Here is a 72,089-nt window from a genome sequence, read left to right on the forward strand (position 1 = left end):
TTCACGAGTTTCACAAGGAGCAAAGATTCACCAAACCAAAATGCAAACGAACATTCTTGTCTACACTGTATGCATTGACTGCCAGTGCAAATTCAAAAAAATTTCATGCTGCTCAAAAGGCCATCGGCTCCATTTTGCAACAATTTCTTGCCGTAAATATTTCTTGTTTTACAGTAGGCCTTAAGTGTAATGTTTTTCATCTGTCACAATGTGGGAATACACAAATGGTTTAGACAGAAATATGCAAGCACAGCCATACACATACACTGAAACCTCTATAGACAGACAGCTTCACAATTTGAGGTCTGATGAATAAAATAATGTCACATTTCTTATTTTATTTTTTTTCACCAATATTCTGACATGACAGCAATTCCATCAACATGCAAAAATAATTTGTGTGCATATCGACATAATAATGTTATAACACATCAATGGTTGATATAAAACAAGGAAAAGTAGAAATTACGCGGTGCGTAACATATGTCCCCGCCGGAAGTAGCATTTTGTAACAAAATGTGCAATATAGGTAAAAAATCAAGGTCAAAGGTCAAAGAAGTCAAAGGTCAAAATTCTGTGTAGAAGTTTTGAAGCCCTCACCTAGTGCCATCACTTAAAGCAAATGGAATCGAAATTGGGTTAGAAATGGCGAAGGAGTAGCATTTTGTAGCCAATGTACAATATAGGTCAAAAATCAAGGTCAAAGGTCAAAGAAGACAAAGGTCAAAATTCTGTGTAGAAGTTTTGAAGCCCTCACCTAGTGCTATCACATAAAGCAAACGGAATCGAAATCGGGTTAGAAATGGCGAAGGAGTAGCATTCTGTAGCAAAATGCACAATATAGGTCAAAAATCAAGGTCAAAGGTCAAAGAAGTCAAAGGTCAAAATTCTGTGTAGAAGTTTTGAAGCCCTCAACTAGTGCCATCACTTAAAGCAAACGGAATCGAAATCGGGTTAAAAATGGCGAAGGAGTAGCATTTCGTAGCAAAATGTACAATATAGGTCAAAAATCAAGGTCAAAGGTCAAAGAAGTCAAAGGTCAAAATTCTGTGTAGAAGTTTTGAAACCCTCACCTAGTGCCATCACATAAAGCAAACGGAATCGAAATCGGGTTAGAAATGGCGAAGGAGTAGCATTTTGTAGCAAAATGTACAATATAGGTCAAAAAATCAAGGTCAAAGGTCAAAGAAGTCAAAGGTCAAAATTCTGTGTAGAAGTTTTGAAGCCCTCACCTAATGCCATCACATAAAGCAAACGGAATCGAAATCGGGTTAGAAATGGCGAAGGAGTAGCATTTTGTAGCAAAATGTACAATATAGGTCAAAGGTCAAGGTCAAAGGTCACGACTGAAATTCTGTGTAGAAGTTTCAAAGCTCCCATGTAGTGCTATCATATAAAGCAAACAGAATCAAAATTGGCTCATAAATGACAGAGAAGTAGCAAATTGAAGATTTTGATCACACACGGACGGACGGACGGACGGACACACGGACACACACACGTACGGAGCCCGTTTCATAGTCCCCTGCTCGAACTCGTTCGGCGGGGACAACAAAGCACACAATCTTTCGCATACAATCATGTCCAGTGATCTGCTACCAAATTTGTTTTGGTATTGCAGCTTGTTGATGTTTTACAAAACAATGGCAAAGTACAGGCAGGGTAAATACTGACTGGACTTGACTGCATCAACAAATATTTAGCTCATACCCATGATTGCAAATAACAACATAAAAAAATTGTTTCTCCCCACATTGTAATCATTTTGTTGTCTGTTGTAAGCTTGAGATGAAAAATTAAGGTTGACATTCCTTTTTACTGTATATTTTCAAGTGTTTTCTACTCTTTTTCACCATGGAATGATATAATTTCTGTTTAGAGGTCTCTGATGATGAGAAAAACAAGGCAAGTGCCATAATGTGTCTCGCCCATTCATGTACAAGAAATTATACATGAATGAGATATAACAGATTTTAAAAAAAGAGATATAACAGATAACAAGAGACCCGCGGGTCACGCGCTCACCTGAGTATCGCAATTTCACCTTCCATGCATTCTTGCACACTCTTACCTGAGAACATTGGAAACTTAGGTCTGCATATGGATCCCCCCCCCCCTCAACTCCAGGGTGGGGGGGGGGGGGGGGCAAGCAGCCCTGGATCTGCAATGAACAAACTTGGAACTACACGTAAAGTCATCAATGTACAAACTCATGGTATTAACTATGCTTTATCATTTCTGGTTCTAGAGTAGAAGATTTTAAATATTCCTTAATGTGGGAGGGGGGAGGGGGTGGGAGGTGGGCCCAATAGGGGCCCCCAAGAGGGACATGGTGCCCATTTGAAGGAATTGAGATTCTATCCCCCGAGGGATGCTACCTGCTAAGTTTGGTCACAATTCATCATGAGGTTTTTAAGAAGAAGATGAACGTGTACAATTCAGGCCCCATTACAACTGTAGTGTAGGACTTCTCTCCATCCCCTCTCCTGGGTCCCAAGGGAGGGGGGGGGGGGTGGTACCCCTGATTCCGCCAATCCCATGAACAAACTTGAAACTACAGTCATCAATGTACTAACTCATAGTGTTATCTAAGCCCTATCACTTCTGGTTCTAGAAGATTTTTAAAGATTCCTTAATTTTAGGGGGTTTGGGTCCCCCTGGGGGCCCTCCAGGTGGGCCATGGTGCCCATTCGAACAAATTGAGATCCTATCCCCCTAGGGATGCTACCAACCAAGTTTGGTGGAGATCAGACATGGGGATATCAAAGTGAATATAAAAATGTACGATTTAGGCCCCATTAGGACCCCTCCCCATCCCCCTCCCCTGGGTCCCAAGGGGGGCACCCCTGATTCCCCCATGAACAAACTTGAAACTACAGTCATCAATGTACTAACTCATAGTATTAACTAAGCTCTATCACTTCTGGTTCTAGAGAAGAAGATTTTTAAAGATTCCTTAATTTTAGGGTGTTTGGGCCCCCCTGGGGCCCCCCAGGTGGGCCATGGTGCCCATATGAACAAATTGAGATCCTATCCCCCTAGGGATGCTACCTGCCAAGTTTGGTGAAAATCGGTCATGGGGTTCTCAAGAAGAAGATGAAAATGTAAAAAGTTTACGCACGACGGACGACGCACGACGCACGACGGACGACGCACGACGGACGCCGGACGAAGAGCGATCGCAATAGCTCACTTGAGCCTTCGGCTCAGGTGAGCTAAAAAGAGATATAAAAGAGTAAAAATATATGGCAAAAAAGAAACGTGCCATAAAAACTAACATTGAGCCCTTAAAGTTTGTTGACCCCTGCCTGTGACCTTTGACCTTGTGGTGACCATCCACTCCCCAAGGGACATCTACCATCCAAGTTTGGTAACAAACGGACCATGGATCAAAAGTTATGACCCATAATAGAAATGCGCCATAAAAACTTAACATTGGGCTCTAAAAGTTTGTTGACCTCTGCTTGTGACCTTTGACCTTGTGGTGATCATCCACTCCCCAAGGGACATCTACAATCCAAGTTTGGTAACAAACGGACCTATGGATCAAAAGTTATGACCCAGAATAGAAATGCGCCATAAAAACTTAACATTGGGCTCTAAAAGTTTGTTGACCTCTGCTTGTGACCTTTGACCTTGTGGTGATCATCCACTCCCCAAGGGACATCTACAATCCAAGTTTGGTAACAAACGGACCTATGGATCAAAAGTTATGACCCAGAATAGAAACGCGCCATAAAAACTTAACAATGGGCTCTACAAGTTCGTTGACCCATGCTTGTGACCTTTGACCTTGTGGTGATCATCCACTCCCCAAGGGACATCTACCATCTAAGTTTGGTCACAAATGGAGTTATGGATCAAAAGTTTTGACCCATAATAGAAACGCGCCATAACAACTTAACATTGGGTTCTAAAAGTTCGTTGACCCCTGCCTGTGACCTTTCACCTTGTGGTGACTATCCACTCCCCAAGGGACATCTACCAACCAAGTTTGGTCACAAATGGAGTTATGGATCAAAAGTTATGACCCATAATAGAAACGTGCCATAAAAACTTAACATTGGGCCATAAAGTTCATTGACCCCTGCCTGTGAGCTAAGACCTTGAGGTGACCTTTAATAATAAAATGTGAGACTTTGTATGACCCCTCTTCCCTCAAAGTTTGATTGCAATTGAAGCCCAGAGTAAAAAGTTTTTGAAGTTTTTGTAGCGTGAAGGACAGACGACGGACGGAAGGACGACGGACGGACAGATGCCACAGGCGATTCCTTAGTCTCCCCTCACCTCCGGTGGGCTCGACAAAAATCAGACATCACTCACGCCATTCTTATTCCTTCAGATGTGGAAACTTGAGCAAGTGATGCATTCAGGTTGATATTCATTTGAAAGTTTAATATATATATTCCATAATTATATGATTCAAATTTTGCTTTAATATGTTTCATATGCAATTTTCATTCAAACTTAGAAGATTAATATACTTAGTACTGTCATTCAACTAATAGTACAATCTTTCAAGTCAGACAGTAGTTGAAAGACAAAAATTGGACATAAAACTATAGATATGCAAAAGCACTTAGACTTTAGCATCCATTACTTTAATGACAAAAGAAAAGGTTTTGCAAAAATGTACATCATGAGTTAAAACACTTGTTTAAATGTGAAGTCACAAAAATCCAAGATGAAGTGTATAAAAGAGAACTCATAGTGTAATTATCTAATATTTAAAGGACTTTTAAGAAATTGCCACAAAATGAAAGGTTCAGACATTGCTGTGTAGTTTCTAAAAATGTGGGGAAAAAACTTTTAACATGACAACAAAGATGGAATATCATTACAGAATATTCCAGTCCTGTACTTGTTACAGTATGTATATTCGGTAATTAGTTAAATTCAAAATACTTGCAGAACACTCACTATTATATCATTCTTGTACTGGTTAATACATGTAGTTCTATTCAGCCATAAGTCTGAGTCAATATGAGTTGAACACACCCTTTTCTCTCCTTGTCAAAATGTAGGGCCTACAGTAATTTAAAACCAATATCAATCGGCAAATAGGCACATTTCTCAATAAACAAAGCTACAAAAACTTTAATGATGAATGTAACACAATGCTGCTGTATCAAGGCAAGTTTCTTTGTTTGCTTCTTTCTATAGGGCAGATCAAATCATATCCAGCTTTGTTTGCACATAATATGAGCAGTTTTGCACTGATAAGCTAGCCTGCAACATCTTATGTGAGTCATTTCAAGGAGTTACTCCATGATATTTACTGAAGAAAAGGGTGGCACTTACACTTTGACCTTTACTGGGTCTATTCCATCAATCATACCAGAGGACTACCCTTCCTAAGTACTGGTGTTTTTGCATCAACGTTGATTCAATTTCATAAAACACTTCTCAGCCGCAGAAGAAGCGTAACTGACAAAACTGTATCCCTCAAAAAGGGTAGATACAGGAGCATTCCCAAAATATTGGAAAAACCCCCAAACCACCAACCACTGCTTTGATAGTCTGTTCAGTAGCCTAATTTGCATAAAACACCCTCACCCAAAGAGAGTGCACACACTTGTTGGCAGTGAGTTTGGAAGCTTCAAGACAAGCAGTGTCTTCTAAGGAGTTATTTCAATTGATCGGAATACATAAAAGTTGGGAAGCACACAGTTTCTCAAACAGATGTCACACACACATGACACATAAGAAAGCTAACTGAATAAGTCATTTTCACAGCCAGTGGAATGTATAATACTGCATCTTTAACAAGTGTTATGATTCAGATTCTGACTGTGCATGTATGAAAGGTGCGTATGCAGCCTTAAATCTCAAAATGTAGTAAAGGTCCTCCGGGACAAGTCTACACTTCTCTTACTAATGTATAAATGAAGCAATTTAAGGGCTTTGCATGGATGTAAATGAAAGATGATTATAGATGTACAGTGATCAATTAGAAAAATAAGAATCTTTGCTATACACCAATTTCTTACCCCCACAACCAGCAGTACTGAGAAGTAACTATACAAAGTCAAAATGATACACTTTTATTTATCATAGAAAAAGACTTCCCATACTGATACATAAAATGAGTTCAAATTAAAAAAAAAAGTTGTAGTTCGAGTATGTAATAGTATACAGGTAATCTGCAATTAATCTATAGTCAAGGATTCTAGTACTTTGCTGTCCAGTCTAGCTGATACTTGAGTGGTTCCTTGTTGATGTAGCGCTTGTAGTTTTCCATGAACACCTCTGTGACCTACAAGTGAATTTCCACACAAGAGAGAATCACATGACAGAACTGTAGCACTCAGAGTGAAGTTTGTTATAGTTTTCTGTTTTGATACATATTAGTATGGAAATCCCTACCATCCAAGCATTTGCAACATTTCAGGTATGTATAATGTCAGTATGAAAGTATGCATGAGTTCATTTCTCCAATCATACATATGGGACATTTCTGTGAGAAGATGAAATGACTCGGTAGCCTATCAAGGTTGAATTCAGAATGCTCAGCACGACACCATTTGACGAGCTAATCAGATCATGGTATATTGGGTGGATCAAAAGATTTAGAATACAATTAATGCACTTTTGGCTTGTCATGTGATAACATGTTGATATTACACTCTTCATGAGAGAAGATTTTGTTTTTTTGGTCCAGTATATCACATTGATTACATTGTCTGTGATTTTGTGCCTAAAATACAACAAAAACATGCCTTTATCACCCTTGGAACCATGGGAAATGACTGTGATACACATAGCACTACTACTAAAACTAACTCTAAAACAGCGAAGATAATCATTACAATCAAGTGTAATAGTCTTTCATCGTATAACTGTCAAGCATTTCAATCACTGAAAATGTTTTAAAAACTTTGCAAACTGGTACTTTGTCATAAAGAGCCCACAAATATATAATGACAAACACAGACAATCTTTCTTGGGCCATCTTGCACAAAAGCTGAGATAAAACATAAGTCAGAATATCAAACATTAAAGTGTTTGAATACCAATTTCTAATTGGCTGGTACCTGAATTGAATGTGCTTGATTGGCTTTCATTCTATAACAGGGCCCTAATGTTGAAGTGAGATACGAACTACTGTAAAAGTGGTTTCTTTCGCGGTGGTTTTATTTTCGCGCTTTTCGCGCTTTGATGTTGAACCACGAATTTAACATCACGCAAAAATGTTTTGAACTCGCCGCTTGTTACAACGATATTGCGCACATGCAAACACGAAGATTCCGCACATTGAGTGTATCGATGGTCAACACACACACAGCGATACCGCGCAATGTAACTCGAGAGACGGGATTTCAGGTAAGTCTGCATTTAATTTCAATTTCTATTTAATAAATAAAAGAATAATTGGATTATAGTTTGGGTTTTCATGTGTAAAATAAAACAGTTTTTGCCGACTGTGAATTCACAGATTTTGTCAACCGCGAATTTAAACACACGCGAAAAAATCGGCACCGATGGAAACAGCAAAAGTATATGTACGCGAAAGAAACCACTTTTACAGTATCTCTTTCCCGGTATGGTACCCTCTCTGAACACATAAATAGACAATGTTGACTTTAAAAATTTGTGATACCATACCTCTGGACCATGTGATTGTGCCGAAACATGTGGCGTGATGGTAACCTGAGCAAATGGAAAACAAAGGCTTCAGTCAAGCATATGAGTGGGAAGATTAGCTAATGTTGAAATAATTTCATACAACATGCATGTATGTAACACAGCTATCATATCTGTTCAAATGTAGATTTATTTTTGCTTCATCCATGTCTTTATTTTATAGTTTTATTATTCTAAGTGTGTGTGATATTAATAAATCAAATATGTATTTGTATGATAATGCATCATTATTTTTCCAAAACATTACCAGGAGTATTTGATGGAAAAGTTTTCCTTGAACCTGGATGTACATAATTATGATACCAAAAGCAGACAACTTTTTCACCAATCTAGTGTAATTTACAATTTCCTTCACAAATCAATTTGGTAGATTGGGCCAAAAACAATGTATGTGGAATTTCCTGCCTGCATTCGTATGTAATATCAAATTTTTAAATTCATGTAATACCAAGTATAAGTCTCATGTTTTGTCATTTTATGTTTGATTCAACCCAATTGATCACTCTCAATCAGTAGAACTAAACAAAGTTGATTTTTTTTTCTACCTCTCGCATTTGCCACAAAGGGCTTTCCTTTGGTAGCGGCTCTGGATTGGTGACGTCGAGTATAGCATGGGAAATCCACCCCTCCCTGGAAAGCAAAGCAGGATGAGTGGAAAGAGTGAATACTTTGCAAATTATGGAAGTACTGCTTGGTCTCAGATTGTCAAGACCAGCTCTTAAATACCCTGCAATATGTTTTCCATACTAAATATTCATTTGAGATAAACATCCTGGACTTTATTTAGAATGACTGATCACACAAATTTCATGTTGTTCTGTCTGTTGGCATTTTGAAAATGACCATGTTGTCCATCCAAAATCAAAAGAATGTCAAACAACTAAATCAACGGAATGTTGTTTTTGAAAGGGGCATGAGCTAAGCTATAGTTCTAGAATGTTTTCAAAACACCTACACACAGTGAACTGATGAGCTACAAACGATCCACAATCCATCTAACTTGGCAAGATCTAATCTTTAAACAGCACACCAACAGAATCTAATTTCTTTTGATAGCTAGGGCTCATGGTCTTGACTTGACTTTGAAGTGTCTGGAAAGGTCTTGAAATGTCATTCAGAGTGATGATTTCATCCTCAGGTTACAAACTTGTAAAGCATATCGATGATTATCAGTCTATTATAAAAATTAGAAGAGCAAGAGCAGTCTTGAGTTGGGAACTTATTCCTATAACAGTATTCATATACTGTATGTAACATGGCATATATTTTGCGAGTCTAAATTTTCGCCAGTCGGGAATTCCCAACGATTTCACGAGTGGTTAAATTTGCGAACGTCGAGTCATGTACTAGACGGAGAAGTGTACCCGCGTACATCACATTTACTTCGGGATCAGAGCCAATATTTTCGTATGTCTTTAATTTCGCGAATAGCACCTGACTCGTGAAATTTGCGAAAATAAAAATCTCAAGAAATATTCGGGGTATACAGTAATGTGCTTGAAAACTTGGCATTTGCATTTATCAGTCTTCGTTGACAAAAATTTCTTAATTTCATGCTTTTATTTAATCCATTTTCCACTTGTGAGACAGATGACATTGTACACAATAGTTCTATGAACTATTTTGTTCTAGGTCATAAAATAATTCTATGAATACAATATACTTAGTGTGTATATCAAATTTAGATAATCTGATAATCCCCCTTTTTAGCTACACAGACTTCAAATCCCTTCACATATATGCAATTGAAAAGGGGTCAGAGCACTTAAATAAAACTTTCATTTCAAAACCCCTTTTCTTTTCCGTATAGATTATGGGAGATCATGGGAGTTTAGATTATCTGAAACTGACTTCAGTTGATAAAGAACATCCAATTTTGATGGTTGAACCACATTATGAAATTGTTTATTCTTACAAATATTGCCCAAACAAAAAGTCCTATTTGGCATTTTTTTTTTTTTGCTGCTTTTGTGCAACAGAAAATATTACAATTAAGTAAAGCCACTTGTCATGAAACTGCAACATCAAGATGTGTAAAAACACACTCTTATTCTGTTCATACTGAAATCTCACCCTATTGCCTTGATGATACTGTCTTCAGAAATGACATCTCCACGTCCAACATTTATAAATACTGGTTTCTAAAAATATAAATGGGATTGACAGAGAACAAATATAATATAAGTGAGCCAACTCTGATACTGATGAAAACGATACACGCGACTCAAAAATTCCCTTGAAAAAAAAAAACAAAACAAGGGGATATTAAATGAAATATGAAGTCAGCAAAATATAAACATATATGTCACTTGAAGTCTGCAAAATATAAACATATATGTCACTTGAAGTCTGCAAAATACAAACATACAATGTCACTTGTCTACTAAAGTTGATTTCAAAAGCAAAGTGAGGTAATTGCTGTATACACTGTTTTGGTCACAGATTTAGAATTTCCTCTTCCAAACACACACGTGAAAAGACTGCAACTTTTGACATAACTCTTGTAAGTAACATGGTAAACTCTAGCTCATGCCTTGGTGCATTTATTATCACAATAAACTTTGCACAAAATTTGTTGATGGATTAATTATCTGTGAATGCACATAGAGAATTACATTGTGGCAAATCATCAAAAAACATTAGGAAAAAAAAATCCCTATTTTCTTTACTTTCAATGACAATCGACATCAGATGAAAAAAAATTTGCCCGAGATATAGGACACAGAGAAGAAAACAATGTTTTACAGAGACAGGAAATACACATATCCTCACATAACTTAATACTCACATGAACTACACCTACCCTAACATAATATACTCACATTAGTACGAGTATGACCTTCGGAAATTTATAGGCCTTTCATATAAATCTGCTTGTTCACATGATTAAGTATCAGCATACAGTGGATCTTGCATTCTCAATAAAATTAAGAATACACACATATATACACACACAACAAATGCCCCAGTTCTTTGCAATGACACTATTTACATCAGCAGCAGCAGCAGCAAACGAAACAACAATAAAAACAATGAAACATTGTGAGGATGAGAAACAGTAAAAAAAATCTAATTCACCTTCTTGCATAGTGACAAAACATCCCCAGACAGAAAATTGATTGTTTGCTGAGTGCTGGGTAGTACATTGACAACAAAATCAGCCTCGCCAAGGACGTATGGAAGATCCTCATTTTTCCTACAAACACACAAGTGAGATGACTGTTACAAAATACAATTTGAAAAAACATAATATATTCACTCACTTTAACTATCCAAGTAGTCAGTTAAACTAGCAAATTATGTCCTTCCCATGCAAACAAGTGCATGACTGAAGTATTTGTTTTTGGCATACATACATATCTTTCTATCCCAGTGTTCAAGTTCGGCAAATCAAGAAAAGTTGTGGCAAATGTTGTATATAAGTCACACTGTAAGTTGCATTATCGAAACATTTAGATGCTCCAAACTTTAGCATGAGTATGATATTGAGAGGAAACCAGTAATCCACATGAACACAAAAACTAATAAGTTTTAATGACGAAGAGGAAGGTTCATGTGATTGTTATATGATTTAATGTGTCAAAAATACCGTTTACCCATTTTTTTCCAGTTTTACAAATGAAATACTTTGTTCATTAATGTATTAGCTCTTATAAAGGCAGGAAGATGATTATTTGTGTCATCTCTTCAAAATGACAGTTTGTTACCAATCACACTGGGAACCAGGAATTTCTAATGCTACCATCAAAGATACACTATTTCATTTTATTTTATACCTAATTTGCACTCACTGCATTAGATCATATCTCTGCTAAGTCAATGAATTTACACTGATACATATGACAAAATGTGCAAACTCAGCAAAATGGACATGATAGAGTGCGGGAACATGTGCATAAACATGATTTGGGGAGATGTAATAGCTACAACACTAGCAGCAATAGGGGAAAACAGTACTACCAGTATTTGTTTGACGGGGTCAAAGTGGCAAGTCGTATCTTTTCATGTGGTTGATAAGAGAGCAAATAGATGATTAGCTTTGCAGGATACAGTCCCTTCCATGCTCCCCCCCCCCCCCAACATAGATTAATATCAATGTGAGCGACTGTTCAAAGGGCAGGAACATTGGTACTCTTTCACAGTGGAGAGCACATTTTTCTCTCCCATTCGTCTTATCTAATGCTTACATTACACAATCACTATTAGCGCCTATTTAATACCCGAGTCTAACATACCCCGCTGGGAGCAGCACTCCTTCCTGGAGGATATAGAGAAGGGTCCATATTGTTGGAGTCATCATGATAACTTAAAGGGAGCCTGGGCTAAAGAAGACTTTTGTTTACCTGTTTTTGTTTGTTTGTATGTTTGTTTGTTTGTTTGTTTTTTGCATTAAAAGCATGTGCCACTGAAATACATAGATTGTATGGGTATGATTTCTTTACAGTGAAAAGCCAAGAAAATAATTAATGGTGCTTGCTATTGTATTGGGTACCTTCACAAATATCAAGCACATCTTCTGTTTGTTTTTACATTTTGATGATAGGCATAAGTCCTAGGCCAAAGCTTTGTGCTTATAAAATATTGGGTTTACTGTAGTGACACAAGTACAGAATTTGACAGCAGGCACAGCCATAACTTCCACAAATGCTATGAATAATTTTTTGGTCCTTTCATCACAGAAGTGATGGCCATTGTACAAATATTTCACTGACAATGATTTAACAGAAAAAAAAAATAAAACAAAAATCTTCCTTAGAATGGTTGTTCCCTTAACTTGTTGAGAATGAGTCCTGAGTACACTTGGGCAAGTGTCTATGGGAAATGCCTGTTGAAGCCAATTCAGTCCGTCCGCAACAGGTTAAAGGAGATGAGTACGGACTCACATGGAAGATGAAAAGTATGTAGGACAGTTCACCTCAGCCTAGGGGGTGAACTAATGAAATAACACTACTTCTGACAGGATGATATGAAATGTCAACAAAACTATGTATCAAAGCATAAACAAAATCTTCACTAATCTCAACTAGGAAAATCATCAAAGTCATGAAATCTGTATGAGCAGATGATATTTCCTGCACACTATGCAAAAAAAAATCATAAATAAAACGTAAAGCTTTCTATGACATGTCCTGAAAGACAGTTCCGGTGTGTTGAACAGAACACTATACAATACATGCGGCATTTGCAGCGTACATACAATACGCTGTTTTTTGTTTTGCTTTGTTTTGTTCTGTTTTTTTGTTTTTACTTGTATTCATCAATGGAGCTGGATCTCTGGGCAGGTGGAAGGTCCTTCCTTACAAGGCCAATAACTCGCATGTTGAGAGCCTTGCACACTCGCCCAACTGAAAAGAAACAGTCAAAGACAAAACAAATCCACATTAGTTTTATACTGAATACTTTTTATCTGACGGAACATCTGGATTTCGGTATGGGAAACCAACTGGTGGGAAATATCCACTTCTACTCCAACATACTTACGGAAACTGGGCATGGCATGGCATGTGCTAAAATCTAGAGGGTAATGAGTTGAACATCTGAAAAAGGAAGACAGTGCAGTCTCACACGACGGCAAGAGTGTAGACAGAAAGCCTAAGGCCCGAAATGCACGAAGGTGGTACAATTGAAACCAAAGTTTAAACCATGGACAATTTGTATGGAGCGCCAAGTGTTACATGGCCTATTTCGTTACGAAATCAGTCATTTCATCGACGAAATGACAACATTTCATCAACAAAATGATCATCAACGAAATGAACATTGAAATGAACGATTTTGTAACGAAATAGGCCATGCGACACTTGGCGCTCCATACAAATTGTCCATGGTTTAAACCATGGTTTCAATTGTACCACCTTCGTGAATTCGGGCCAAAATGTTCAAAGCAGATGGGCTCTATTTTGAAGTCAATACAGGGAAGGAAGGTCACAAACAAAAGGTCAAGGGGGATGATTCTGATATCCTTCTCCTACTGTATGAGCTAGTTGCATGCTAGCTTGAATCATGGAAAGTACAATGCAACTGGTGATATCTTGGTTGTTTCTTGTCTCTATGAGATTTGTCTTTTCGCTCTCGCCTCTTTTCTTTTTTTCATGCCTTTTATGCCACCACAAGGTACAGCAAATATTTTATTTTTGCTGTCTTTACCTTCATGCACAGTTATATCTTGTCATTCCAATAACTCATAAATACAGGAGGTATCATCTCAATGTAATCTTGCGTATGGATATCCGGTGACACAACATTTGCTCCTGCGACTCCGGTCTTATTTTCTCCAAGGACTTAGAGTTAGGGTTAGGGTTGTGATAGCGTTTTTAGGTTGGGGTTAGGGTTATTGTTGTGGGTAGAATTTGTGATTGGCCCAGCGTGCAGATACTTTAATAATGGGAACGATTGTTGCAGGAGCAAATGTCATGGAACCAGATATCCTGCATCCTGCATAATCTACAAGACTAGGTTTTGAGTCATGATATTAGAGGTCTAATGTCACACAGTCAAGATGCAAGAGCCAAACTTGATAAGCAACTAGAAAAGCACCCGGGAGCACAGACCTCCACCAAGCCAGCAACTCATTTTCACCCTTACACATATGAAATTTCCCAAAATAGAAACCTTTTGTTTATGTCATTGCACAGTGCCTTGCACGTCGAGCAGAGCCTGTGCTTTAGTGCATGTATGTAAACCTCCAGTACGCGCAGCTTGAACCCTAAGTCCGTTGACCTCATATGCTAAAAGATTACAAATCCTTTAAAAGTCCATAAAATTCCCGCATCTCTTCCAAAATCGAATGAGGTGTTTCTTGTGTAGATATTGACTTTTTATGCAAGTTTCATTTTAATCCATTCAAAACTTTTAGAGTTATTTTACAAACAACCAAACCAACGCCAATGTTCACTTAACCTCCTCCTTCCTTGGCGGAGGTAATAACTTCATTACTAGTGATGAATACAACTCTTCAAAGGTCAGTATCATTATGATCAACTTTGGGAAAGCACATGTACATCTTTTCAGTTTTGGAGCACATTTGACAATGGTGAAAGTTAAAGGTCAAACTGAGTCTTTAAAAACGTACGTTTGCAGTGGTTGAGTATACAGTTGAACCTCTATTATCCGGCCTCCCTTTATCCGGATCTCTCTATTATCCGGACGCAATCTCGCCGTGATTTTTTTAAAATAATTACGGGAAGAAAGGGGGATTCCCAACTCCTTGAGAACTCCTACCCAAACACACATGAATTACATTTTACTTCCAATATGATTCACATACATTGCATCAAATTTCCTTCCAAATTGCTTACCTTCAGACATTTCGGATGAGCCCCGGTCCCGACTTGTCCGGATACGAGAGGTTCAACTGTATTTTGATTTTTTTTTTTTAAATGACAAACCCCATACAATAATTTATTACAACAAAGCAATTTTATGTCCAAAATATTTGGAAAGTGTATCTCAAACTCAAGGATTCCTTGAAGGATTATGTCATAAACTTTGCATTCAAAGACTTCTTCATGGTACATGTATGACGGCAGTAAACCAAGCTCTGTAAGTATACCCATGACAGAGCAATCAATTGATATGAACCTTGATATGTGTAGAGTGAATGGTCGAAGATTGCAGCCAATTTTCATGATTGCTTTATTCATTAAAGCTAAGCGCAAAGGTTATTCAAAGACAATATCTGAGTAGACAATCACAGTAAACAGATAAGTGGCATTAAATATGGTAACAATGTATAGTCATATAAGACTTTTCACTTGTTTGTTTGTTAGTTTGTTGTTGTTTTTGCTCTTTCTATTTGTGTTCACACACAGAGTATAAACTTGAAACTGGCTTAACAGTATTTTGCCTGATTAAAGTTGATGTAGTACCAGAACATATCTTTGTAAGCCTGGTAATAGCTGCTACAAAATAAACCTGATTATACACAGCTAGCATTTGGCGGCATATTAACGTGGACCTACTATCCGAAGTAGGTCCATGATATTAATCACCATTAAGATGTCACACATAGCAGCATCTACACATGACAGGCTGTTCAAGAATCTCAATGTCTTATCCTTCAACCCCTTCACAGACCAATTCTGTCCAATGCACCATGATATGTTGACACGTTTTCATGTTCATACCTTTGAATAACAAAATTTGAACTGTTAATATATAGCTTTGACACAAGTAACAATATTTCAGACCACAGTTAATTTGTGTGTGTGTGTGGTTTTTTTTAATTATTATTAGAATGGTTCATTTGATAAAAAAACTTGCAAACTCGTAGCCCGAAGGCTAAAATACATTGCAATGACATATAGATCGATACATTCAAATTAAATAAAACACATTGAACTGTCATACACAACATCTACATCAAAAATCATACTTAAATATAAATATATTGCACAAAATATTACATTTTACCAAATTACAAAAGTATGAATATTACACATCATCCTTCATCATTCTACTTAACAAAAAAAAAAAAAAAAAAAGAATATAATATATATATATATATATATACAAATTCATATAAATATCTAACCTACCAAATTATATTCTGAAGATATACTTAGTATAAAATATCAGAGCAAAACAAAACAAAACAAAACAAAACAAAAGTCTTCATCTTGATACCTTCAGTGCCAATGTCCCCAGCACCTAAGACAGCAACAGTTCTGCCCTTGAGTAAGTGATAACCAATCCTGGTGTATTCTCCTTGAACCCTGTTGATACAGAAGTTTCAGGAACTAGATATATCGCTACGGCGACTGATATGCCTCCACTATAATGCATGGTTCTCCTAATAGGTCTATAGTACAATGTCTTGACAATGAGTGATGACAGTTTCACACAATTGGCAAAATATTAAAATGACAGGTTTGACACAAATGTGCTGAATGTTCACTTTCCTAGAACTAGGTTCAATGGGATGAATGAGTAAAACGTCAGAGTGCAGGTATTTGGGGAACTGATGATTTTTACTTGACTTTTGATCCTTTTATAAGTTTATGCATTGAGTAATTTTCAAGGTATTGAGAAAAAGTATAATTTCAGTATCAAATGGGAAAATAGCATTATCTAAACCTGGCCTTTGACCTTTGACCTCACAGTTACAAAGAGAATCACTGTTAGGTTGAACATGCATAAATATGTTAGTTTCATGATGATACCTTGAGTTACTTTTGAGATATGGAGGAAAAAGTGCAATTCAGCACTTTCACTTGACCTTTGACCTTTGACCTTTCTGCAAGAAACTTCCCACAGAATATATATTGGGTAATACATGTATACATCAAGTTAAAAAAAAAAACAACAAACCTTCAGGCATTGCATAAATATAAGGAAAGTAGTGATATTTTGAGGAGTTGACCTTGACCTTTGACCCCCCCCTGACCTTTGAACCATAACCCCCAACTTCCCTAGATAATCACTGCCCATTGGAACAAGCATATATACTACGTTCCATGAAGATACCTTGAACCATTTGCGAGATATGGAGAAAAACATGAATTTTCATCCTTTTTTTTCCACAAAATAACCTGTGACCTTTGACCTTTGACCCCGTGACCCTAAAATCCAAACAAAGTATTATCCCCCCAGGATATACCCTCATACCAAGTTTGATGTGAAACCACCACACGGTTCTTGAGATATCGACAAAAACAAAACGGGACGGACGGACGTACGTACGTACGGACGGACGGACGGACGGACGGACGACCCGAAAACATAATGCCTCCGGCCACTTCGTTGGCGGAGGCATAAAAAGCAAAACAAACTATTGTAAATAGCACATTATCAGTGTATCAAGCTGATATTGAGCCATTACTCTAGTGATTACTAGGCCTTTTATTCTGAGATATCAAAGTATGTAAGACATCTGTCAAAACTTCAGTGTAGCTGCGATTTCTTAAACATTCATTAAAATCACAAAAACAATAGCAAAACCGTTTGCAAGAGTTTTATTTGTAGCTAATGAGTTCTTTTCATGGTAAGTTACCTATTGAATCAGAACAGGTCTTTAAGACAATCGATGTGTTTCCAGTTTGCTTCACTTAGATAATATTGTCAAATCTGGAACTCATAATATAAATATGCTTTAATTATTTGAGTTTGATCATGGCATCATCATTCTATATACATAATATACATAAACAAATGATATGAAATTATCACAAATGAGAACTTAAGCAGTGGCGGATCTAGAGGGGGGCGCACCAGGCCTGTGCCCCCTCTTTCTTTGTTAAAACAAAAGAAAAAAAAAAAAAAAAAAGGTTTTCAATCATACCATTCACTCCTTTTCTGCGCTTCTCGGAGGAGAGCAAAGCGTCGCTCGTGCGCCACAATATGGCCGATGACGTACTCTGCCATGTGCGTACCAAATATTCCAGCAAACCTTGTCAGGGTGAACTTGGGAGGCAGCTGGGAAGGATCCATGTGATTAATAAAACCATCAACTCCTGCAATGAAAACAAAAAGGAGAGCACAACATGACTGTTGTACACAGTCAAAATGGAGACCTGTGCTTCTCAAGCAACCACTCAATTTGCAATGCAAGGACACAGTCCCTCACACACTTTTTGACAAAGCTCATTGATCATGACCACAAACTGAGGACTGACCTTCAATCCTCTCTGCACAAGGGAAATTTTCATTAAATTTTTTTTTTTTAAAATTTATTTCTAGACATTATACCAACCAACGTTACTGCTGAACTTACGTCCCTTTGGACATTTACAGCAAGAAAACCAACATACAGCAAGAAAACCTCAATTTTTGGTAACCTTTCACCTATCACTTCCACAATTTCAGGCAACTTATATCTCTTTGTCTTATCCTTCTCACCAAAGATTGATAAACATTTCTAGCTGATGTTATGACTTGAATAAAACATTTCAAGCCAAGGTACGACGACCTTTGACCAATTAAAACCCGATGTCAATGTGAAATTATTGTTAATTTACTTCTACCCTGATTATTGATGAACATCATTACTGGACTTGATTCCTTCCTGAAGTAATGACTGGGATTAGGAGTTCTCTTCTCTTTGGAAAAGAGTGACTAAATAAAAATGCTATCAAAAAAAAAAAAAAGAAGAAAATCAAAGCAAACAAGTGCTAAAATAAGACTTGTTTTAGTTCATCAAAAACAAGATATAAACTTTAGGCATCTTTAGCAAACTCAAAAAAAAAATCTAACTTTTCACAGATAATGAACTAAAAAAAATGACACAATGTGCATCATTCCTTGACTGTATTTAGACAGGAAACTCATGCACACACAGACACACAGACACACATGCGCACACAGACACACACACAAACACACACACAAATGAAATTGATGTTCATTGTATTTTGTATGTTAGCCACACTAGGTGTCACACAAAAACTACATGTGAAAGCAATCTCAAACGAAAGATCACTTTGTTGTTTTCCTGAACTTTTTACTACAGATCTACAATATCCTAAACTTGGATGCAGTTTAGTTACCCAGCTAAATAATTGGATGATGGTATCATATACTCACAATGAGATGTGGCGGACTACAAATCCCTAGCAGAATGATCCACAATTTACCATGCTTCTGATTACAAACAACTTGATACAGATGAGAGGAGTATTACACTGGAAGTTTCCCTTAACATTATAAATAGGGACAGTAATTTCAAATTCATACAATTCCAAGGTCTTTCTTGTTACTCCAACTAGAGAATGGTACACAAACATCCTAATGAAAACAAAGTATCATACAAGCCATTTTTGCTGTATTTACCTTCAAGTAGCAATCTTACAACTTTGGTATTTTGAAAATACATCAATGCTAACTCTTGGGATGTGTAAGAAATACACATTCCTGGCATCTCAGAGCCATACAAAATATACAAAGTTGAAAAGCACCCTTCTACTGATGTTTTGGGGTTAAAAGGTGCCGAGAAAACTTACCTGCCCATGTTGACTGGACCCACTTTGCACTTTGCAGCAGGCTCATTAAGGACGGTAATCTCTCTGCATCCAACAGGAGAACGTCTGCTTTCTTGAACTTCTCAATGATTTCATCTATGAAAGCAGGGAAAGGGGATCATGTCATGCGCAAGGAATGTACGTGTAAGAGCTGTTTTAGTGGAATTGCAGTGGAAAGTTACAAATTACTTAGGATCATTAAAAATGTTTGGTGTTTTAACAAAATTGTAAAATTGGCGGACAGCAGTTCATTTTCGATTCAAGGTGCTACATGCCCAGGGTAAATGTATGCCTGTACCTCTCCAGAGACTCCAACCCCAAGCACCCTCTGATCGGGAGATTCTCCCGCCCGAAACCCCTAGTAAACGGGAGACTCCAAGTTGATTTGTGCGAAGCGCGAAGTTCCTAGGGTTCTAGATGTTCTCTGGTGCTATCTAAGGCTTATTTTTTCAACATACGATAGCAAAAAGTAAGAAATCCTTTCCACCGGGAGACACAGAGCCAGGGCGGGAGAAATGAAATCTCAAACGGGAGAACGGGAGATTTTGCAAAAATGGGCTTTCGGCGGGAGATCTCCCGTCGAAAACGGGAGAGTTGGAGTCTCTGCCTCTCCATAATAGCTTGCATATAAATAATCAACATTTCTATTTTCTTCTCGTTTTCATTGTGCTGGGGAATATTCTCAGACTCAGGGAAGTTTCATATCTCTTCGACGAGTTGTCGTTCTTGTTTAGATTGTTTCTGAGGTGCTGCACATGCTGCATTTCTACTTTCATCCATGTGAAAAAGTGCAAGCTTGAATAAAAAGTTGAAGTGGACTCCTTAGACAACTTCAGTTTTGATAAGAACGAGCCACATGATTCAATAAACTGTAAGTCATTATATATCATGATTCATATGCCATTTCACTGACTTGACCAAGACACATTAATACTGCATGTGACAAGCAGAAGTGTTTTAAAACCCATTCGTCAACCAGGCAGTAAAAAATTACCTGAAAAGGGAACATCACAATCGATGAAGTGACAAAGCTGAAACACCTCTGGATGCATTCTCTTCATACATTCAAAGATGCCCCGTGGACCATCCTTGAACAAGCTGTGGACTACAATGTATGGTGAAGCAGCTCCATTAGATGTTGCCATGGTGATGGGGGAGCTGAAAATTGCTGCTGATGACTTAACGAGATGTGATCTGTTCTTCAAGTTCAAGAAACCAAGGCCAAGGGTTCTACCTGCATTTATAGATATCACACCGTGTGGCATTCTGTTCAAACAGAAGGCCACAAAAGAGAGTCAGTACAGCTACAGGTATACACAGTGCAGTGAAAATGTCAGGGCATAAAAAAAAAAAAAAGCATTTGTGACAACATCGGCCACAGATGGCAGCAGAGAATTGAACCAAAACTAAGAATACAGATATCAACTGAATGTCTGCTGCTTTTCGAGGTGTTGTGATTGTTATTGCCCCCGAGACCGAGAGATCTCAACTCCATCCTTTGTGCCACTATATGACCCAAGGCAGGAGCTAGCTAGAGCTTGCTCTGAGACCGAGGTTTAGTACACGTAGTGGTAGCCTACTACATAGGCCTAGTACTAGTACATGGACTGGTACCGAGTGCAATTACTATTACCTGAGAATTGGGAAGGACCAGGGAGGTGACACACCTCCTGGTCCTGGCCCACGCCCCCTGGTGTGGCAAAGGACCGAATTATACTCTGCAGTGCAAATCTGTTTTTTCTACTTTCATTGTACATTGATCATTTTCTCTTTTTTTAAACGATTAAAATCAAACCAAATGCAGTGAGAGATGTAACCCCGGGCCCGGCGCGGGGCGCTGTGTACACAGTAACAGCTCTGTACGGTACGTATTGGGGTCGCTGCTGCAGTTCCAAGATGGTACAGAAACAAGTGAAAATGAGTTTCGTGTGTTCTGTTCCAACCTGGAACCAGCTGGTTTCTTCTTGTCTCCTTTAATAGATCTAACTGTTAGAGCTCTACTTGTACTGTATTAATTTAGATTCTAGAATTCCTAGTAATGTAATAATCAGAACAACTTTACAAGCATAAAGACTAAGGCTAGACTCACGCTAACTGCGACCAGCCCGAACGCTCTCACACATACACAACAAAGCGCCCGCCCGCCCGCCCGCCCCGCCCCCCGACCCAGCCCGGGATACCCAGGGCAGGCCAAAGGATATCGTGGCCGCGGCGCTGTAAAGTCTACACACAGCAAACACAGCTCTGGCTATCATGCACCTCCGACTAACCTCGACCAACCTCGCTGTTTGCGAGTAGCTGTATGCTATGCCTGTCTGTAGGAAGTTCGGCCTGTAGTTTCTTGGCTGTCCAAGGGGCGGCGCGGTACTATTGATCTCTAGTATTGGGTATCCAGACACTTCCTTCGACATTGGACCCCTTGTTTTACTGGATAGTCATCCATATGCAATGCACGTGGCTCTCCGGCTCCCTGCGAGCTGCATACTAGTATATATATGCATATTATATGCATGCATGATTATTGGAAGTGATTGGTAAAGCCTCCATCTACGGCGAGTCAACGCCAGTCTGACGAAGTCTGTTGTCAGAATAATATCATAGCAGACAACGAAAGTTCCCATACTGTACAACGTCTGCAGTGAGAACAAAAATTAAAAAAAAATTAAAAAAAAATCGAACTGATTGTGAACTGCATGCGTCACGAGGGAGACACTTCACGGTGTGAAATAATTGATCAAAATAGCAGCAAAAAGTGAACAGTAGAAAACTTTCTTATGACGACTTTTTCTAGATAGTATTCTATGGGTTAAAAGTGATGTCACATCATAATAATAGCCAGGGATGCCAAGTTTCTCAGCCGGCTGCATCTGGGATTGATCGAGTAGGCCTAAACTGCAAAGCAACCAGGGGGTTGGGGTGGGAAGGGGTGCCCATCTCACCTTCCACATCAGTAGGCAATGGTAGGGAACGTTTTCGTCTTTGGAATATAGAATTGTGCAGTTTCGGGCTCAATACTAACTTCTTCTTTTTTTCTCCCTCTCTCTGGTAGCTCTTGTGGGTTCGAGCTTTATAGAATCTTCAGAATTGCAATTTTGGGGACCCACAAAGACGGAAGAAGAAATATATTGGTCGCGCGAAATGAAAGGACGTATGTAGATGAAAGTCAGAAATATAAACTTCGATAGCAATTCTTGAATCTTAGTTGCCGATCGCCGGGCCACCAAAAGAATGATGGTGACTGGGAAATTTGGTGACCCAACATCAATTTGCAGTGGCCCCAGACCATCGCTAATGTCGAGCCCTAAATTTTTGTGCATACCTGTTGTACAGTTTTACATGATTAATTATGTAGGGCCTAAATCAAATCTATTTCTGATGGAAGATGGCCCCAAAACCTAAGGCCTATCAAGAAGTAGATGGATTGTAAGATTGATTACAAGTTTATTTTCAGCAGTGAAAAATCTTTGTACATTATAATATTTGATATTTTGGGAAATAATTCATTTATACCTAAACACGAGAAAAGTACACCAAAGACGTTACAAAGTGCAACTGTAATTGAAACAAAAACTTATTGACATCCGACATACACCATACCAACATATCATGACCTCACATTTTGCAACTAAAACAAAAACTATCAATTATATCAATTTTTAATTCAACTTAGAAGAATATTCATTATTATGTGCACATTAGGCCTATACATTATATCAAACACATGCCATGCATGCGATCAAACGGGCAATAAATAATCATATCTCAGAGACAAGAGTTCTTTGTATTAATTTGCTTTCAGTGACTTATGTAATTCTTGAATCATTTCAGTCATAATTCAGCATTAATTTTTGATAGCCTTTGCAAGTGACCTACATACAACAGAAATGTCCTTTCTAGATAGACACAGAGGACTATACACCACATGTGCCCATCAACATGTCCTATTTTGGAGAGCAACAATACAATTACGATAAATACTAAAATGAACAAAAAAAGTATGAAGATTCGTTTCCAGGGTGCAGGGGCGTCACCAGCTTTTTGTCAAGGGGGGTGCGTTTTGACACTAAATGTTTACGAGATTTTTTGGACAGACATTTGGAATATAGGAAGCTCTCAATCCCTAAACTTTTACTGTTTTTTTTTTTTTAGGGAAACCAAGCGGGGAAAGAGCACCGGCGTGCCGGTAGCTAGGATTTCATCTTGGGGGGGGGGGGGGGGGGGTTAGTATGCGAGGGAGCGAGCAAGGGTGGGGGGAGGGTGTGGAAGTGCCGGAGAGGGTTGTACCCCTTATAAATGGGTTATGGAATGACGGTGTGAAACGACAAATTACTGGCAGCGATATCAGGGGAATGGCATCACGACTACATGCGAGCGAGCGGAGCGAGCGAGCTTGAAAATTTTGACATTTTCAAACCACAGTCCAAAAACTGCCGTTTGTAGCCATATTTTTTTGCTTTGTAAATTAAGGGGGACGCACCGGGCGCAACTGCTGGCAATTACTGGCAGCAACATCAGGTGAATGGCATAATGATTAAATGCGAGCGAGCAAAGAGAGCAAGCTTGGAAATTTTGATATTTTACAGTCCAAAAACTGCCATTTGGAGCCATATTTTTTCGCTTTGGAAATAAAGGAGGGGTGGGGGCGCAACGGGTGCAACTGCCGGTAATTACTGGCAGCAACATCAGGAGAATTGCATAACAATTAAATGCGAGCGAGCGAGCGAGCGAGCTTGAAAATTTTGACATTTTACAGTCCAAAAACTGCCGTTTGTAGCCATATTTTTTTGCTTTGGAAATTAAGGGGGGGGGGGGGGGGTGGGGGCGCACCGGGCGCAACTGCTGGCAATTACTGGCAGCAACGTCAGGTGAATGGCATAACAATTAAATACGAGCGAGCGAAGAGAGCGAGCTTGAAAATTTTGACATTAAAGTCCCAAAACTGCCATTTGGAGCCATATTTTTTCGCTTTGGAAATAAAGGAGGTGGGGGGGGGGGGGGGCGCACCGGGCGCAACTGCCGGCAATTACTGGCAGCAACATCAGGAGAATTGCGAATAACAATTAAAATGTGAGCGAGCGAGCGAACGAGCTTGAAAATTTTGACATTTTACAGTAAAAAACAAACAAACTGCCGTTTGTAGCTATATTTCTTCGCTTTAGAATTTAAGGGGGCGCATCGGGCGCAACTGTCATGCTGGCAAATACTGGCAGCAATATCAGGAGAGCATAATGATTACATTCGAGCGAGCGGAACGAGCGAGCTTGAAAATATTACATTTTACAGTCCAAAAACTGCCGTTCTTTTCTTAGCCATATTTTTTCGCTTTGGAAATTAAGGGGAGAGGGGCACCGAGCGGAACTGCCGGCAATTACTGGCAGCAACATCAGGAGAATTGCGAATAACAATTAAAATGTGAGCGAGCGAGCGAGCGAGCTTGAAAATTTTGACATTTTACAGTAAAAAACAAACAAACTGCTGTTTGTAGCTATATTTCTTCGCTTTAGAATTTAAGGGGGCGCATCGGGCGCAACTGTCATGCTGGCAAATACTGGCAGCAATATCAGGAGAGCATAATGATTACATTCGAGCGAGCGGAACGAGCGAGCTTGAAAATATTACATTTTACAGTCCAAAAACTGCCGTTCTTTTCTTAGCCATATTTTTTTGCTTTGGAAATTAAGGGGAGAGGGGCACCAAGCGGAACCCATGGCAATTACTGGCAGCAACATCAGGTGAATTGCATAGCGATTAAATGCGAGCGAGCGAAGAGAGCGAGCTTGAACATTTTACATTTTACAGTCCCAAAACTGCCGTTCTTAGCCATATTTTTTCGCTTTGAAAATTAAGGGGGGCGCACCGGGCGCAACTGCAGGCAAATACTGGCAGCAACATCAGAAGAATGGCATAAAGATTAAATGCGAGCGAACGGAGCGAGCGAGCTTGAAAATTTGACATTTTACAGTCCCCAAATTGCCGTTTGTAGCCATATTTTTTTTGCTTTGGAAATTAAGGGGGGCGCACCAGGCGCAACTGCCGGCAATTACTGGCAGCAACTTCAAGAGAATGGCATTACGACTAAATGCGAGCGAGAGGAGCGAGCGAGCTTGAAATTTTGACATTTTACTGTCCAAAAACTGCCGTTTGAAGCTATATCATTTTTTTTTTCGCTTTGGAAATTAAAGGGGGGGGGGGGGAACACCCGGTGCGCCCGGTGCGCCCCTCTCCCTGGATCCGCCACTGGTAGTCAAGGGTGTGGGTTTGTGTTCATGACTGGGGGAGGTATGACCAGCGAGGTGGTGTCGAAGTGACCAAGCGGGGAAAGGATGTCCAAAATCTGCACTTTAGAGCATCCCCTAAACTAATTGTGCGTGTTTGTTTGTGTATGTGTCTTATATGTACATGGAAAAGTTAGGAATTAGCCCAGGTCAAGTCTTTTTATTGGCAATGCAAGACATTTTTACATAGACTAGTATGTAAAGCAACACTGCAAAATCAATGATCTAGCTTTGATATAACGAAGCGTATATAAGGTACAAAGGTGTACATTCTACATCACATTGCGCAACATTGTAGCGACTCTCCGTTCGGATATACTGAGTACACTGCGCACATCCTGCTTATATGCAGAATACCAACCAGGAATCACGCTGAATCACAATCTTTTGTCGGGTCCGGGCTTTTTGAACAATGTTTCACACTATATACCTATCTAATTATGGTTAAAAGAAATCATAGAAAAATATCTTATTTCTTGATCACCCTTTCGTTCAAAAGCAGTTTACTAACACTTGAATTACTATTTCGGTAAGTCTTTTTTTTTTTTGCCAGCGGATTGGGAGGGGGGCGCACCCCCCCCCCCCCCTCCGTAGTTACGCCACTGCTTTTGGGTGAAATAATTGGACAGATTTCTTAAATTCTAACAAAAAAGCAAGAAAATCTTTTCATCGCGGAAATTATGATTATGTTGGATGGGGCAAACGTGTATAAGTGCTCCGTATCGTACGGATGTACAGTACGGTCGATGAATAGTAAACACTGTAGAACACTAATAGATATGTACAAAATCAGTGCTGCCAGAACCAGGGGTGCGAATTGATTTGTGTGTGTGTGTGTGTGTGTGTGTGTGTGTGTGTGTGTGTGTGTGTGTCCCTGGTGCAAAATATATATTAAAAAAAAAATAGAAAAGAGTAATTATTTAGCGTCCGGCGTTGAGGTCGCTCGCAGACTGATATTTTTTTTTTTATTTTTTTTTATTTTTTTTTAAGGATCTGAAGGGGGGTGCGTTCGCACCCAACGCACCCCCCCTGGTGACGCCCATGGGGTGTAAATGTAACTTTGCAGCCGTTCCCTTATTGCCTCCCTCGCAAATATTTTGGTAGTCTAGCGGGCGACGTATTTTTAGCCTAAATCAGTGATTGGCAGTCAATAGAGGGCGCGACGATGTGGAAATCAAGTTGGCTAAAAATCCGTCTAGTAAGAAACCTCCGAATAGAGGCGTGGAACCGGGTGTGGCAAGACAGTTGTCAGTCGTCAACTCTCGAAGTTTTATTGGCTGAGCATCGGATGTCAATCAAAACACGTCGCAGAGCCCGAAGAAATGCTAGTCTACTCTCCTAGGTATACTACAGATAATCTTTCAATAAAAATACAGTTTGCCTGTCTCTTTCAGCTTACTACAGTATTTTTCATTCTTCTCCATTCTTTTTAAGGTGTATTACATCTTACCTTACTTCAAATAGAAAAGAATAATGGTATTCAGTGCAACTGACTTCAGTTGTAAATCTATGAGGGTTTTGCAAGTAGAAACTACACCCAAACTACTGCCGAATGCAAACCTTCAATTATTGGAGTAAAGTCTACTTGATATTTACTTCAATTGTATGTTTCGGAAATGTATTTGATATCACCACTCCCCTTTATCATTTTTAACCTTGAGTTGCCATATATTTTTGTATTAAACTTTGAATGATTTTTGCTTAAAGGACAAGTCCACCTTCATAAACATAAGGATTGAGAGAATGTAGCAATATTACAGGGGCGTCACCAGCTTTTTTTCAAGGGGGGTGCGTTTTGAGACTAAATGTTTGCGAGATTTTTTAGACAGACATTTGGAATATAGGAAGCTCTCGATCCCTAGACTTTTACTGTTTTTTTTTTAGGGAAACCAAGCGGGGAAGGGGCACCGGCGTAGCTATTAGGATTTCATCTTGGGGGGGGGGGGGGGGGGGAGGGGGGGGGGGGGGTTAGTATGCGAGGGAGCGAGCAAGGGTGGGGGGAGGGTGTGGAAGTGCCGGAGGGGGTTGTACCCCCTATAAATGGATTATGGAATGACGGTGTGAAACGACAAATTACTGGCAGCGATATCAGGAGAATGGCATAACGACTACATGCGAGCGAAGGGAGCGAGCGAGCTTGAAAATTTTGACATTTTACAGTCCAAAAACTGCCGTTTTATAGCCATATTTTATTGCTTTGTAAATTAAGGGGGGGGGGGACGCACCGGGCGCAACTGCTGGCAATTACTGGCAGCAACATCAGGTGAATGGCATAATAATTAGATGCGAGCGAGCGAAGAGAGCGAGCTTGAAAAATTTGACATTTTACAGTCCAAAAACTGCCATTTGGAGCCATACTTTTTCGCTTTGGAAATAAAGGAGGGGTGGGGGCGCAACGGGCGCAACTGCCGGTAATTACTGGTAGTAACATCAGGAGAATTGCATAACAATTAAATGCGAGCGAGCGAGCGAGCGAGCTTGAAATTTTTGACATTTTACAGTCCACAAACTGCCATTTGTAGCCATATTTATTTGCTTTGGAAATTAAGGGGGGCACACCGGGCGCAACTGCTGGCAATTACTGGCAGCAACATCAGGTGAATGGCATAGCAATTAAATGCGAGCGAGCGAAGAGAGCGAGCTTGAAAACTTTGACATTTTACAGTCCAAAAACTGCCATTTGGAGCCATATTTTTTCGCTTTGGAAATAAAGGGGGGCACACCGGGCGCAACTGCTGGCAATTACTGGCAGCAACATCAGGTGAATGGCATAACAATTAAATGCGAGCGAGCGAAGAGAGCGAGCTTGAAAATTTTGACATTTTACAGTCCAAAAACTGCCATTTGGAGCCATATTTTTTTCGCTTTGGAAATAAAGGAGGGGGGGGGGGGGGGCGCACCGGGCGCAACTGCCGGCAATTACTGGCAGCAACATCAGGTGAATGGCATAACAATTAAATGCGAGCGAGCGAAGAGAGCGAGCTTGAAAATTTTGACATTTTACAGCCCAAAAATTGCCATTTGGAGCCATATTTTTCGCTTTGGAAGTAAAGGAGGGGGGGGGGGGGGGCGCACCGGGCGCAACTGCCGGCAATTACTGGCAGCAACATCAGGAGAATTGCATAACAATTAGATGCGATCGAGCGAGCGAGCGAGCTTAAAAATTTTGACATTTTACAGTAAAAAACAAACAAACTGCCGTTTGTATAGCTATTTTTCTACGCTTTAGAATCTAAGGGGGCGCATCGGGCGCAACTGCTGGCAGCAATATCAGGAGAGCATAATGATTACATTCGAGCGAGCGGAACGAGCGAGCTTGACAATTTTACATTTTACAGTCCAAAAACTGCCGTTCTTACACATATTTTTTCGCTTTGGAAATTAAGGGGGAGGGGCACCGGGCGGAACTGCTGCAATTACTGGCAGCAACATCAGGTGTATTGCATAACAACTAATGCGAGCGAGCGAAGAGAGCGAGCTTGAAAATTTTACATTTTACAGTCCAAAAACTGCCGTTCTTAGCCATATTTTTTCGCTTTGGAAATTAAGGGGGGCGCACCGGGCGCAACTGCAGGCAATTACTGGCAGCAACATCAGAAAAATGGCATAAAGATTAAGTGCGAGCGAACGGAGCGAGCGAGCTTGAAAATTTTGACATCATCTTTTACAGTCCCCAAACTGCCGTTTGTATGGCTATATTTTTTCGCTTTGGAAATTAAGGGGGGGGGGATGCACCAGGCGCAACTGCCGGCAATTACTGGCAGCAACTTCGGAGAATGGCATTACGACTAAATGCGAGCGAGAGGAGCGAGGGAGCTTGAAAATTTTTGACATTTTACTGTCCAAAAACTGCCGTTTGCAACTATTTTATTTTTTTTTTCGCTTTGGAAATTAAAGGGGGGGGGGGACGCCCGGTGCGCCCCTCCCCCTGGATCCGCCACTGGTAGTCCAGGGTGTGGGTTTATGTTCATGACTGGGGGAGGTATGACCAGCGAGGTGGCGTCGAAGTGACCAAGCAGGGAAAGGATGTCCAAAATCTGCACTTTAGAGCATCCCCTAAACTAATTGTGCGTGTTTGTTTGTGTGTGTGTATTATATACATGGAAAAGTTAGGAATTAGCCCAGGTCAAGTCTTTTATTGGCAATGCAAGACATTTTTATATAGACTAGTATGTAAAGCAACACTGCAAAATGCAATGATCTAGCTTTGATAAAACGAAGCGTAAGGTACAAAGGTGTACATTCTACATCACATTGCGCAACATTGTAGCGACTCTTCGTTCGGATGTACTGAGTACACTGCGCACATCCTGCTTATTTGCAGAATGCCAACCAGGAATCGTAATCTTTTGTCGGGTCCGGGCTTTTTGAACAATGTTTCACACTATATACCTATTTAATTATGGTTAAAAGAAATCATAGAAAAATATCTTATTTCTGGATCACCCTTTCATTCAAAAGCAGTTTACTAACACTTGAACTACTATTTCGGTATTTTTTTTTTTTTTTTTTTTTTTTTTACCAGCGGATTGGGAGGGGGCGCACCCCCCCCCCCCTCCGTAGTTACGCCACTGCTTTTGGGTGAAATAATTGGACAGATTTCTTGATTCTAACAAAAAAGCAAGAAAATCTTTTCATCGCGGGAATTATGATTATGTGGGGTGGGGCAAATGGAGCGCTTGCCCCCCAATATTTTTATGGGGGCAACATTTTTGTTTTCTTTCAAAAGCAAGAAAATCTTCTCATTTCGGGAATTATTAATCATGGGGGGGGGGGGGGCAAAACTAAAATATGCTTGCCCCTCCATTTTTTTTTCTTTTTTTTTTAATGAGGCTAAGGCTCGCTCTTGGGCTGGCAATATGGATTGGTCAGAAGTAACGTACATAGACCCTACATACTTGTAAGTAGCACACGTACATGCAAACGTGTGGTGTATAAGTGGTCCGTATCGTACGGATGTACAGTACATCGATAAATAGTAAACACTGTAGAATACTATATGTAGATATTTATAAAATCAGTGCTGCCAGAACCAGGGGTGCGAATTGTTTTTGCCGACGATTTTCTTTTGTGTGTGTGTGTGTGTGTGTGTGTGTGTGTGTGTGTGTGTTTGTGTGTGTGTGTGTGTGTGTGTGTGTGTGTGTGTCTGTCCCTGGTGCAAAATATGAAAAAAAAATAGAAAAGAATAATTATTTAGCGCCCGGCGTTGAGGTCGCTCGCAGACTTTTTTTTTTTTTTTTTTAAGGATCTGAAGGGGGGTGCGTTCGCACCCAACGCACCCCCCCTGGTGACGCCCATGTATTAGTAGAACACATCATTGAAAGTTTGAGGAAGATCGGACAATCCGTTCAAAAGTTATGAATTTTTGAAGTTTTTGTGCAGTAACCGCTGGATGAGAAGACTACGGCAGTGTATGAATAACTTAGATGTCACATGCGTACAACAATATAAGGAAAATATAAAGAGATTTTCACAAAATTTCATCTTTTGAAAAAAGTACACATTCCCTTGACTCGTCACCGACATATGTTATGGGTAATATTATTCCCCCTGCCCTTAGAAAGAGGCAAGTCAAGTGCTCTTTTGTATGCGAAAAAAGTGAAAATATGTTAAATTTTCTGTACATTTTCTTTATACTGTTGTACGCATATGACTCACAAGCTATAGTAGTCTCCTCATACAGCGGTTCAAACACAAAAATTTGAAAAATTCATAACTTTTGCATCGATTGTCCAATTTTCCTCAAACTTTCACTGATTTGTTCTACTAATATTGCTGCATTCTCTCAATCCTTATGTTTATGAAGGTGAACTTGTCCTTTAACATGAATAAAGCTGCCGTCAATACATCAACCCCTATATCGGAGCAACGTAGACTTTAAACAGGCATTTTCTGTCGTGTTCACGCATGATCACACTGTCACGGAAGAACTCGTCCGCGGTAACATGGGCGTCCAAGGAGAAAACAAAGAGGAGCTGCGACACAAAAAGATTCCTGCAAAGCCAAAGGCACAGGTGGAATATGGTGCATTCTTTGCAATCATGAAATTACGAGATGCCATCTACGTGGTCCTGGCAACAAGTAATAATAAACCGATTGAATCTGATTCACATTTCATTACAAATGCATATGAGGACATCTTTGTGGCCATTCTGTATGCATACGTATGGCTAAATTGAGTATCATCAACAAGCGAACAACTGTGGTAAAATACACATACAAACACGTGTGGCTCTGCTAAATAGTCTTGTACCATTTTCGCCTGGAACCTCTCGTTAAGAGGTGAGGCGTGGTTGTTAAAATAACACTCACTTGATTCGACCTGTCAGAAATGAATTACACTCGTATTTTCTGACAAGATTTTAGAAATGATTATGTTCCTTCATGTCCTTTCTGGGATTCATCATTCCAAGGATCGTTAATCTGATAATAGAATCAGTTTCGTTATTCCGAAAACGAAATATTCTTCTTTTAGTTACAAAATACGTTGATGTGACAGCAATAATAAAAAGGCTGAATATTATGCTGTAAAAAATTGAATGAAAACACGCATACGTACTCATGCCTACACACGTGCACACACACGCATTGACACACACAAAGACAAGCATAATGACAAACATACACAAACTAAAAAGGTCAAAAATAAAGCACTCGTGTATGTGCTGATAATCCCCTTTGAAATACGGCCCAAATCATAGATCAGCCCCTTCCCACTCTCATAACTTAAATGCATCAGACATGCAGTTGTAAACCAAGGACGACAGAAAAAGGCAGCAACGGCGACGAAATTAAATCAGCCCACAATGTGCTTAGCTAATACCTCAACTTATTTTCCACTTTGCTTAGAGTAGCACGCTTCTGAATGTGCTTTATCAAGACGTTTTATCCAAGACACACGTGCTTTTGATTGCAGGGGTCAAATACCTCAGACAGTTGTAGATAAGGGGTGACGAAAGAAGGCGGCAACGGTAACGAAATCGATTCAGCCACAATATTCTTAAATAATCCATCAACTCGTAATTCAACATTGCTGAGAGTTGCATGCTTCTCAACGAGCCAAATCAAGACATTTTATCCAAGAGACGTGCCCTTTGGATGAGAGGCTCAAATACTTGAAGACGTTGTAAATACAGGATGACGAAATATGGCAGCAGGGTTACAAAATCGATTCAGCCAACAATATGCTGAGCGAAGATATCAAATCATTCTGCCACTTTGATTAGAATTGTATGCTTCTCAATGTGCTGTATCAAGAATTTCTCTCCAAGTGGCATGAGCTTTGAATTAGAGGGCTGAAATGCATCAGACAAGTAGACAGAAAGGGTGACGAAAAAAGGCAGCAACGTGACAAAATCGAATCAACCTACAATGTGCTATGGTAATACAGTATAATACTAAGGGTTACATGCCTCTCAATGTACTATATCAAAAATATTCTTCTTTTTTTTTCAGGATACATGTGATTTGGATTAGAGGGCTGATATACATGACGATGTTGTAAATAAAGGGCGAAGAAAAGAGAAAAGGAGAATGCTGACGAAATCGATTCAGGCAAACAATACGCTTGAATAATACATCAAATCGTTTTACGACTATGATCGGAGTTGCATGCTTCTCAGTGTGCTTTACAGTGCATTAAGAAGTTTTCCCCCAGTGACGTGTGCTTTGCATTCTAGGGCTCAAATACATGTACATGAAACTAATTGTACATGAAGGGTGGTGAAATAAGGCAGCAATGGTGTCTAAATCGATTCAGTCCACGATACGATTAGCTAATACGTCGAATTGTTCATTTTGTTCAGAGTTGCATGTATCCCAATGAGCTTTTGATATGGGGACTCAAATGCATCAGAAAGTTGTACATAAAGGACGAAGATAAAGGCAGCAACTGTGAGAAAATTTAACTAATCCTAAATGCGGTTAGGCAGTATATCAACTCGTCATACCACTTTGCTGAGAGTTGCATGGTTCTCATTGTGCTACAGCAAGACGTTTTCTCCAAGAGGTATGTGCTTTAGATTAGAGGGCTCAATTGTATCAGGAAGATGAAAATAAAGAGTGACGAAAAGAGACAGCAACGGTGACGAAATCGATTTGGACCAAAATTTACTCAAGTACTACTCCTCTTTATACCTTTCTACAGAGAGCCGAATGGTTCGTATCATGCTTTATCAAGGCGTTTTTATCCAAGAAGAATGTACTTTGGATTACAGGGCTGCATGCTTCTCAATGTGCTATATCAAGAAATTTATAAAAGAGACGTGTTTATATTAGAGGGGTCGAAAATACATGATGAGGTTGTAAATAAAGGGTGACGAAGAAGGCTATCAGGGTAACGGAAGCAAACAATGTGTCTAAATGATGCTTCAAATTGTTATACCAAACTACTTAGTGTTCCATGCTTCTCAATGTGCTACATCAAGACATTTTCTCCCAGAGACATGCTCTTTGCATTCGAGGTCTTAAATACATGATGCCGTTGTACACGAAGGGTTACGAAAAAGGCGACAACAGCGACGAAATCGATTTAGTCCAGGATATGATTAGCTAATTCATCAAATTGTTATACCAATTTTTTTACAGTTGGATATCACAATGTACTTTATCAATATTCTTTTCAAGTGGCATGACCTTTGGATTAGACAACTGAAATGCATCAGAAAGCTGTACGTAAAGGTTGACGAAAAATTATCCCAGAGACATGCTCTTTGCATTCGAGGTCTTAAATACACGATGCCGTTGTACGCGAAGGGTTACGAAAAAGGCGACAACAGCGACGAAATCGATTTAGTCCAGGATATGATTAGCTAATTCATCAAATTGTTATACCATTTTTTACAGTTTTATATCACAATGTACTTTATCAATATTCTTTTCAAGTGGCATGAGCTTTGGATTAGACAACTGAAATGCATCAGAAAGCTGTACGTAAAGGTTGACGAAAAATTCACCAGCTATGACGAAATCAAATAAGATCAAAATGTGGTTACGTGATATATCAACTCGTCACGCCACTTTCTTGGGAGTTGCATGGTTCTCAGTTTGCTAAATCAATACGTTTTATCCAAGAGACGTGTGCTTTGGATTAGAGGGCTTAAATGTATCAGACAGTTGTAAATAAATAGTGACAAAAACAGGCAGCAACAGTGACGAAATCGAATCAGCCCACATTTTGCTCAAACAATAAATCCACTCGTCATATCACTTCATTGAGATATGCATGCTTCTCAATGTGCTTTGTCGAGATGTTTTATCCAAGAGATGTGTCCTTTGGATCAGAGGGCTCAAATGCATCAGTCATTTGTAGATAAAGGGTGACGGAAACAGGCAACAGCGGTGACGGAATCGAATCAGCCCACATTTTGCTCAAGTAATGAATCAACTCGTCATATCACTTTACTGAGAGCTGTGTGCTTCTTATTGTGCTTTATGAAGACATTTTATGCAAGACATGTGGGCTTGGATTAGAGGGCTCAAACGCATCAGATAGTTGTAAATAACGGGTGACGAAAACAGGCAGCAGCGGTGACGGAATCGAATCAGCCAACAATGTTCTTTATTACTTGTACATCAACTCGTTATACCGCTTTACTGAGACTTGTATACTTCTCAACGTGCGATATCAAGACGTTATATCAAAGAGAAAAGTGTTTTGGAAATATGGCTCAAGTACATCAAAGAGTTGACAGACAGGGGAAAACCCCACAACGAAGAGCTGTACGGTTCATATGCAGTGACTACATTTTCCGCGATCCAGACTGTACAACGTGCATGAGGGAGAAACTGAACTTGCCAACTCTTACCTTGGGATGCCAGGTCCGGAGATTAAAATCATTCTTCAAAGTGGTAGAGGGGTTGGTCCCAGCCCTACATTCTGGAATTGTTTTCACTAAAGTAAGACCCAAGCGAAATATTACAGCAAAGAAATATAAAGAATGTAACGTAAGAAAAAAATGTCGAAAATTACGTTACAAATCAAACTACATGTAAATGTTACACAGTAAGGCACTGTAACACATCAGTATACCGACCGAGTTTCACTCTTTTTTTTGTGAAACCGATCCTGGTTTGGAATCAACTTCCAGCTGAAGTCGTTAACAGTATATTCAGGAGGTTTTCAAAGCAAAGATTGAGCAAAGTCTTCTTCACTTTGACTACCAACGCTCCCAACGTGCCCTCTCTCACCCGGTGCCTTATACCGCAAGGTCCTGCACCGTACTACATCCAGAACCAGACAGGATGACGAAAAAAGGCAGTAACGGTGATGAAATTTAATCAAGCCCCGATGTGTAGGTAATGCATCAACTCGTAATACCACTTTGCTTAGAGTTGCAGGCTTCCAAATGCTCTACATCAATATGTTTTCTCCAAGAGACAAGTGTTCTAGATTATAGGCTCAAATACATGATGACGAAGTGAATAAAGGGTGACGAAAAAGGGCAACAGCGGTGACGAAATTGATTAAACCAACAATAAGCTAAAATATTACATCAAATCGTTACACCAAGTTGTTTAGACAGACATGATTCTCAATGAACTATTTCAAAACGTTTTTGTCGCAGAGATATATGCTTTGCATTCGAGTTCTTCAAGGACAAGTTCACCTTGCTAGACATGTAGATTGAGTAAATGCATTTCTATTTATGTATAATACTATTTAAGCATATTGTTGCCTCAGTCGATTTTGTCACCTCTGCTGCTTATTTTCGTCACCCTTTACTTACACCTCATCATGTCTCTTGGAGAAAACGTCTTGATATAGCGTATTGGAAACCAGGCACCTCTCAACAAGATGATACAACGATTTGATGCATTACCCAACCTCATTAATTCATTGATAAACACTGCAATTTTGTCACTGTTGCCTCTCATTTTCGTCACCCTATAGGTCTATGTACAACTGTTTCATGTATTTAAAGGACAAGTTCACCTTCATAGACATGAGGGTTAAGTGAATGCAACAATATTAGTAGAACACATCAGTGAAAATTTGAGGAAAACTTGACAATCCGTCTAAAAGTTATGAATTTGTAAAGTATCTGCACAATCACTGCTACATGAGAAGGCTATGATGCCATATGCATAGAACCATAATTATGACGAAAATAATAACAGAATTTCATAAAACTTCGCTTCTTGAATAAAGTGCATATTTTCTGGGCTTGTTACTGACGTATGTTATATGAGTAACACTATCCCCCTCGCCTCTAAAATAGAGAAGTCGATTGTTCTTTTGTTATGCGAGAAAAGTGGAAATATGTTTGATTTTCTTTATACTTTTTGATATTGCTGTACACATGTGACATCACAAGCCATAGTAGTCTTGTCATCCAGCCATGACTGAGCAGAAACTTCAAAAATTCATAACTTTTGAACGGATTGTCCGGTTTTCCCCAAATTATCACTAATGTGCTCTGCTAATATTGCTGCATTCACTTAACCCACATGTCTGTGAAGGTGAACTTGTCCTTTGAATACATGAGACAGTTGTACATATAGGGTGACGAAAATGAGAGGCAACAGTGACAAAATCGATTCAGCCAACAATATGCTTAAATGATCCACTAAATCGTTATGTATAAAAGTTTTCTCCAAATTACAAATGCTTTGGATTTGAAGGACACGCATGAGATAGTTGTAAATAAAGGGTGGCCAAAAAGGCGGCACGGTGACGGAATTGAATAAGCCGACATTATGCAAAAACTAAGCATCAAATCACTATGTAACTTTTTGGAGAGTTACATGCTTCTCAATGTGCTACAAGAAGGTTTCTCCCAGAGATATATATTATGCTTTGCATTCGAGAGATCCAAAACAAGAGAAACTTGTATATAAAGGGTGACGAAAGAGACGACTACGGTGAAGAAATCGATTCTGCAAACGATATGCTTACATACATCGCATTATCATATCACAGTATTTAGAGGTGCATGGATCTCAATGAGCGTATCAAGAATTATTCTCAAAGTGACATGTGCTTTAGATAAGAGGACTCAAGGGCATAGGACAGTTGTACATAAAAGGTTACGAAAAACGCAGCAACGGTGACGAAATTGCAGTGTTTATCAATGAATCAATGAGGTTGGGTAATACATCAAACCGTTGTACTGTATCACTTTGCTGAGAGGTGCCTGGTTTCCAATACGCTATATCAAGACTTTTTCTCCAAGAGACATGTGCTGTGGATTAGAGGCTATACTACATGATGAGGTGCAAGTAAAGGGTGACGAAAATAAGCAGCAGAGGTGACAAAATCGATTGAAGTAACAATAATAATATGCTTAAATAATAAATCAAATCGTTATACCACTTTGCTTAAAGTGGCATGCTCCTTAGTGTGCTTTAGCATAAAGTTTTCTCCCAGAGACATGTACTTTACATTTGAGTTCTCAAATTCATCAGTCAGCTGTAAATAAAATACATGGTGACGAAAAAAAAAAGCATCAACGTTGACAAAATCTATTCGGCCCACAATCTGCTGAAGTTACACGTCAACTCTTCGTACCACTTTGCTGAGGGCTGCATACTTCTTACAGTGCTTAATCAAGACGTTTACTCAAAGAGATAGGTGCTTTTAGAAAATTGGATTAGACGGTTCAAATACATGATGAGGTTGTCAATAAAGAGTGAAGAGAAAAGACAGCCACGATGACGAAATCGATTCAGTCAACAATATGCCTAAATAACAAATTAAATCGTTAAATACCACTTTTCCAAGAGTTACATCCGTCTCAATTTGTTATATCAAGAAGGTTTCTCCTAGAGACATGTGCTTGCATTTGAGGGCTCAAATACACCATACAGAGGTTAATAAAACAACCTCAAACCCTTTTGGAGATATATTTTATCGAAACGTCAGGACAGAACCAGCATCCCCATTCAAACAAATAGGAAGACCGAATTCATGACAGCAAAACTAAGGCTCAGACGTTACTTAAAGAGTTCAAGTCCTTCTTCACGAGAGTGTCTTATCTGATACCAGACATAGTTACTCCACCCTCCATGAACAGCACACCGCTACACAGTCAACAGTGTGGAAACCCTGTTCGGGAGAATAGAGGTTTCGAAGCCACAGGTCTCGACCCATTACCTAACACAGTGCAAAAAGAGTGTGCAAAGGAGCTGGCTCCAGTGCTGGGGAATATCTTTCTCTTCAGTTGTCAGTAGATACAGGCAACTTGTCATCTAACTGGATGTCTGCTCATGTCACACCAGTGTCGAGGAAAGGAGATACACATCAACCAGGAAATTACAGAACTGTTTCCCTGACATCCGTGATGTGTTCAAAACATGAGCAGATGATATGTAAGCATTCTTGCAACATTTGGAGAATCACAACATCCCGTCGCCCTTTAATTATGGTTTTAGAATAGTGATTGAACAATTGCCCAGCTCCTCACAACAATGTATGATCTTTTTCTTGCCCATGGCAAGAAGATCCAGACTGACACCACCTTTTCGGGTCTCCAAAGCTTTCGATACATTACCGAACAGTTCTCAGGCGGTTACTATTTTTGTGCTGAATAAACGACCTACCAAATACCCTCAAGTCCCGACTCATTACGCCTTTTGGTAGATGACTACCAATTTAAAAAATAAGTCAAATCTCAGCGCGATTATCTCAATTAAAAGATTTATTTCAACTGAAAAAAAAATGGGCATCCGACTGGGGAATGAGGCTCAATGGTGACAAATGCCAAGTTGTGAGCACTGACGACAAATCCTCATACTTGCCCCAGGCCACCATAGACAAAATCATCACTGAATGCAATGTACATATGACCAAGAATGAATTTCTCAGGAGGTATCACTTTTCATGTGCTGATATAGCGAAGTATACATGGACACCTCATTACACTTGTCTGGGAAGAAGTGAAACTGAGCTTTTATCAACAGAGTACATTGAACTTGATGATCTCATGTCTGAAGATGGCTCAGATGTTTGGCCTATGAACGAGTATGCTGATGCACAAAAGGGAATAGTGACAGTGATGATGATTAGATACGGGAGTAGATCAAGTTCAAGAAACTTTACTGAATTAAAGGCATTATTTACCATGTGCAGATGAAACAAAAACCCAGCTTAAGTGCTTCAAAATAGTTCTAAAATTTGGATTAAGGATAGAAACGACAAATGTAAAAATTAAGTTCTATACTACTATGTATTGTTGAATATACAAATTGGGTACAATTGTTATGATAAAAAATTTAGCTAAGTTATAGTTTATTGAGAAAGGCTTTATTGGTTGGGGCTTTTTTATACAATGCATCAAAATTGACATGATAATTCGAACATTTTTAAATCACTACTCCCAATGGTAAACAATGTCTTTAATAATCTGCATCGCCTCGTTAAATGTTTTTTACTGCTACTAATAAGTATTTCGTCTTGTGCACAACATCCATCTCTTTGTCTTGGATACACAGCATTTCGATAACATTTTCTATAGTTTTTAGGACTCCTTCCAAATCATCTGTTCTTATCGTCAGGGTTTGCTCGCATCTTAATAAAAACCACGTTTAATTGGTCTTCTTGTTTTTGAAGGGAATATAAGCAACATTATTATGAATTATGATCAGTGCATTTCAATACACAAGGCCAGCGCACTTGAGCAAACTGCAACCCACTGGTAGAATTAAAACTAACTAATCACATTGTTATGTGTACTATGACTGAACTGCAAACCGAATTTGGTTCACGTGAGTGAACATGTTTTGCACATTATAGGCCTATTTGAAAATGTAGGCCTATTGGCATAAATTTCCAGTTTAGAAAATATGAGCAAAAATAGCAAGATTGAACAACCTTATTGCTTTTCTCAAAGCCAACATAACTTTAATCCCCTTTGCTTTCTAATATAAATGCTATCTCGACTATATCATGGCCATTTGAGATGAAATATTGGTTGTATGGATGATTAGACTGTAGTCCTATTATTATTATACTGACCCATTCGTCTTGCACGTTATGGTAGTACAATACAGAAAGCGTTTCAGCGCCTCTGTCACAAATTTCCATCATTTATCCATAAATTACAAATATATTCATCTCCCAAATTCATATGTTATAATGATTATCATAGATTTAAGTCATTTTCACCATGATCATAGAAATCGTTGATGCTATTTCTCCATAGTCATTAAACGACTCTTGGCGTTTTATGACAGCATGTTTTACAGTAGTCGTTGAGATAAGTTGTCGGCCTATTTGCACACATATAGAATGCAAGGTTTCACTTCATATCTATTACTCGATAAGCCATTACTCTATTGAGGCACTTCCATCATGACTGGTGATGTATGTGTCGCTGGACAGAATCTATAGCTTTAAAGAGGATCGCATTTCCATGTTTCGCTATTCGAACAAAGTCACTTTCTTTGTCAGCTGAATTGGACATTGTGAAAAGTGTCTTTTTTCAGGCAAACGTATATCAAAGCAATGGAAATTCTGGTTTTCTTGCGCTGACCACTAACGCAAGTTATTTATACAGATATTTGGTTGAATAGATGCAGAAAATCATGGTGGATAAAGATTGATAAGAAAACTATAACAGTGTGCTGATAAAAGAGATAACAGGGGTTTTCACGAAGCGTAAAAGCGGTATCGTGTTTAACATCTTCTATACGGAGTGAGAATAGTGAATCTCCACATACAAGCGAAGCTTCTATCTGAAATCGTTCGTCACTGCATTCAGAGCAACAATTTTGAAAATTCCAATTCAGATGTCCTCATGCTCACTCGAGGTGCATCCATATTTAAAGAGTATGTTTTACCCATTTACGCCTATACTTCCTAGTCATATTTTACACTTTCAACAAAAATATAAAAAAATACCGCTGGCGCTCGCTCATTTCCAAACATTTACCTAGTGTTTATACTTTGTGATGCCACGTTGACCTGTTGTACACCTGGAAATATAACTTTAACTTCTCAACCAATGTATAACGTCCCTCGAAGCACTTTCTGAGATATGAAAACCAGGAAAATAAGGAATAGGAATTACCATGAGCTACCAGCTATATAAGCATGTAAAAAAATTATTCGTGGATGTTTGATTTGACAACCGTGAAATTGGATCAAAAATGACCATCACTTGTCTTTTCCGGCGCTTTGGCCATGGTCACATGTCGTGCCTGTTATGCTTCAGTTTCGTAAAGTAGGTCGTGCTTTCTTTTTTCTTCCTTTGCGTGTGTGTGTATATGCATCAGCCACATTGGTTAGCTTAATTTGCTGCACTGGCATGCATTCGAAGTGGTCAAAAAGATGTCATCATTTGCATTTGTAAAGAAATGTGAATCAGATTGAATCGGTTTCTCCTTACTTGTTGCCAGGACCACGTAGATGGCATCTCGTAATTTCATGATTGCAAAGAATGCACCATATTCCACCTGAGCCTTTGGCTTTGCAGGGATCTTTTTGTGTCGCAGCTCCTCTTTGTTTTCTCCTTGGACGCCCATGTACCGCGGACGAGTTCTTCCGTGACAGTGTGATCACGCGTGAACACGACAGAAAATGCCTGTTTAAAGTCTACGTTGCTCCGATATAGATATAGATGTCTTGACGGCACCTTTATTCATGTTAAGCAAATATTATACAAAGTTTAATACAAAAATATATGGCAACTCAAGGTAAAAAATGATAAAGGGGAGTGGTGATATCAAATACACTTCCGAAACATACAATTGAAGTAAATATCAAGTAGACTTTACTCCAATAATTGAAGGTTTGCATTCGGCAGTAATTTGGGCGTAGTTTCCACGTGCAAAACCCTCATAGATTTACAACTGAAGTCAGTTGCACTGAATAGTATTAGTCTTTTCTATTTGAAGTAAGGTAAGATGTAATACACCTTAAAAAGAATGGAGAAGAGTGAAAAAAACTGTAGTAAGCTGAAAGAGACAGGCAAACTGTATTTTTATTGAAAGATTATCTGTAGTATACCTAGGAGAGTAGACTAGCATTTCTTCGGGCTCTGCGACGTGTTTTGATTGACATCCGATGCTCAGCCAATAAAACTTCGAGAGTTGACGACTGACAACTGTCTTGCCACACCCGGTTCCACGCCTCTATTCGGAGGTTTCTTACTAGACGGATTTTTAGCCAACTTGATTTCCACATCGTCGCGCCCTCTATTGACTGCCAATCACTGATTTAGGCTAAAAATACGTCGCCCGCTAGACTAATATTTTGGCGAATACTCCTCGGAGAGAGTGCTTTCACCTATAGGCCTTCTCGAGTAGTAGAAAATAACAAATGCATAAAGTGTATGACAGCAATATTGCTTCAAGCACAAGCTCAAGCTTGTCAAGCACAAAAGATTAAGCCCAAGCAGCTACTTAAAAGGATGGTATAATTTTGGCTGAAGCGGAATTTAGGTTTTTGATTTTGTGAGATATATAGCAAGCCCTTACATGCAATATTAAACAGCATATACGATTCTAAGGTGGCAAGTTTATAAATGGTTTCTAACTATCTTGCAAAATAATCTGAATCCCCATCTCAACCAATAAAATTTACAAAGATGAGTGACCGTGAGTGAACGTGTGTGTCTCGGTGCTCCGCCAACCGTGTACTTCTGAATAGGAAAAGCGGCCAAGAACTGAAATGTCGGGGGCGAGTAGACGACAACGGCGCAATGAAAAGCCCAAGCCCGACGGACCCCCGGGAGCAAATCGTAACCTGGACCCTGAAAAAGCCGCTGAAATTCTGAAAGACGAATGTGACTGGGAAGATTCAGATCTAACGTCCGCCATTCAATCGGTCATTGAAAATCTCCTCACGGACTCGACCTTCGTCCAAAAGATTGTGAACTCCATTAAATCGAAGCTGCTCCATGACGTACATGAATCTCTGTGTGACGAGGTGAAGCGGTCGCTAAACTTCGAAATTGAGACTCGCGACTCCAAGATCGCGGCGCTTGAGAAAGACGTCAAAAGTCTGAAATCAGCCATAGACGACTCGGAGCAATACTCCAGGCGGAACTGTCTGATATTCGCTGGGGTGGAGGAGAAGGATGGCGAAAGTACAGACGTCATCATCAAGGACATCTGCCGAAATGAGCTCGACGTCGAACTGGACGATGGAGACATCGATCGGAGTCATCGCCTGGGATCTCCTCTGCCTGACGGTGGTCCAGACAACCGACAGCCCAACATACCTTCTCGACGAAAAAAACGACATCGGAACATCATTGTGAAATTCACGAACTACAGGATCCGTGAAAAGGTCTACGGCGCCAGGAGGAAACTTCGCGATTCTTCGTCAGCCATCCCCGTGTTCATCAATGAAAACTTAACGAAAACGCGGTCGAATCTCTTTTGGAGGATAAAGAAAGTCATCAGGAACAGAACCCACCAAATATGGACACAAGACGGTGTGATCATCGTCAAAGACTCCAAAGGTGGACGCACCAAGGTAACTCGAGAGAGCGATCTTGCCAAACTGTCCGACTTGAACGTTAGTTAAACCTTACCTGAACAAGTGTACAAACACTTTGTAGTGTATGACAATTTTTCATTCAACTTTGTGATATTTTGTATTGTGTAGTCCTCATTTGGTGTGTATGGTCATCTCACACCCGTGCGTTCTCTGTAAACAATCAGTTAAAAGTAATCAAAAGGCTTTGTTATGTGTACTGTGTAATGAATGGGTACATACAAAATGCGCAGGTATATCAAAGCATGTATATGACGACCCCACTGAAAATTTCGTGAACTGGCAATGCTCTAAATGTCTATTTTCTCATCTACCGTATTGTTGTGATATTTTCCCAGAAAACCATGAGAGTGCAACTGCACACAAAACTGGGCAGCATTCAACTTGTACGTGCTTAACCGAGTTCTCCGACCTTATTTACGATAACCTCGATAAAGGGCGATTGACAGGTGCAGTCTTTTTAAATCTAAAAAAGGCTTTCGACACTATCCCACACAATCTTCTATTAACGAAGCTGCATTGTTTTGGTATTAAAGAGGGAGTTGGCATGGTTTGAATCTTATATAACAGGTAGACAACAATGTGTAACATTTAGGGGAGTGACGAGTGATTTTCTTCCAGTCTATGCGGGGGTTCCGCAGGGATCCATTTTAGGTCCCCTACTATTTTGTATGTCTATCAATGATATAGCTTACCTTCCTCTTCACCCCCAAACAAATATATCCCTTTCTGCAGATGATACTGCCGTCTTTTCCTCAGGGTTTGGCGTGAAGTCAGTGCAAAAACAGCTTCAAACAGATATACATGTGTTAAGTAAATGGTTTATGGAAAATAGAATGGTGGTTAATACAAACAAAACAAAAGTAATGTTATTTAAATCCCGAAAGAAAAAGAGTTTCTCTGAGTTAGAAACTACCATGAACGAGAGAAGACTTGAGAATGTTACGAAGTTTAAATACCTCGGTGTGACGGTTGACCAAAACCTCGACTGGTCTCCTCAGGTGAATGAAGTTATAAGAAAAGTTTCATATGCTACAATGTGTATACGTAGAATCAAGCATTGCTTAACAAAAGATATGTTAATTCAATTATATTATTCTTTGATTCTCCCTCATATTGATTATTGTTGCACAGTATGGGGATCTTTAACTAAGAAGAACATTCATAGACTTCAAATATGTCAAAATAAATATTCTCGTATGGTATTAAATGCAGACTATAAAACATCAACAGTTAGCTTACTAGATACACTTAAATTGCAATCCATTGAAAAGAGATTAGAATATCAGTATTGTATATTGGCCTATAAAATAGTTAATGACGCAACCCCATCTTATCTTTGTAAGCTTATATCCCGACGTAACGTTATATATCCTACTAGACATGTCCTAACGAATCAGTTATATTTACCTAAGCCAAAAACAGACAATAAGAAACGTTCCTTCTCATACTCCGCTTGTAAAATGTTCAACTCACTTCCAATTTCCGTTCAATCATCCCCTTCATTACCAGTTTTCAAGAAACGTCTCCGGCTTCACCAGTCTATCTTTTGATTTAGTTATCATTTCATATGACCACCACTTGTATTATGTCGTATTATGTTTTCATTTGTTTTGTCTTGTTTTGTTTTCTATTTTGTATATATGTTACCCGATATTATTTGTAATTCGTTGATTTTGTAACCTTTGTATGTGATGCAGGGCTCCCTTGCAAAGCAGGCCATTGAGGCTCTGAACGGGACAACCCTGCTTTTAAAGAAAACATGAATAAATAAATAAATAAATAAACCATCACTTTAAATCCATAAATGCATTGGCATTTTGCTTGTGTTCAAACCTCTTGCTTGCCCTAAAAACCAATGGACCGGTCCTGTAATGTATTCAGATTTTATGAATGTTTGGTTCACAAAGGTTGCCCTTAAAGGGGAAGTCCAGTCATGCCAGTTGATTTTTATATAATTTCACATCATGCATAGCACAGAAATCGACAGCTCCATGTTTAGATTTGTGGAATTGATTGTGTTACTTGAGCAGAGAAACCAATATTCTGAAAACCCAACACAAATTCCATCGAATACAAGCATAGCAGCTTCCACTAGCCATATAAATAGGCATGTACTGCAGCGCTCGGTCTACTTTGCCAGACGAAGGCCAGCAGAATTCGCGGCCGAAACGTCGTACGCATACCTTGTGTTTACCTCGCTTCGTATGACAAACGATTACTTTATTTTCTTTCAGATTCTACCACGATGATGAACATCTTCCGTACTATTAAGCTTTATTATTTATTTATTCATTTATTTACTTCTAATCTTTTGTCAGGGTAGGAATATACCCTGACAATATTATAGGAATAAATAAATAAATAAATATTATAGGAATGCATGATTGGGCGCTCACCATTTTAATGCTTGAGTAGGAGGCTCACATATTTCAACAACGTAGCAGTGCCACCCTTTTACAATACCACCTGTGTAGAATTTATGCATGCTCTTTTCTTCTGTTCTGCTTCCCTTATATGTCCCCGCTCATGTATTTTCTTTTTTTTTTTGGTGAAGCTGCCATGCCATCATTCATGTTATTTTTCGATTTGTTATAATGTTTGAAAACATTCTTATTTCTTATCCCAATCACTGCAAAATTCTGAAACTTTGCACCCATTAGTTGTTTAAAAGTAAAAGTCTGAAAATCAGCCGGAATTCTCTTTGAACAACCACAAAGCTTTCAGAGGGCTTGTTTAATTTAGCAACAACTATAGTAAGTAAATTCTTGCCTATATGGAACTTCATAGAAGAGCGCAGGTGAATGACATACTCCGTTACTATAAGGCTGTACGAAAAGAAACATACATAAATAATTGTAATAGATAACTGAAACGGTCTATAGGTTGCGATTTCAACAAAAGGGACGTCACGCCTGTGGGAACATTAGTCTTAAAGCTTGTTTGATGATTCAGATCGATGTTTTGAAGTACAGTGTACTGACAGGCTTGACGGTGCACCACGTATTCTTTCTTGGGTATGTAGGTGCCTACTAGTCATTGTATTGTGGTCCTGAAAAGGGCCTACACACTCCCGACGTTTCAGTAAGCATGCTTCATACCGTTTTCACATAAGAGATTAATGAGAAAACCTCATCCAGTCCTTCACAACACGCCTTTCATTCATACTGAACTCACTGCGGTATTATACACTCACTGAAAATCAGAATGCCATAAACTCTAAGTATGAATCAGGTTTTGCTCTTATACAACATGTATATCTGTCTTTCTACTACTGTATTGTCACACATTGTTACGCACGTATGAACATGCATGTGTACACACACGATAATTGATATGTAAATATGAATATTAGTTACATGACTGTGTGTGTACACGTGCATGTTCATGTGCGCAAATGTGAGTGACTAATATAAATTGGAGTGATGCGACAATCACATTGTGAAGAACATACCTTTCTCAAACAGTGAAAGAGACAATGTCGTTATGACGTAAAACGAAGAGAAAAAGATCCACACACTCATCGCATATGTCAAATTCAAAACCATTTCTTTCGATGTGTGGTCAGCCTAATTGCGTTACTTTACTTCCTAACTTGCTCTGCGTAATGAAAAATCCAACCGCCATCGTCTACAACTTAATAGGCCTATAGTATCGGCGTCGGGATATTTTGCGCTATCAATTTGTAAACATATCCATTATTGAGGTGTGAATTTTCTTCAATTTGTCTCCCTCTACAAATTATGAATGTGTAAGATCGCAACTGCTGATCTATAGTTTTAACTCACACCTCAATCTTCACCCCTCTGCTTAATATTCTCTTGATTTCATATCCATAACTATTGTTCCGTTCCCACTTCGTTTAAGAACTCGATGACTTGAATCAAACAACTATCGTGTGACAAGGTGAGAAATTATTCATTTACATTTATCACAATCAAACTCGGCTGACATTATGATAGAATTCGGAAGAGTGAGCAAATAACAACGCTGTGTACTTCGTTATCACGACACACATCTCAGTTTGTACAAAGGGGACTGCAAGAATGAAATCGCGCCATCCATTTTGAGAATTCCATGAGATAGATAAAATCGGCCAAAACGATATTCAGTTCTCTTGATCAATTCAATGTGACGTCTCATCTATCTATTTTCAACTGATGGAATAATTTTCTTGAAAGCATCCTATACCTTCTTCCTCTCATCCTAAATCTTGTAATAGTGAGGCTTTGTTTCGAATACTCCAGTGGACACCATGCAGGTATTGGACCGGATGCATAAACGCTAGTAATTGCTTGTGCTAGCCGTTTACTCGAATTCGTATGCATAAACGCTAGTAATTGCTTGTGCTAGCCGTTTACTCGAATTCGTATGCATAAAAACAAGCAATTGCTTGCGAGCAGAAGCTTTTGCTAGCAAGCACAAGCAATTGCTTGCTGCCCGCAAGCAATTGCGTAAAGACTAAGCGTTTGCTTAAAAACGTATGCATAAAACATACCTTTTGCTTGTTCTTGCTAGCAATTTATTGCTTACGATTTTCCAAGCTCTGTAAAATGAACTTGAGCTTTTGCTTAACTTGGACGTTCCCTTTCAAGTATAATTTTCACATTCATACAAGTAAGACCACACTTGTGCAGGAGTGGTATAAATCTACAAGAAATTACTCTTTAGCAGTGTTAGAAACTTTTTCATTTCAACAACGGGAATGTCCAGTGATCAGCACGCAAAATGTGATGAAAAACAGGTAGGATGTCTGACTTCGGTGGAGAGCAAGGAGACCTCTCTCCACATGAGATCTGGCAGATCCGGGCTATCTCTATAAGCAGTGATGGGAATCAGCCAGTACGTGTGTGTGTATAGATATGTGTGTGTGCGTCTGTGTGCGCATTTATGAGTGCCATTTCATAGCTCTATTGCTATGTCAGGAAATGTTTCGCACACACGCACGCCCTTTCAAATACATGCTGTCACACTCGCTTTTGCTTGAAGCAATTGCTTGTTTTATGCATTCGGCCCATTGACGGCCACGCATAAATTCTTGCTTACTACTTTTTTTTTTTTTAATTCATGCTCCATATTCCACATTTCATACAAGTTTTATATTCCATTTGATTTTAGAAAAAGAAAATGTTTTTAACTCAATGGTCAATTTGAAACAAAATTGCACAAATGTATAAGGACGTATAATTGACATGTAATATGAGGAACCACTAAAGAGCAAAGCTTGTAGGAAATATAAGGTTCCAAAAATATATATGATATAGGCTTTTAGCACACTATATATTAATGTAAAATTGTCTCGTATACGCGCCAAGGACTGAAGAAGGCAGATAGTGTAATGAGCTGATGAGGAGACAGAAATATTATACAACTTTCAAATTGATTATCAACCTCTTATGACAACAAAAGCACCGGTGATACTGCTAGTTTGATACATGTACAGGTTGTTCGTCGTCTTTTAGTGTTATCCCAACGTTGAATATTAAAGTTCTTGAGATATTAAATGATACTGTCTTCATGTATAAGATGTTGTGCTTATCCAACACTTACTATCTATAGGTGTGAACGAATTACATGTACAGTGATTTAACAGTAATGAACTTCTTATGTGTGTGATATTTGTAGTGATTGGGATTTTTAGAAACCATATATTATTCCTATTCTTATGCAATCTATTGTAGATTGTGTTATTCATGTCCAACGATGATTCGACTCTGTGTAATTGGTAAACATCCTTCATTTTTGTTTTTGTTTTTTGTTTTTTGATCCTGCAGCTAAACAACCTCATTTCCATGAAAAGATTTCATGGTCGGTGTTTCTCTTTCTTTCGCCTGCTGTGTTACCACATGGCTCTGATTTATCACAATGTTATGTGGTTGTGATTGCTACGAATTTCTTTTCCTTCCGAGGTATTGTCATAATTACATGTTGATCACAGTTGTAAACAAACCTTTGAGAACTACGCGAAACAAATGAAATGAATTTGATTCAACTGAAAACAAATTGAGTGGCGGTAAGTCTTGGAATTGGACGAGACAGAAAGGGGCAAAATAGAATGATAATTTTCTGACTGTGTAGACTTTTAAATTGTTCAGCAATACATTACGCGTATTTTCCATCATCCTATATACGAAAAGGCCTTTGTTGGTGGAATTCCATTTGAGTCATTTGTAAAGTGACACACGGTAATTCCTCTGATATAATGACAATTGGAAAAGGCGTTTCCCATAACACAATGTTTGTTTCATCACATCGATACGTAGAAAACTCACAAAAGGAGACGGGATGAAGCTCGGGGACATTGGTGGCGTCACTCACGTGAACTCTCGTTCATCATTGATCGCCGATTTTCAAACATTCAAAGAATTTCAGATGTGCATCATTACCTTAAAGATACCGTTTTATACAAGTAAATAGTGTAATTTCCTTTGAAACGCAAGTCAGGCAGCTGAAAATCCTTTGTGATTTGATGGTTGTGCCTCTTTGTATCTTTCACATCCAATTTAGGCTGTTTAAGCCCTTTGTTACCGATATTCCTTGGAAAGGTATTTACTCTCACATGGCGTTGCATCAAACAGAGGTTAAGGTGGAGTTCAGTTGGATAGTTGCCGAAGACTCAGTGATGATGCTCGCTGACAGAAATCTGCTCCCGTTTTACAAACATTTCTCACTAGCACAAAGGAGCAGCTGATCTTATCATTAGGTTTCATCCGCGGTGACCTGGTTTCCGAGAAGATTTTCCTATATGAGGGAACAAAACAAGACGAAACAAAGGCTCTCAAAACACCATAGATAAAAAATATGTATATTACACGTGATTCACTATTAGCAATGCAGCATTCTGACGAATGTGATGTCAAGAATCTCTTTTGAGAAATTAGGTAAGTTTCATACGACGCCAAAATGCTCTTACATTATGAAAAGCTTTGTCGAAAAAGTTTTTAACACAATGCACCTTTCTTTTCAGATAGCAAGTCGCATGATAATATCAGTTTATTTGGCATTTGATTTCAGTGATTCTATAAAGATAACTCTGTTGTATAGTGATGCCTATACTAAAAGCATCATCAGCGGCAAAATCTGTACTTCTTCATTGATTCTGTCAATATATACAGGTCTATACTCAAGAATTAAACGATTCTCTGCTCACACATTACATAGACATAATACTGCCGCTTTTGATCAATTAGAAACACTGTAATAATGATAGACGATTTAACAATTTTATACACTCTTAGAAAAAAAAAATCTATACCTTTACCAGTATCACAAATAAATAAGAATTGGACAATTACACATGACTTCGAGAAAGAGTAATATGATCACGACCGCTGTCCTCACAGTTTCTCACTACTCTTTCATTGCCTTTGTACATAACAGTAAATATCTTTAAAATAATGTTTGCATTATAAGGGTCCTGCTCAGATATAACGATGGGGAAAATCAAAACCATTTTTGCGCAATCACTTTACTCAAGGGCAATTTGATGCCAAGAGTACAGTTCTAATTATTGTCATCTGTTGAGATCATTATGCAATATGATATTAATCATTATCAATTCAAACAAGTTTTGTCACAAATGGCACGTTCGCCTTGAAGAGACTTTCCTGTAGTCAATAAAGAGCCCCGTTGTTTGTTTGATGAATAACGAGATCTACTGCTATGGAATAAATGCAGTATATACCATTAGCATAATGAATAGATCTGATGAGATACAAACAGCGAAGTTCCGAAATGAAATGAAAAACTAAAGAAAAGATGAAGAAAGGTATTACACAAATATCAGCAACAATGCTCACGGGAACAAACTTTTCTGTAGACTGCCATAACAACGTTGGATGATTTGGAGACACAATGATATAGTCATAACTTTTCGTAAGATATTATGTCTATAGATTGTATATATTGTTTTTGAGTTATAGTTTTTTTTCAAGTTTTGTTGCAAATTGGTTGCTTTTGGTATCTTGATTTCTAGCCCCAGGAAGAAGGCCTATCTAAAGGTCGAAAGCTTGGCAGAAATCACCTCATACAACAGCATTTTGGCTTCTTCTGAATTAATTTTGCAATTATGTGAGATATGAGAAAGATATGAGAAAGCTTGGACATCATTATTCCTCTCACTGTTCCTCCTCTTCGGAAAAGTGCAAGAGTTGAAAAGTTGATCTCCGCCCTAAATGAGATTCACGTACCGGTGAATCAATGGGGATAATGTTTTGTGAAAGAAATCACCGCTTTGCATTTATATATATATATGTATATATATAAATGCATAACGTAAATGTTTAGACGCTGGAAGTTTGTTAAAACTGAGAATTTTCAGAAATATAGAATGAAATTCCAACAACATGTCAACCATTGGTTTAATATAATTATGTATACAGTATAACTTGGAATTTTCCACATGTTGGAATTCGAATGTTGTAATTACAAGAAGAACGAGTCTCAAATACGCCATGAATCCAACAAGAAGGTTTTTTATTCTACAAAATTATCAGCCTGCCTCAGGCCTTCGTCAGTGTAGTGCATACTGGTCAGTGTAGTGTATACTGTAGTGTATACTGGTCAGTGAAGTGTATACTGGTCAGTGTAGTGTACACTGGTCCTAGTATACACTACACTGACGAAGGCCTGAGACAGACTGAAAATTGTGTAAAATAAAAATCCTTCTTGTTGGATCCATGACATATTTGAGACTCGCTCTTCTTATATATATATATATATATATATATATATATATGATATGTATATATAATATATATATATATAATATATATATATATATATATAATATATATATATATGGTTTGATAGAGAGAGAGAGAGATAGAGAGAGAGAGATACAGTGTGTGTGTGTGTGTGTTTGTGTGTATCGACGTATATGATTATATACGATAGGCAATCAGGCAGATACTCATTAAATTTTGATTTTAATTTGGTATATACTAATTATTAGCAACATAATATCATGATTCATTTCATTTCATTTCATTTCATTTATTTATTTCAACACGGCACAAGATTCAGCCATAGACGGCTGTTCTTCCCCATGTCCGTGCACCATGAGGTAAAAATGATATACTTTTTTAAAAACATATGTACATGAAACATATATACAAAATACAATTAGATGAAACAAATCAGAACAAAAGTAGAAAAAACGAAAGAAAAAAATATTAACATAAAAAAATGAATACATGCTCGGTTTACTTGAAAAAAAAAGGGGGAATGGGTACAATTATCACTGTGGTGTCAGATACAAATTCAAACTCCGTCTATAACCGCTAAAAATTGTTTGCTGTTTGCTGTTGGCAATGTATTGATAGATATTCTTCACATGAAATCAAAATCACGATGAACTCAAATCATCGGTAATTCGCAAATCTAAGTTTGTAAAGACTTTGACTAAACCATTGGCTGGTATCTTGTTGGAATTTCATTCTATATTTCTGAAAATTATTTTCAGTTTTGACAAACTTCCAGCGTCGACATATTTACGTTCTTTACCTTCTAGAGGGTTTTTCACTGCAAATACACTGTATCAGTAAGATTAGAGAGGTTAACTGGATGAAACACCTTAGTTGTCAAAAAGGGTATTATATCATGCAAGTTTGAATGCGAAATCTTTTGCCTCGTTTTGTTTACTTTTTCAAGGGGAGGGGAAGAGGTTTCTAATCGAACGACTGAACCACCTTATCAATATCCTTTTAAAGTAGGCCTTATACATCGTTTGTAGTGTGTAAAATAATGAATTGGTAAGACGACAACTTAAGAGCAGTTCTGTACTTGGGTCAAAACTAGTGTCAACAGTGTATAATTACTGTCATTCTCTTTTGCCTTTTGTCATGTTGCCGAACAAAATCCTGGCGTTAGGTTATTTACGTCAATTATGACGTACATCTGGCACCATAAAAAAGTGTAAGCAGCATCAACAGTGGATGCTTGTTTGTTCGGATATAGAAAATTCAATTCTATCCAAGACTTTCATAAATTCAGGATTAAACCTTAATGAAGGCCTACTTTATTGTACTTGACAATCCCTCCTTCCACATCACGCACATTATATCCTTCGTTTCTGGTTTTCTGCGAAAGTCTGATTCTTTCTACCTCAAGTGTATCATACTCTTATTCCTGACGCACGAACGTTAACAGAAACTTCAGAATAATGAATGGACATCAGTGGTTCCCTAATGATAAACGTGGATAAAAGGGGACTGGTTTCTTGACTTCTCTTAGCAATAACTATTCACGTTGGAAGAATTAATTGAAGGTGTTTGACGTAGATTTGTGTAAGTGCAAAACAATTATTGTGGTAACCACGTATCCCATCATCTCTTGGTCAACCCAGATGTTTAGACCCGGATTTGGCCAAAGTGTTGCCCGCGCAGTATACGTCACAAAATAAATGTCCACTATTGTAATGAATGTTTTTGAATGACCAATGCTATTATTTCACTGTTGTGTCTACGGGATTTTTCTGAGTCCTAATAACAATGATTACTATGTAGACATAAAGGAAAACTCAACCAATGACTTCTTGGCAGACCATTGTACGAGCGGAATCTACGCATTTCTTTTTTTTCAAATTACTGACTTTGGCCAATCTAATAATGCAATATCAATGTTAACCATGTGTCTCACAATAGGTACTATAAAGGGATGTAATAAGTTGTGACGTATTCAACGCGCCACATGAAAGAGGAGCTCGGTTTTCGGGTTTTTGTTCCCCGAATCGATTCACTGACCCATACCTAGGTCAGCAGGGCTATGTTGTCACCTCCTTTGACCTCGTCGCCTATTACGTAAATCGCGCTGGACAAACGGCAACAAAGAAAGGGGCAACGATGTTAGTTTTGGGTCTCTCTGTTTGCGGTGAAAGATAACGGTAAACAGACGATGAAAAGTTTCTTTGGTTTTCCTTTCTCTGGCTAGAATATAAATATGGCAGATTTGGACAAGTTTCTTCAGATTGCTCAAGAAGAGCACAACTTGACCTACCATCCCAGGAGGAGCACAAGAAGTTATCAACACTCAATCTCTGCGAGAAAGATAGATGTACAGAAGACTGTTTTGAAGAAACTTCCCTACTACTTCCACTGCACAACAGGCCAACAAAGCTACCACAATGCGAATTTGCACGTACGCAGTACTTGCGCTGATAGCCCTCCTTGTCCCCGCTACCCTCGGGGTCCCGGTCGGCAGCGGCGTACTACAAAGAGACGCCAATCCGCAAAAAGATGAACCAATGGTAAGCGCCTTTTCTCCCATACTCTTTGCTTTTCTTTGGGGAGTGGCAAATATTCAGACGCACTAGCTGTGTTCAGGACAGGGTGACCCCGACATTTCCTGTATAGATTCTAGAATCGAAGATCTGAAGGACCGTTAATGTGTGTGTGTGTGTCTCTGTGTGTCTGTGTCTGTGTGTCATTGTTCTCCTTCTTTCCCAATGCTGCTATTATTATCACTTCATTTTCATTTAACTTATAGGAATGTTCATTCTTGAATTAAAGGCTGCCTTTGCCATCGATAGTTATAGAGGTTGTTTTTGTTTGTCAATAATGTGTTGAAACACACCAACAAAATACGAAAATAAAAATTTATTCATGTGGCATACCATGATTCATTGTCGACAGGAAACCCCTCCACCTAAGAAAGAAGTGGATCTCTCCGTCTCCGAAGAGAAGCCGGTGGCAACCCATCAGGAGCCCAAAGATGAAGAAAATACTCCAGGATCTTTTCAGGGAGACATGATGTTGACTGACGAACAGTTGAGGGAAGTCATGGAGGCTATCGATGATGAGAAAGCTGGTCGCAAGAAGAGGAAGGCCGTATCGAACACTTTGACCCGCTGGAATCAGAACATCGTGCCTTACGTCATCTCAGCTGCTTCAAGTAAGTCTTTCAAAATGGCGCTTAAAATCATACGAACAGTTTTGCAACTACGCATATACTTACGTCTTACCAAATACATTGTCTTGGAATTAGCTAAGATAACAAGACTGTAGTGCAGACATTGTTTCTGTTGTCATTTGCGTTGGAGTGGTCAAATATCTTTAACTTATATTTGAGACCAGAACCCTACAATAAACGCCTGAATTACTCCTGAAACAAATTCTATGAACATAAAAGTAATGAACAAGCTTTTTTTTTTACTCGAAAACGAAAGTATAAAACACTCTCCCAAAACACTTATACATGAACAAAAAAATGGGATGTTCATTACACTCATAGCCTACTATTTATAAAATGATTTTCTGTTTATGCTAATAAGCATGTATAGGTATGTAACTATACTAGTCTAGTACTTGCAGATGAAATATTTCCTCAATTCTATTCTTTTAGGTTCTCCCGTTAAACTTTTTTTTTTTGCGTTTGCCACTTTGATCTCATGTAAGATTTTCATTCCGAGTGAAATGGCTTATACTCTATAGCTACTATACTTCAAATTACTTCAACATTTTTGTGTTCATCTATTTCAATTTCAGTTCATTTAATTCCAACAACGCAATAAGATATAGCATATCTATACAGTGAAAGTATGCTAGAAGTCGCTAAAATCAGGACACATTAATAATGGATGCTTTTGTTTTAGGGGGTGACACGAGTGTGATCCGTTCTGCCATGGACCACTGGGAACAGCACACCTGTTTGAGATTCGAACCTCGAACCTCCCAGCACGCCCGTCAACTCGGTCACGGAACCTACCTGAACTTCATCAGGGACGGTGGCTGCTGGTCCTATGTCGGAAGGGTGTTTTCGTCTTCACAAGACGTGTCCATCGGCAATGGGTGCGCTTATGTGAGTACACTTTGTTCACTTTCTTGAGAGAGAGAGAGAAAAAAAAAAGTACTTAAGTTTCATTTGTATAGCAGATTGGCCATTGAACAATGTTGTTTATCGAAATCTAAATCTAACTTAACGGAGGTGATAGACAATAGACGCTAGTTTAGTGAGATGCAGCTAGTAGAAGTGAAAATGTTCTTAACATATCTGTTTTGACACAAACAATAGCTGTGAATAATCCATGCGTACATGTATAATGTGATAAATCGTAAGCTTCCTCTCATTTTATGATTGTCAACAACAGCTCGGCATCGTCGCCCACGAGATCGGACACGCCATCGGTTTTCATCACGAACAGTCTCGCCCTGACAGGGACGACTACATCAGAGTCCACTTCGAAAACATCGAACGCGGATTGGAAGGCAACTTTGAGAAATATTCCTGGAGCGAAATAACAACCAACAACGTCGAATACGACATCGGATCCCTCATGCACTATGGATCTCATGTGAGTGTTTTTGTCTGTACATTGTTAAAGCAAGTATTAAAAAAGAACTCATTTCGGCTACTTGATATTCACTTCAAAATCACATTTTGCGCGACGAATCAATGAACAGGATATTTCATGAAAAGAGAAACGACAAGTCCTGTTTTAGATAGCAATTATGGGATTGGAACCTTTGCTGAACTTGAATCACTTTCAGATCAAATCTATGCAAACTAAAACTTAAAAACGCCCTTGCTCTTCTTCAAAGACAATATTAATGGTTAGCTAAATAATTCAACTATATAATACATGCTTGTGTATTTATGCATTCATTTATAGACACATTAGTAATTTAGGCCTACATTCAAATTCAACATGTCTTAACAAAATGTGATCGTATAGGTGAGTGTGGGAGATGAAGAACTTCGCAAACAAAATACGCAAGCAAGCGCCTTGTGTTGTAGTTAGGAGCAGCAACCTCCCTGATGTCAGTAAATGTTTATCTTGTACATACCATAAATATCTTATTTCTATCTGATTTTGATTTGATTTGATTGATCGCTTCTCAAATAGGGTTTCTCCCGCAATGGCCAGCCAACCATCACTACCATCGACCCGTTGCAGATGAGTCGCCTTGGAAACCGGGATTTCCTAAGCTTCGCTGACATCAAACTTGCCAATCTCATCTACAACTGCAACGACGACTGTAGCAATAACCTGGCCTGCCAAAACGGCGGCTACCAGGGTCCCAACTGTGATTGCGTGTGTCCTCCAGGATTCAGCGGAGACCTGTGTGAGAACGATGACGGCCCGACGGAGCCCGAAGGATGTGTCTACAGACTGACCGATTCCGAGGGAGAGATCATGTCACCAAACTATCCAAGCAACTATGACAATGAACAAAGTTGCCAGTACATGATCGAGGTAAAGCATCTCGAAATAACCGATTCCTTTTGCACTAATCTTGTTTCCAATACGAATATTTGGCCCTGTGATTTTTGTGGTTTTTTATGTGTAGATAATATCAACTATGTGCCGCTCATGTTAACCGTTGCCATGTTTCAATTTTGATGTTATCATTTTATTACATGTCTCTACAGTGATCATTAGATATAAAAAATAGATCAAGACTGTAAAAAATTGAATTCACAATATTTTCATCCGTACACTTATTTTTCCAGGGAGCTCCAGGTTCTACGATCACACTCACCTTCGTCGACATGGACATCGAGCCTCACCGTACCTGCGCCTATGACTCCGTGGAGGTCCGCACTGGAGATGTTAGCTTACCCGGACAGAGGTTCTGTGGTGCTAACCTACCAGGTGATCAGGTGTCTACCGGGAACCAGCTACTGGTTTCCTTCACCTCTGACTACAGCGTGACAGGGCGTGGCTTCAAGGCTACTTACGTCATCAACGGTGGCACCGTCACCAGCAGCCCTGTTGTTAGCACCACCAGCCCTGTTGTTAGTACCACCGACAGTCTTGAGGAGTTCGTGGGTACTTGTGGGGGAGACTTCACCGGGAACAGTGGGACGATGGCCTCTCCAAACTACCCAGACAACTATGACAATAACTTGGAGTGCGTCTACACCATCGAGGTCGATTCTGGTCGTCGAGTCGCGCTCAGCTTCCACGATTTGCTGATTGAGGATCAGAGGAGATGCGGCTGGGACTCTCTTGTGGTGGACCTTGGAGAAGGGATCAAGGTGCCTATGAAGTGAGTATCCAACATCTCGGGATCTATCGAAATATCTAACACTTTCGATATTGACATCAAATTGTCATGACAATACGATTCATGTATAAAGGTATATGATGAACATACTGCTTGACAGTTTTGTATATAGAACTAATTTAAAGACATCAATATTTTGTAAGTCACATTGTAATATTGTACTCAGATATGTATGTAACGTTTGCTTCTTGATCGATTACGTTTTCAGGTTGTGTGGAGGTGACTATCCAGCCGGTTACTTGATTTCACTCGACAACAAAATGGAGCTGACTCTGAAGACCGATAGGAGTGCGACGGAAAAAGGCTTCGCAGCAATCTACCACGCCATCGACCTGTAAGCAGAAGGTACCAAAGAAAGAATCAGTGTTTCTCGACTGGTCACAGTAATGCATTGACCCAAGGCAAATATGAAGGTACTGATCGAAGTGTAGTTCTTTGGTGTGTAGAATTAATTCCGCTATCCTAAGTTATCATTTTTTTTTTTCAATCAGATGTCTAGTCCGTAGATGCCTGGAATAAGTTTCGGTCTCCGAAGGTAAATTTGAATTGAATGATCGCTGTTGTAGTAAAAAATATCCGGAACTTTGTCAACATTTTGTTAAAGGGGAATTCCAGACAATGTGATTTCAAATCCAAATTTTGCCATTTTTAGAACGTTCTATATGGATTTTTTTCTCTCTCTTTCGTATAGAATTTATTCAATTTGGGAGTGGATTTCCTCTTTAGGAGAGAAATACTGACAAGGACAGTAATGCTTCAAATACTCCGTCAAACAGGACCTAATGAGCATTATGTATTTTAAACTTTGTTCATTAACAGACAGTGCTTTCATCAGAATTTGGTTTGCACCTAGAGCTGCGAAGATGTTAGAGTGAAATTTCTATTACAAGATACAATGTGAAGGGTTAATGGAAGACGTTCTTTTAATTTACCATCTAATGATGGGTCAAGCGAAAGAAATGTATCGTGCGTGCAGTGGTTAGATTTGCATGAAAAGACACTTTATAAGTGACAAAGTACTAGGGTAGAACGCTATCAACTGAAACTAGATTTCTATTTGAATGGCGCTTCTGCCAAAAGAACTACACTCAGACAAAAGCAGGTGTCTGTAAGTTGTTGAATAATTGCAATGAATAGAAACATTTTTTATCCCAGGCTAGACTGACAAGGTATATAAAAGGGATACAGTTGATATACAGCACGATATATAGCACAGTCATATCATAGATGTTGATTTCATAAGACCCAATACCATCTTCGTCTTAAGTCACGAACATTGAATTACCTTTTCCAAAACAATCTTTTCCAATATCTTTATCTTTATTTGGTTGATTTAATCATCTCATACTTTTATATCTTCATCTCTATCGCTCGATTACAACTACAAAGAAGTGGAATACAGTTCACAGTGATATTAATATTTCATTCGCTCAGTTTCTCTGTATTTCGTTCACTCAACGGCGTATCACAACAGTAATCAACAGCATAAAGATGCTACGTTAGAATCTGATGAAAGAGAATGTGCGTAGTTTCATTATTATCTTAAAAATCCTCTGCTGGCTGTCTTTATCTACAGTGTGTACAGTGCAGTTTGAATCAGTATACCTCTGGGTATTTGAGTGTTGCCTTATAGATCCGTCCAAATTCTTGATAGTACAAGGTTTGTATCTTGCAATTCATGTATGTTATTGCAAAGTGCCAATGCAAAAATTCTTGATAGTACAAGGTTTGTATCTTGACATTCATGTATGTTATTGCAAAGTGCCAATGCAAAAATTCTTGATAGTACAAGGTTTGTATCTTAACATTCATGTATGTTATTGCAAAGTGCCAATGCAAAAATTCTTGATAGTACAAGGTTTGTATCTTAACATTCATGTATGTTATTGCAAAGTGCCAATGCAAAAATTCTTGATAGTACAAGGTTTGTATCTTGACATTCATGTATGTTATTGCAAAGTGCCAATGCAAAAATTCTTGATAGTACAAGGTTTGTATCTTAACATTCATGTATGTTATTGCAAAGTGCCAATGCAAAAATTCTTGATAGTACAAGGTTTGTATCTTAACATTCATGTATGTTATTGCAAAGTGCCAATGCAAAAATTCCTGATAGTACAAGGTTTGTATCTCGACATTCATGTATTTTATTGCAAAGTGCCAATGCAAAAATTCTTGATAGTACAAGGTTTGTATCTTGACATTCATGTATGTTATTGCAATCAATGCAATGTGCCAATGATTTTGACTGAAGTGCTTTTCTATTTTTGTAACGATACATGTATAGCGAGAAATCCGTCTGGAACGGCAGGATCTCTATATAGTACTATATGTACTGGAAGAAATGTATCTTTTTTTTTTAGATTTTAAGCCATTTATGCGTTTGCTTTCTAGGTGACATGTAAACTTCAAACTTGAATGTTTAAACTTGTAACTCTTTAAATGATTTATTTCTAATTTCCTTCAGTGTGTTATTTGAATTATATACCTACAGAATTACTTACTGATCTTTGTATCATATCTTACCATAGATGGTGTGTGGAATTTCCGTCTGGTACGGCTGGTTTATGATTCTTTATCTTGCTTTATATTTGAAAATGTTCGATTGATTCGACATGATCAATAAATCAAAATCGAATATCGTAAATATTTGTGTTTTTTTCTCTTCACTGTTGTGGTTAATAAGTATCTATTAAGAATGGTTGATGTGTTGTTCCTTACCATAATGGTGTATGTTTTATCGCAGATTATTTTTTTTTCTATTCCTCTAAATGGATATCTGTATTCGTATGTGTCGAGTAAAATAGCATATAACATTTCATTTGACTAAAAAAAACGTATGATGTTTTCTACGGCGTCCTACGAAATCAATCAATGACAAAACATTTCGTGGAAATAGAGGCCAAATGAGAGAATAAGAAATACTGAGAAGGAAAACTACCCAGAGATAGATAGATAGATAGGGAAAGAAAAAGAAAGAGAGAGAGAGAGGGGGGGGGGGCAGTGGTATAAAAAAGAGACAAAGAAGACAAAAGTAATATGAGATGGATTGTAAGTAGGAGTGAGCCCTGCTCTGCAAATCTCTGTTCACTTCTCTCACAGTTAGAAAGAATTAAAGCACCTTTACTTTTTTTTTTAAATTAAACTGAATAAAATATTTTTGGTGTTGTCGTACGTTTGGGCAACATACCATGACCTTAAAGGAATCGTATAGTTTTGGTTAAGACCTAATTTCAAGTTTCTAACATTTTTGTGACATAATGAGAAACCTCTTATGGAATATGAAAGAGTATGTAATTCTATGAGGAATTCAATTTTTATTTGATGAAAATTGGTTTTGAAATGGCTGAGATATCCAAAAAAGAACGATTCTAATAAAGTGTGGGACCCACACTTCATTACGATCTCTTTGTTTTACCTTGTTTTTGGATGTTTCAGTCATGCCAAATCCGATTTTCATCAAATAAACTTTGAATTCCTCTTAAAGTGATATTCCCTGTACTAAATTATCATAAGTGTTTTCTTAGTATCTTGCAAAAAGTTAAGAGCCTAATTCTCATCTCCACCAATACTCTATCACCCCTTTAAACAACCTAGGTACCCGTTCATAAAAGTTGTCAGCACTGACAAGTTGTCAGTCTCTGACATTGTCAGTCTCTGACAATAACTATAGTAAAAGTAAGTGACCAGACCTTCTCATCCAATCAAAACCAAGGATTTTACTGAAATTGTCAGAGACTGACAATTTGTCAGCGCTGACTAAATTGATGACCCCCCCCCCCCAAGAATGTGCAAGTCGATATTGACAGACAGGTATGACAAAAGAGTAGAAATAGGTATATAGGCAGGTATACAGAAAAGGAAAATACACACAGATTGAAATCGGAAGACATACATAGTAAAATATAATTTTAGATTTGTCTGCAATCAAGGCAAGGAGTCTTGAGAGGAATGACGTGATGGTGATTAGCATTTGAAAACGTGGTATAAAACAATTATTCATTAATAAAGAAGGAAAAAAGAAGAGATATTTGATAATGATACAAGTACACACACACACACAAACACAAACACACACACATGTATGTATATGTGTACACAAATACAAAGTTTATATTGGCCCTTTTGATGTATGCTGGTTGTACATACATATTTTTCATTTTTGGTGTCAATGATTTCGCAGTTAAGATTCCCTTTTTTTTTCTTTACTAATAAGATAGTGCTCGATAAGTTTTCGTGATGTGTGATTCTTTCGAACCCAGAACTTTATCATTGTTTTTCTATTTTTTCTCAATTTGTCTACATGCTGTGTGTTTAATTTCACATTAATCACAATCGTCACGAGCTCGGCACCCACGATTCATACAGCCCACGAGCTAGGCACTCAGTGAAAAAAGCCCACGAGCTCGACGTCACCTTTTCTTTTCAATGTCTAGATCGTGGGCCGTATCGTGATTCGTGGATGTCGAGCTAGTTGGATGGCCCTGCCTATTGGCCACCGAGAATTTTCGCGAAAATCTCTGAAATATGAGCATGATGAGCCCGAGAAATGAATAGTTATCTATACTATGCGTCATGCATGCGCTTCAATACTAAATCACTCATTTAAGTTGTTTTTTCTTTAAAGGGATATTCATCTTGGTCATTTCCTCATTATTTTCGATCTCAATACTGATGATGACAACTAATGTTATCCGCATAATATCATCACTGTCGAAATACGATGATTACTGCATATTTCTTTTGTTGAATTTAAATGTCGTTTGGCATTTTGTGCATGTTACGGACTTGTGTTACACACCATGTATTGTTCGTCTTTGAATGATATGAAAATGAATTAAACTGAAAAGGAAGAGGCTCAATTTTCGTTACTCAACGCTACTTACTTATTGAGCTTTGCGAATCCGTACAAAGCAAAACGTTTTGCCCGGATTAAAGATGGCGCATGGCCTCTTCAAATTCGCACAGTATCTCCAGAACTGCACGCGCGGCGTGTGCGCAGTGCACGCTCTCCCTCTTAAATGTATCTCTATGGACTCTAACGGGAAATATTTTGTCTTAACGTTTTTCTTTTTCTATTCTTATGGTTGGTTGGGTGGTATAATCAAGGATTTGTGATGGTTAAGTAGGTCCTTGGTACGTGAGAGCTATGCAATACTTGTACAGCGTGTGAATTCTTGTCTCAACCATTCCTTTATACTTTGCCCCGAAGTACATTATTTTGTAAGAATTGTCAAAGGAATCAGCTCATTTAATCCATCATTTGAGAATTCCTTATCCTTAAAGTCCATGTAATCTTTCTTAAAGGCGATTTTCGATTAAGAAAGCGCAGGAATTATCATGGATTAAAGGAGCTTTTGTTCAATGGACCTCGTTCAGGTAAAAAGAGCTTCTTTTGCAAACGGATGGTGGAAAGCAGGTTAAAAATTAAGACCAGCTGAACTGACGAACATTTCTGAGGTGTCCTGCCCAGAGAACTGTTCACAACAAAACATTTATAAATCACTGAAGTCTATGGCAGAAAGGAAGTTAATGATATGAGTTGCAGTGATGAATCTGACATTCACCGCTAAAATAGTTTTTATCCGACACTGCAATCTGGATATATAGCAACGATAGCGATGATTTCCATTAAAAAAAAAAAGAAGATAAGTGGCCAGGTGATAACCTATATCATAGTGAAGAACAAAACCCCGAACATCACTGGTGGTCTAAATGTAGATAATAGGCAGATGTGGGGGGGGGGGGGGAGGGATATGTTCACCTTCATCCCCTTTTGATTGATAAAGCGAAGGCTTCTTAATCTTATTTTTCGATGTTGATAGGTTTTTTTTCAAAGATTTTGTATTTATGGACATTCAAATGAATTAAGTTAATAAATTTATTGAAAATTGGCAGAATAGCCAAACAAAAGGTCCAGATTGCGGACCAGACCCCCTCCCACACCCTCCCCGTTTGGTTCACCTCCATAAATTTAGTACACAGTGATAGGTGAATGCAGGACAAAAGGTGACAGATATCACGATTTAGCCATTCACACTGTCCCTTAATGTTTATTGTTCATCCTTTCTTTAACTTGCATATGAAAAAAAAATGTGCGCCAATTTGTTGAAATGTGGAGGGGGGGGGGTACGTTTTATCACAAAATGGTATGTGAATGACGATACACATTAATAAAGACATATCAATATTATATCACTGGGTATTATACTCATTTATGTTGAGGCACACTAACCACACATTCTTCATTTTCAGAGGTGTGCCCCAAACATTATTCAAATGATCGCATTGATATCTGTATATTTGTAAATCACTTGCTGGACATAAATGTCACCGAACTTCAATTCTGTAAACACTGGCAAACCTTTCTACTGCTTTAATCGCGAGTAAAAATCGCGAAAGAACTTTTTTCTTTTTCTTCATAGAATTGCTCAAAGACAGTTCTGATAAGAGTTTTCTTTGAAGTGCAAACAAAATGACGTACTAATTGAGATACTTCAAGAGATTAAACTTTAGGAACGCATTTCCGCAGAGACCCAATGATCTGAATAATTCCGTGAGTTCAGTAGCCTTTCAGATCTCAATAATCGCTTGACAAAATTACCAGATTCTATGAACCTTTCAACCTCTCGTCTTTAATCACTTAAAAAAGCTGGTTAGCCACTTTACTGTCATCTAAATTGAAGAGGCAACTGCTCATTCATGGATGTACAGAATATATGCAATTAATTCTGGAATGGTACCTCCATGTTTCGCCCTAAGTACAACTACTATCGCAGTTATATTGTCAGAGGGAAGTCTGTCTGTATGGAAAAAGTCCGATTACCACATTTTGCAGGTAACTAGGACTCAAATCACATCGTTTGTTGTTAGTAATGTGGTAAAATTTTAGCTAAATGTTTATTAGATGTCATAGTTGGACCATTATAGAAGTATCTGTGAATATTTACTGTGTGTAATATACATTATCATTATGATTTAACGTACTTAAAATCCCAATATAATTATGAAAGGCGTTCGTATGTATAAGAAGCTGAATCATGATGTGATTTCGAAGCACTTATGTCCCGTAAAGAATATTATTATTTTGAGAATATAAACACGTTCACTTCCGATACAAAATGAACTGAAAGAACCAAAGACGTGTAAGCATGATCAAAACACAGTTAATCAAGACAGGTTTGAAGAATATGTACTTTGTCGTACTTAAAATGTGCAATAGTTATCAAATGAAGAGATGGACTACATACACAGAGAAGAGGAGAGAGACTCGGATACTGAGAGTACCTGAAGTCCCCCACCCCCTACCCCACTCCCACGCACACCCAGAAACAAAAAAGGAATCGATGTCAATGATGACGACAAATTGGAATACGAAAACACACGTATACTTGAAGCCAAATCCCCCGTAACCATTGACGTGGTGAAGCAATTTCATGGATCGTTTGCGCTCGCAGATAAAACGTGCCGGAGGTGACACAGCGATTTCGTGTGCGAAAATAGACGCCGCATGTATGCTTGCTTCGACACAAAATGTCACGACATCAAAACAGAATAAACAATAGACATTTGTTCGCGGTTCATTACCTGATCAAGTTACTCTATACGAAAAGCCTGCTCTTGAAGATTGCCAAATCTTACTAATTTAATGAGCAAGACAAGTTATCTCCGACACCCTTTGCGATATAGGGGTACATCCGGGTACTGGACGTCATTATAGGATCATATTATCTAGTTAGGATAACGATAATTTCTATCACTTCACCATTTGATTTACCATGGTGCTTTACTTATATATATATATATATATATATATATATATATATATATATATATAACATATATATATGTATATATATATTATATATATATATATTGTGTGTGTGTGTGTGTGTGTGTAGTGCATATGCTCACAATTTTGATGTTGAATTGATGGTGATGACTCATTGTAATGTTGTAATGATGATGATTCATGTTCATTATAATTGTAAATAGTACTGTCAAGAATTGATAACAGTGATATAAATCTTATAATCATGTTTTAGTCATAATCACTAGTGTTATTTATATCATTATCACTATGACAAAATCATTTTCTTGCTAAGGCGTTGTGTATTTTCACAGAGGCACTAAAGAATGAAAGCTTCTCAAGCAGTCAAGCCAGATCATTGTATCTACTAGTCTGATTCCTGTGACCAGGGTAATGATAATCGAGAACCACGTAAGAAAATATTGTATTGAATAAAAGACCCCATATTTTACTTTATTTCACCAACATCTTTTATCAAATTGTCATTTTCATGACAAGCTGATAATATGATAGCCTTTTGAGCCTTCGGGGTTTTCAAGCTCAAGTTTGTTTGTTTTTTGGTATATATATATTTTTTTTCGCTTGAAACGCATTTTCCTTCACTTCAAGACAATACTTAATACAAAAACCACTTCACCTCCTAGGTCATCACATCAATATAATATACAAATTTCACTTAGTTGCGTTATCCTCGTTAAGTGATGCAAATGAGGCCTTAACGTTTTTATGACATTATAACTTGGGGAACCACTGCACTTAGTTTATTCCTGCTTCCTACAACAGCTAGCGATGGCATATACTATTATTATCTAGTACTATAGTGCTTTAATACTATTAGCTAGATAGGATAGATGGCACATTCAGATATTTCATTTTGTCTTCTCCTTGTAATGAAATGAAATTACTAGTAGTTGCTGTCACGATGCAGCAATCCTTCAAAACTTCATTCAACCTGGTCATAAAGTATTATAGATCAATAAGGATAGCTTCAATTCCAAATCCGATTACAGCTACCAAAGATCAGTTTGAATTGAAGTGAGCTTGACTTGTTTTTCTAGGGACGCAACCAACTGGGAGAATAGGGGCTTCACGTCTCTGAAGGACGAGCCAATGAGGATAAGTCCATTCCCGTGGACACAACCACCGCATCTATAGGGTCTCGAACCACATACTTCATGATTAATAGTCCGTTGCCTTATCCACTGAACCATATCACCTCTTCATACCTCTGCACACATCATATATACATGTATATATATATATATATATATATATATATATAATGTATATATACATTTATATATATGTGTGTGTGTGTGTGTGTGTGTTATGGAAAATAATATTTATATACGATTTCCATTTGTAGATCTTTTATTTGTCAAATACCGTGCGTGTCTCTCATTAAACTACGTCAAAATCAAATACATGTACATATATATATATATATATATATATATATATATATATATATGCAGGGCTCGACACTAACGGTGGCCCGGTGGCCCGGGGCCACCAAAAATGAAAGTCGGGCCACCAATTTTTTTTTTAAGTATGTCAATAAATTCGTAACTTTTTGCGCCGGAAATGCATAAATGCATGCAGTGAGTTTATGTTTTTTATTGGGTTTTTTTTTTCGGGCCACCAAATTTTTCTCTCGGGCCACCAAAAATTTAAAATTGATGATTTTGGTGGCCCAATCGGGCCACCTAAAAATAAAGTTAGTGTGGAGCCCTGATATATGTATATATATAATATAATATATGAGTGTGTGTATGTGAGTGTGTTAAAAAGTGTTTGTGCGTGCGTGTTATGTAAAATAATATCAATATGCCATTCCCATTTTTAGCTCATTTATTTGTCAAATACCGTACCTGCCCCCTATCAAACCACGTCAATTTGAAAGACACTGCTAAGGTATCTACACAAACAAGGTAACATAGGCAAGACGGCAGATACCCCTTGCACACACACACACACACATACACGCACACACACACTCCCACACACACACAAACACAGACACGCGAACACACACACACTAACGTCCTCCAATGTTAGCACATGCAACAAGTAAACTTTCACTGCGATAAAGAAAGTCAGTATACAAGGCATGAGTTATAGTAACATCATGTAAAAAACAAACTTTAATCTTTTCTAACTCGTTTCCAGCCGTCACAGACGGACAAGTTGTCACATATTGACATGAATTTTTGTTTTCATTCATGTCAGAACATCAATTTACATCTCTTGCAAGAACAGCATAAATAAGTAAAAAAGACATAAATTGACTAAAACATTTCATCTACAGCTAACATGGAATAGAATCTTTTCTCAAATCATGAAGGAATATCCAGCCGTTCCAGACGGATCGTTCTTTTTCATAAATAATATATGTCTTTCGGATGGAATCAATCAGCTTTTGCATATCTCATCAGTGGTATATAATATTTAAAACACTGAAATGGTGTATTTTATCATATCCAGCCGTTCCAGACGGTTTTTTTAATCACAGCACACAAAAATGAGGTAAAATTGTTTGGCTCTTTGAGTTTCATAAGATCATTTTTCGGCATCACTTTTGTATTGCAACTTGTTAAATACAATTATCAAAAAATAAATATGCAAGAAGTACTATCAATAGTCCTTTGCAATCAAGAGACTAATACACTGATCACTGACATGGCGGTGTATCGTAGGAGTCAGTATATTAAGTCAACAGAAAGTAGAAAAGAATGTGATTACCCAACGACTATACCTGCGAGACAATCAGAGGCCGTCAGAAAAAGATATCATCTCCGTCCCCTGTTAACTTCCTGCAATGATATTATAGGTTTCCCTATGTATCGCAGTTTCATTTCACCCAATTTGATTGCTGGAAAGCAATTCATGATAAGATATAGAGATGTGCCATGTTGGAAGAAAAATGGAAGGAATCTTTAGCAACGCATCCGGTAATGGGTTTTCATTTTCGTGGATTTTTTTTTCAGTCCGTGATACACTTTTTCAACATATTACTGACTCGAAATACGGAATGGTTTGACACAGATTAATGTGTTATAATGTTAGACTTTTCATTACTGATTAAGCAACACAACAAATCTGAAGCGTCGCTATAAGGTGGTCGAAAAGCCAATAGTCTTCTCAGGTGAATTCGGATTTCTGTTAGCGCTTGTAGGGAATTCATGTACCTACAACCAACTCTCTTGATGCAAGAGCAAATGTTTTCTAAGATGAACATAATTTATTTTTACCAGCTCTTTTTCGAGTTACTGTGTTAGACGTCAATTGCACGGTAGATTGCAGCAAAGCCCCTATCTGTCACGCTTCCGTCGGTCCTTAGAGTCAGCTCAATTTTGTTACCAATAGAAACCAGAGAACCAATCGGATAGTCGGCACCACACAACCTGAGAAGGCACAACACAGAAAGAAAGCAAAATTGTTTCGTTAGTGTTACAGCAAGCAATCAAAGACACTTTTGAAACAAGTAGTACTAATCAGCTCTTCTAATACAATCTAGTATACACATTTTCCATTTGCGAATACAGACTAATGAACAACCTTCTACGTAAATGAGGCGTTAAGAAAGTTATCGAGGAGCAATGACTGTTCTTTAAAAACATTAACCATTAAAACCATAAACGAAAATCTTTTGTCTGACACGAAAAAACATTTCAGATGTCTTTTCAAGGGAAGACAAATTCGCTGTATACTTACTTCATAGGCACCTTGACTCCTTCTCCGAGGTCCACCTCAAGGTAGTCCCAGCCGCACCTCCTTTGGTCCTCGATAAGGAAATCGTGGAAGCTGAGTTCGACTCGACGACCAGAATCGACCTCGATGGTGTAGACGCATAGCAAGCCGTTGTCATAGTTGTCTGGGTAGTTTGGAGAGGCCATCGTCCCACTGTTCCCCAAGAAATCTCCTCCACAAGTACCGACGAATTCTCCAGGACCGTTGGTCGTACTCGGAAGTGTAGTTGGAGGTTCAGGATTATTGATGACGTAGGTAGCCTTAAAGCCACGCCTTGTTACGCTGTAGTCCGAGGTGAAGGCCACCAGTAGCTGGTTCCCGGTTGACACCTGCTCCCCAGGTAGGGCGGTGCCACAAAACTTCAAGCCTGGCGAGCTAACATCTCCAGTACGGACCTCTACGGAGTCGTAGGCGCAGGTAGCGTGGGACTCGATGTCCATGTCGACGAAGGTGAGTGTGATCGTAGCATCTGGAGCTCCCTGGAAATACCAATGTAGAATGGGAAAACATTCAATATCCTGTCATTTAAAGTTTATTTCAGTAGTAGTAATAGTAGTTGCAGTAGTAGAAGTAATAACAATGATGATGATGATGATGATAATAATAATAATAATAATAATAATACAGTGCTTAAATCGATAGTCAGTATGACTACTACACTGTCTGTATAATGGAAAAGGAACTGTACTGATGTGTACGATAAATTTTGAAGTTTCAAAGACTAAAAATTCATTCAAAGTACTTTTTAAGCAGAGATGTCTTGAGAAGGGGTTTGAACTTTAACATTATCATTTAAAGCAATCGCTTCAACACTTGTCAGTATAACGTGTAGTTTACAAAGTTGAATCTAATTGTAATAACGGAAAACGTATGAAAGCTAATAAGTGAACATAGCCTTACAGCAATTCAAAACATGTATGAGCAAGATTGCATAACATTTTACATTGCTCACCTCAATCATATACAAGCAATCCTGGTTGTTGTCATAGTTATTTGGGTAGTTTGGTGACATGATCTCTCCTTCGGGATCGGTCAGTCTGTAGACACATCCTTCGGGTTCCGTCGGACCGTCACCGTCCTCGCACAGGACTCCGCTGAATCCTGGAGGACACACGCAGTCACAGTTGGGACCCTGGTAGCCGCCATTTTGGCAGGCCAGGTTACTGCTACAGCCGTCGTTGCAGTTGTAGATGAGATTGGCAAGTTTGATGT

At 38.5% G+C, this 72,089-nt stretch overlaps 3 protein-coding genes across 3 annotated transcripts in view; 1 reads left to right on the forward strand and 2 right to left on the reverse strand.

The window, feature by feature from the left end:
• Positions 1-6,121: 6,121 nt before the first annotated feature.
• Positions 6,122-42,334, reverse strand: LOC139709834 (uncharacterized protein in proB 3'region-like). The gene is made up of 12 exons (XM_071621795.1): positions 42,199-42,334; positions 21,232-21,288; positions 20,593-20,832; positions 19,581-19,694; positions 17,924-18,095; positions 16,270-16,358; positions 12,893-12,989; positions 10,723-10,840; positions 9,718-9,785; positions 8,190-8,274; positions 7,606-7,650; positions 6,122-6,256 (listed from the first exon to the last, which is right to left on the reverse strand). Exons 1-12 carry the CDS (start codon positions 42,332-42,334, stop codon positions 6,170-6,172), a joined length of 1,308 nt encoding a protein of 435 aa, XP_071477896.1. The 3' UTR covers positions 6,122-6,169.
• Positions 42,335-55,993: 13,659 nt separating this feature from the next.
• Positions 55,994-59,655, forward strand: LOC139709842 (blastula protease 10-like). The gene is made up of 6 exons (XM_071621803.1): positions 55,994-56,201; positions 56,902-57,107; positions 57,397-57,600; positions 58,153-58,503; positions 58,761-59,299; positions 59,526-59,655. The coding sequence occupies exons 1-6, from the start codon at positions 56,057-56,059 to the stop codon at positions 59,653-59,655; spliced, it is 1,575 nt and encodes a 524-aa protein (XP_071477904.1). The 5' UTR covers positions 55,994-56,056.
• A 10,746-nt stretch (positions 59,656-70,401) lies between these two features.
• LOC139709843 (protein SpAN-like) overlaps positions 70,402-72,089 on the reverse strand; it is a 3,511-nt gene continuing 1,823 nt past the window's right edge. Inside the window, exons 5-7 of the mRNA XM_071621804.1 lie at positions 71,830-72,089; positions 70,842-71,356; positions 70,402-70,531 (exon numbers count right to left, since the gene is read on the reverse strand). The exon at positions 71,830-72,089 is cut by the window's right edge and continues 91 nt beyond it. Coding sequence (XP_071477905.1) covers positions 70,402-70,531; positions 70,842-71,356; positions 71,830-72,089 — 905 coding nt within the window. The remainder of the gene's footprint in view (positions 70,532-70,841; positions 71,357-71,829) is intronic.

This window comes from Diadema antillarum, unplaced genomic scaffold (genome assembly GCF_040938485.1).
Source record: "Diadema antillarum isolate AM-2024a unplaced genomic scaffold, OU_Dant_1.0 seq00001474_RagTag, whole genome shotgun sequence".
In the NCBI taxonomy this organism is placed as follows: Eukaryota; Metazoa; Echinodermata; class Echinoidea; order Diadematoida; family Diadematidae; genus Diadema; species Diadema antillarum.

Excerpts from the sequence above, each read along its gene's own strand:
- LOC139709834 (XM_071621795.1), bottom strand. The coding sequence starts at position 42,334 with ATGGGCGTCCAAGGAGAAAACAAAGAGGAGCTGCGACACAAAAAGATC. Across the intron at positions 12,990-16,269 it reads TGGGGACATTGGCACTGAAG|TTGGGCGAGTGTGCAAGGCT; the intron begins GTATCAAGATGA and ends GTTTCTTTTCAG. Across the intron at positions 6,257-7,605 it reads CACAATCACATGGTCCAGAG|GTCACAGAGGTGTTCATGGA; the intron begins GTATGGTATCAC and ends ATTCACTTGTAG.
- LOC139709842 (XM_071621803.1), top strand. The coding sequence starts at position 56,057 with ATGATGTTGACTGACGAACAGTTGAGGGAAGTCATGGAGGCTATCGAT. Across the intron at positions 56,202-56,901 it reads CGTCATCTCAGCTGCTTCAA|GGGGTGACACGAGTGTGATC; the intron begins GTAAGTCTTTCA and ends CTTTTGTTTTAG. Across the intron at positions 58,504-58,760 it reads GTTGCCAGTACATGATCGAG|GGAGCTCCAGGTTCTACGAT; the intron begins GTAAAGCATCTC and ends TTATTTTTCCAG.